The 72,089-nt window shown below is 41.9% G+C and overlaps 1 protein-coding gene across 1 annotated transcript; it reads left to right on the forward strand.

The window, feature by feature from the left end:
- Positions 1 to 32,706: 32,706 nt before the first annotated feature.
- Positions 32,707 to 57,690, forward strand: BTC (betacellulin). Its single transcript, XM_040625327.1, has 7 exons — positions 32,707 to 32,740; positions 36,146 to 36,352; positions 39,534 to 39,632; positions 48,073 to 48,190; positions 51,315 to 51,461; positions 54,340 to 54,450; positions 55,857 to 57,690. The coding sequence occupies exons 1-6, from the start codon at positions 32,707 to 32,709 to the stop codon at positions 54,446 to 54,448; spliced, it is 714 nt and encodes a 237-aa protein (XP_040481261.1). The 3' UTR covers positions 54,449 to 54,450; positions 55,857 to 57,690.
- Positions 57,691 to 72,089: the final 14,399 nt, after the last annotated feature.

Consider the following 72,089-nt stretch of genomic DNA (forward strand, 5'->3'; position numbering starts at 1 on the left):
TATATTCAGATTTTTATTGTAGAATTATCCATTTTAGTGTAGAGGATAAAATGTTACATGGGGTTAACATTTACTGAGTGCTTATTATGTGCCAGATGCCGGTCTAAACACTTCCCATGTGTTCACTCCTTTATTTTCCACATCCACCCAATGGAAGAGGAATCATTATTATTCTCCACTTTCCATGTGAGGGGACTGAATCAGAGAAATAATAGGGGGGTTGGGAAAATCAGAAGATTATTCCAGGCACGAGATGATAAGGGTCTGGAGTTAATGCTATAGCTTTGGAAATGAAGCAGGAAATCAGGCTATGAAGTGGGGGAGGGGAGAGAAGATCATATTTTCCATCTTCAGTTATTTTATTTCTTTCTTCCTGAGCAGGGCATTGCGCAAGTGACCATTAAGATGGTGCAGACAGCTTGAATCTCTTCTCTGGACAAAAGACTTTGGGAAACATTTTTTTCTGTAAAGCCATGAGAGACGTTTATTATTTGCAGAGCGATCATGTTGATTCCTGGGGGAAAAGTATTTTCGATGATAATAAAGCAGATAGTTGAAAATAACTGCAGTGTAAATATATCTCTACACCGAGAGAGATGATGGAAATGTAAAAATTGAGAGGGTTGAGGGAAGTTTTTTATAGTAAGTGTTTTAATTTCTTTCCCATACCATTTTCTGCTAAGTGAATTTCTAAAGGAGGGGTCTAATTTCTTTCTTGTGCCTGGAATGACAGGCAATGACAGTTTGCAAGTCTGGATTGCCTTGAAATGGGTCTTATTAATGAAGCTGTCAGCACGGAGGTGGCAGAAGGAGAAAGTGCTAGATCATGTTTTGGATTCAGTAGAAAAAGACCTTGATTCTAGCTCGAATGCCGAGGCTTGCCTTCAAAAACTTCCTTCTGCCTTATTTATAAAACAAAACCCACAAGGGACAGCAGTAGGAATGGATGCTTCCAGGGCTTTTTGAGGATGAAAAAGACGTGAAATAAATGAAAGGTACATAATGAAAAACGAAAATCTCCTATTAGGAACCTTTGAAGGGAGAGAGTTAAAGTTATTTACTCACTCGAGGGGATTTTTCTGCTGCATTTACCATCTTGACAGTTTGCCCAAAGAAAGGGATACGGCAGTTAGAAGTTATTAAGGTTTACAAACGTCATTTGTCATCACAGCTGGAGACTCAGTAACAGCATCTCAGTCTACACTGCACTTCAAGTCTTGCCCTTCGTCTTCTCTGGGCATCGGCTGTAGTTACAAAGACTCCTTCCTTTAGATTTCTTTGTTCGTGGGAATGTGGACTGTGTTTGAGTGCAATCCATGTTCCTACAGCTGCGTGAAATCTCCATTTTGTGTCCTCAGATATTCTTAAGAATATATTCCAGATAGCTTAAAGATGGTGATTTGGGCTGTGTCGAAATGTAGCCTATGTAACTCACATTGAAATGACTGGATAATCGACCTTACCTTGGACTTGTTGATAGGCTATGAATGCAGAAATTGTTCAGTTGTGTCACTGCTGAGACCGAATAAACCATGATTTGTAATAAATACAGTTCAGTATTTATTTTTCTATTTCTATGGGAGCAGGTGAGCATATAAATATTACGGGTCATAAACCAAAAGACGAGTAGTCTTAAATTAAATCGCAATTTGAAGATAGTCTAGAAGATGGGGAATTCTTAGCCATTTACATGCTAATTCACTTTTTAAATTATTTTTTTAAATGTCTAGTTTCATGGCATATTTAAGCAGAAATGGTTTCTTAGTGACCATCTGGTCATTTTAAACCACGTTGAAAGAAGAAATCTTGACACGTTGTATTCACGTTTTATGGCCAAAAAAGGCTGTTTAAGGTCATCTCGTCTTGGAATCTCAGCACCTCCAGGTTAGGAGTGAGATGAAATTATTTGAATTTCCTTTTCAATACACAGCATGAGCATTTCCAGTGCCAGGGAGCTCATTATTTCCCAGAGGAATCTATTCTCTCATTAGAATTTTAGACAGATCTTCTTTCTATTGAATCCAAATTCAACTGCCTCTAACCCTTGGGTCCTTGTTGCCACCACCGGGACTGAGCAGTACGAATATAATTTATTTTCTATGTGACAACTCTTCAAATGTTTGAGGAAATCTATCGTGCAAGCTCCCTTCCCCACCCCCCTCCTTGCCTCTGTCCTCTTTGCTTAAGGCTAAACAACCTGGAAAGAACTGTTATTTATGAAACAGAGGCAAGAACTCTCACCAGATGATAGCAACCTATCATCTAGGCGATGTACGTTCTTCCCTTTTGGGATCATTATAAATATATTGCCTTATCTCAGTCTTTTGGAACTGATTTCACGTAGATTGCTAATAGCTCATGCTCTCCTGTCCCCGAGCCCTGTGTCTTGGAATATAATTCATACAAATCAAAATACTTGAATTCATCAAAGGATTGGGGAACTCTTTTAAAATCTCTATATTGGCTTTGGTGTTTTTTCCTTTTTACATTTTATTTTATTGTGGTGAGAACACAACAGGAGATTTACCCTCTTAACAAAATGTCAAGCATACAGTGTATTATCGTCGGCTGTAGGTACAATGTTGTACAACCGATCTCTAGCGTGTATTTATCACGATTAACTGAAGCTTTATGCCGGTTGATTAGTAACTCCTCATTTCTCCCTCAGTCCGGCCCCTGGCAATCACCACTCCGTTCCTCGATTCTATGAACTTGACTATTTTAGATGCCTCCTATGAATGGAATCATGCGGTATTTGTCTTTCTGTGACTGGCTTAGTTCTTTTAGCATTATGTCCTCAAGGTGTATCCATGTTGTTGCATAGTACAGAAACTCACACCTGTCAGGGTGGCGATTATCTGAAAAACAAAAGACGATTATCATTAATGAGGACGTGGAAACACTGAAACCCTTGCATGCTGTTGGTGGAATGTACAATAGTGCAGCCAGTACGGAAAATGATACGGGAGGTCCTCAAAAAACTAAAAATAGAACTACTGTACGATCCTGCAATCTCACTTCTGAGTATTAATCCAAAAAAATGGAAATCAGGACCTCAAAGAGATAGTAGCACTCGTATCTATATTCACTGCGTCTCTGTTCACAACAGCCAGGATGTGGAAAGAACCTAAATGTCCATCCACGGACAAATGGGCAAAGAAAACGTGGTACGTACATCTCAATGGGATACCATTCGACCTTTAAAAAGAAGGCAATGCTGCATTCATCTCGGATTTTGATACCTCTTCAAATACCCTCTCTGCCTCTTTTGTTCTCCTTGGCAGAAAAACTAAATCACAACGAAAGTACAAACTTTTAAAAATGTGTGTTTGTGGTGAGCATAGCATAAGGTATAGACATGCCAAATCACTACATGGTCCACCTGAACTAAGGCAGCATCGAGACTCAATTTTTTAAGAAGCTTAAAAAAATGTGCACGCATGTGTGCTTGCGTGTGCGTGCGTGCGTGTGCGTGTGCGTGCGTGTGTGCGTGTGCGTGTGTGATATGTCGCGTCACTGGTACAGAGCAACCAGTCATGCTCCTGTTTGCTGTTTTCATTATGAACATAATTAGGGCAAAATTTTCATGGTTCTAAGTCATTTTCTTTCTTTCTTTCTTTCTTTCTTTCTTTCTTTCTTTCTTTCTTTCTTTCTTTCTTTCTTTCTTTCTTTCTTTCTTTTTAAAGATTTTATTTATTTATTAGACAGAGAGCGAGAGAGCACAAGCCCTGGGAGCAGCAGGCAGAGACAGAGGGAGAAGCAGACTCTGCTGAGCAGGGAGCCCAACGTGGGACTCGATCCCAGGACCCTGGGATCATGACGTGAACCGAAGGCAGACGCTTCACTGACTGAGCCACCCAGACGCCCCCCAAATCATTTTCATATGTCTCAGCCTCTTCTGAAGCTGTTGTCACAGGTCTGTGTCAGTCGTTCTTATCTGCACTTGACTAGGTGGCTTTTCCCTCCAGCTTTTACAGACTTCTTAACTGAAATTGTTAGTAACTATATAATCGGAGTCACCTTTTTTGAGAGTTTTTAACTCCTTTAAAGCATTCGCTCTTTTTAGCTTCTCAAGCCCTATAAATATGCCTGTTTGTCTCCGACATGCCTTTGAAAGCCTGTCTTCTTTCAACTGGGGCCACGTAGCTGACGCTAGTCTTCCTCCGTGTGGCCGTAACTAGTGCCAGGGTTGCTTCGTCCTTTTTCTCCTATGTTTTATTTTGTTTTGACTTTACAACCAATTTCACCTTGTGAGTTAGAATTACAGACCAAGCAGCAATCCCTGTCGTCTCTTCCTCTATATTTTGAAGAGATACAATTTTTTCGGGAAGTCAAGTGAACAACTCATTAGATACGCTGTTGTTCCCAAATGAGACTTCCAGCAGCGGCTAGAGGCCCGACTTCCCGCCACTACTATTTGAGCTGCTTCAGGTCCCCGTCAGTGGTTCACTGTTCTGGGTCAGGGGCGCTGAGGAATGTGCTCAGGACTCAGAATTGATCGTGTCATGGCGTCGTTCTGCCGCAAATCGGCTATGTGACTTGGGGCAACTTATTTAACTTCTGTGCTCTCATTTCCTTATCAGAAATGAGGATGACAGTAATACAGAACTCACAATACACTTGGTGAACATTTAAAAAGTTGGTGTACCCAAAACGCTTAGAACCGTGCCTGGTGCACGGTAAGCATGACTAAGTGTTCACTGCGGCTATTACTCTAGCAGAGGGATGAGGCACTTATGGGAAGGGGGCCTATGGAATAACTAGGGCGCACAGGAACATTCGTCTTGTCCAGAATGAGTGTACCCACAGGGGGGTAAAAAAATGCTACAGGCAGGATGCCCTCATCTCAGATGTGTTTATTTGGGTAATCCCAGCACTTCCTCACATCATGCCTCGTACAAGGTAGGCATTCAATACCTATTTGATGATCTGGAATATAGGGATGAGAGCAGAAAAAGTTTTTTCGGACAATTTTGCCATTACATGGATTAGGAACATTTTCTCTATCTGGCCAATTGTTTGCAAGATATTCCCACATTAATGTTAACTTCTATTCCTCTCTCTCCCCTTGGCTTACCATTAATGCTTTCCACCAGGCTTCAGCAGCTCCACTTTGAGGACCTGAGATTCCCACAGAGGTATAAACCTCTACCTCCTCTTCTAACAAATCTGCTTCTTTTTGCTATCCCAAACCGTGACTGCTATAATTGCGCCAAATCTTGGGAGAGCGTGGAAGCCATCTTGAGCGGCACCATCATGGTTAATATTAAGTACGTACTATGTGCCGGGCACCATGCGCATGCCTTGTATGAAATCTCCCAGCGAAGCCTCATGAGAACCCTGTGAGTAAGTTCTACTGTAATTTTCAGCTTATTATTATTTTCCAAACTTTGGGTTTGGAAAAGTTAAGTTACTAGCCCGAAGTTACATAGCTGATAAGGGACAACGCTAAGATTTGAACTAAGGTTGTATCCTTTCTTAAGATTTAAATTTCAAGACTGCAGTATTCCCCACTTTAACTTTTAAACTTTTTTTTTTTTTGCTTATAACATTAGCACATATAAGGCAATGTGGTCTAAAAACTCTTCCAAATTATTTTTCTCACGGAATTTCTTGTCACTCTGATGGATTAAGTGTTGGTCACTCGCATTCATCTCCAGCGGATGCTCTGTACATCCCTCTGTCCTGCATTCCAAAGGAGGAATGTTAAGGTGAGTCGAAGATACAATGGAATCCCCCAACATTCACAAGTGAGCCACCATGCTATGAGGTGAAGATTTGAGTTGGAGGAGCAATGGATCATTGGTGTTGTTTCCTTCTTGGTACTCTGTATTAGTTTGGAGAAGACTTGGAGGTATTGCAAGACCAAGATAGGGTACAGAGGAAAGGAGGTAGCCAGGCTAGGCCAGCTTTGCCCTACATCTGGGGGAAATGGCTTTCTTGACCCTGAGTTTGTTCTCCTTCCTTCTTCTTGAAAACTATCTGATAAAATTCAAAGGGCAGGATCAGGATGTGACCTAGAGAACAGGTACGAAAAAGACAGTTCTATCTATCATCTTTAAGATTCACTATGCCTGGTTCATAGTAAGCTCCCCAGGAAAATGTACTAACAGAGTAATCAAATAATGAATTAATTATTGTAACAACTCAGTTGACCAGGAGTTTGTTGACACTTAATAAACTTTCCTTTGTTTCCACACTTAAATTTTTATAGTACGTTTCTTTTTCTTGAGAATGAATCTAGAAGCTGGAAGGCATAATAAACTTTCTGGATTTTTCTTACAGGTTTTTCAGAACCTTTGCATCCTAATGGAAGAAGAATTAGTCATTGAGATTATTGAGATTATTCCTGGAAGCTCCTCTGAATTTTAGTTATCTGTATTTAGAATATCTCAAACCCAGATTTACCCAGCTTTACAGAGTCCTACCTTTTTGCTGTAGTCTCTGAAGTTGGTCCAAGATTTCGAAGAAGGTTAAATACTTTTCTGCTGTGGTTGCAGTGGTAGGCTATCATACCACCAGTACACACCTCCTGCGTCCAGGCTCAGGTGAAGAAGGAGAGTTTCCGCAAGATTCCATCGTCCGTCAGGATATGTGTCACCACCCCCAGAACGCAAGATGGAATTACCTATATCATGTCCCCTCTGATTTTATTGTGCCTGCACAGCTTGCAAATGAAGAGAGAGGCTTGGTCTTATGTTAGAAAAGTCTGGAATTCTAAACCACAGGCTCTGAGAGGCCTATTTATGTCCCATCCCATCTCTGTGCCCATGAGCAAGTCACTTAACTCACTTTAGCCTTAGATTTTTATCTTTCAGATGAGAGAAGTAACACCTCACCGGGTTATGATGGAAATTAAATGAGAAAATATAACAATAGATTCTTTGTGTATTATCTACACAGAGGAGGTTTTATGAAATTAGTAGCAGATATTCGTACCGTTACAATGCTCGTCTTAACCAGGTTTTACCTGAGTGAGTAGAGGGCAGAGGAGAAAGGCCTGTTCTCCCCAGGTTCAGCTGTACCCCAGGTAGAGTGTGGAGTTACCTGCGTTTGCATTTCCAGTGAAATTCTGTAGCTCTTTCTGCTGGTGGGGGACTGGAAGACAGGTCACCCTCCAGGCCAAAGTGGACCACAAACAAAACGGAGGAGGGTAAGCGAAGATTGTCTTGGCTCTCCCTCGCCTGAGCTTTTACTGGGATCTCTCTCTCTTCTCTTATTCCTTTGCCATGGCAGGCTGACCTAATTTTGAGACTAACATCCCAACCAGTAGTCTTCAATGATGCTTTATGTAGCAATCAGAAATTACTTGTCACATCTCACCTTTTATACGAAATTAGTTCGTTGAAACTAAGATGATGGTGAATGGTGTTAATGCCTCAATGCGTTAGCTTTCTCAGACAACCACCTTGAACTTTTTATAAGCCTCTCCGGCAATTTTATTCACTGGAGAAAATAATTTTGATGAAGGAGAATTTTAGCAAACCATTTGAGCGTTCAGCTGGGGAGCCCTGAAGTCACACAGCTGAGTCACCAGCATATTTGCTCAAGCAGAGCTGTTCCAGACTAGAGGGTACGGAGAAGGTGACGAGTGTGAGTCCAGGACTGTCTGAGTGGCGCAGTCGGTCTGACTCTTGGTTTCGGCTCAGGTCCTGATCTCAGGGTCCTGAAATGGAGCCCCGTGTTGGGGCTCCGTGCTCACTGGCGGCGTCTGCTTGACATCCTCTCTCCCCCTCTCCCTCCGCCCCGCCCTCTGCTTGCTTTCTCTCAAATAAATAAATCTTTAAATAAAGTAAAATAAAAAAAAATGTCCTTAAAAATAATTTTGAGTCCAAAATGCAGTCTTTTATTTAATATAAAATGCCATTGATAAGATGCACCATTATTTTATAATTAAGAATTCTTTTAATTAAAAAATTTAAACCATGACCAATGTTTTCTTATTACTTAGACTTTTAATTTTACCCTAGTTGAAAGAGATATATTAGACTTATTTAGACATCGATTCTTGGTTTATATGTTATATATATACAAGTATCACTATTTATATATTAGTATTATGTATGCATAAAAAGGAACAAATGATAAGTGAAATAAATTCATTACTATCTTTCTAAGACTTTTTCAATTCCAAGCCCTACTTTTCTTAGCCACTTTCAACTTTGAAATCATTGGTATTTTTGTCTTTCCACACATTATTTTCCTTTCTGCATTTGAAAGTGTTGGTGATGTCGCATTACTTAAAAGGGTGTTCCCCTTTGCTCCGCAGGACTTTCTTCTGAGGCTTTGCAACTATGCACAAGCCAGGGCAACTTCACTGTGACCTCCGCCCGGCAGCAGCAAAGGACCAGCCCGATGGCAAAGATGGGAAAGCATCAAAACACTATGCAGCTTCGGACTGATAAATTCTAAATTCGTTATGATTGTTAGGGGTAAAGGTTTACATTTTCAATATGAATTTTTTCAGTGCATGAAGCTAAAACAAGAAATAATCATAGTACTTCACGCTTGTGTTTAACTTCATAGTTGTCAAAGCATTTTCACACTCATTATCTGATTAAAATTTCAGCCTAGAACCAAGGTTAGCAAGAGCACCATTTTCTCTGGTGGTGGATAATGTCTCACAAAACAATAAATCAATGTGATTATCCTGCATGTATGTATTCACACATGTATTCTTTCTCATTTCATTTGCCGGCTGTGGCAGAGACTGTCTGCCAAATTCCAGTCTTCTCTTTCCCCAGAGCACAAAATCTCAAAGCAACAAATTTATTTATTTTTTTTTAAGATTTTTTATTTTTATTTATTCGACAGAGATAGAGACAGCCAGCGAGGGAACACAAGCAGGGGGAGTGGGAGAGGAAGAAGCAGGCTCCCCACTGAGCACAGAGCCAGACTTGGGGCTCCATCCCAGGGCCTTGAGATCATGACCTGAGCAGAAGTCAGACGCATAACTGACTGAGCCACCCAGGCGCCCCCTGTTTTAACATTTTTAAATGCTGTATTTACAAAAAAATGGTAGGTATATATTACAGGGTTAAAGAAACATTTCAGAAAAAAATTATACTATGAGTAATATAAAAGCAATTTAAAGCTTTCATTAAAAGAACACACATGGTTATCTCTGAGAAAAACTTAAACACCAAGGATTATGAGGTTAGGACGTAACTGAATTGTTTGTGGGAATCATAAAAGCCACTAAATTATATGGAGATTAATAACAAATATACTGATGTTTCTACCTTAAAACACAGGAAAGGTGAAAAATGTTCATGGTACAAGGATAGATGTCACCTTCCGTACTAATCCACCCCTTGAAAATACCATTCTGCTTCCATGAAAGATCTTTTTAAATAATTATTTGAAACTTAAGTTTCCTCTCCTTCCCAGTTTTGCTGCTTCTGACTTCTTACTCTCTCCTTTTTCTTTCCTAAGGACGTTGAATGAGGATCTAAAGCTTGGAGGATTTATATTCTACTTACTTTGTTATAAGCTCATTGAACATTAATTTCTTTGACTTAAAAGATTAATTTATTTCTTTGGACTCTGGAAAACTAGATAGCTCATTTATTTAGACCTTCAAAACAGAGTACGTCTGTTTCTTGTTTAATAAATTACCACACTCTGGGTTATATGTCATCTTGGTCTCTAAAGAGACTTGAAGGAGAGACGAGGGATGAAAAGGAGGGAGAAGAAGGTCCGAAGAGTGTAAGGGAGTACGAAGAGGCAGACAGTGCCCAAATCCATGGAATTTTAGGCTCAGTGTTTCTTTCCCATCAGGGCTTTGCGGGGTGCTGTCTCCTTCCCTCCACCACAACTCTTAGTAAGAGAGGGCTAGTGAAGGAAGCCAGTTCCTACTTTCTGTGAACCTATAAATAGGTTTTAATAGTAATAGGACAGCTGTAATGCACTGAATAATCTCTAATATGCAAGACCCTTGCCTTAGAGACGTGTATCATTGGGAATCATAAAAATGGCAAATCAATACCATCACATTTCATTGATGAGGACACTGGGCTCAGAAAGGTGAGTCATTTGTGACCCAGGCATTTGGTGACACAGCTCCAATTTGAACACAACGAACAGACTCCAAAACCAGTTGTACTTAATATTCCGCCTCTGTCGTCCTGCCCAGAGGAGTGTCTGGGACCACGTAGGAGGGGATGAAGCCACGATCGTGGATGTATTGGGTTGGGATATCTAGGGCCTTGCCATATTACAGCATTAAAAATATGCCACTGAAGTGTGTACTTACTTAGTCTATACTAGGGCCAGCACGGAAGCCCAGATTTTTTAAAAAAAGAGCAGAAGTTATCTTTTTGGTGTATATATGAATATGGGTAAAGAAAAAGATCACAACGATGAGGTAAAACTAGTAGATAAAATATTAGAGAGAAGGTTGTATCTTAGCTTTATTGGATTTGTATTAAGCTGCCATTTAAAAAATATGGCAGCTCAAACAGATCAAAGAAAAAAGGATCCTTCGGAAAGGTGGGTGGGGGATGGGTGAAATAGGTGATAGGGTTTAAAGAGTGCACTTACCACAATGAGCACCCGCTGATGTCTGGAAGTGTTGAATCACTGTGCTGTACACCAGAAGCTAATAGAACACTGTATGTTATCTATCCCGGGATTAAAATAATGAACTTAATTTTAAAAAGGCTACTGAAAGACTGAAGCAGAAGGTATAATAAAACAGATTAGGAAAAAAAAAAAAACAATAATCTCCTCCCAGAAAAACTAGATTGTAAAACGAAATCACCTGAATACGGCTTTCGGGTGGTGATTATCTCTGGTTTTCCTTAGAGACTAGTTCAGTGATGTCCAGTGGAATATTTGAAAGCTCTCCACATATATCATCCTACCAATTTTTAATAATCTGCAGTGCAAAATGTTTATCATTATTCCAAGGTATTATGTTTTAAAGAGTTTTTCGCCATTCATAGTTCTTTTCATTCACTCACTCTTCCGGAATTAAATAATATTCATGACCACTAGGAAGTCTTCAATGGCAGTTTGGAGAATACAGGCTGACCTAGAGTGAACACATTCCGAAGTTTTCCTTTCTGCCACCACACGTGTGTCTGCTTCTGTGTTGCGTCCCACAAATAACCACAAGCCTTTATTGTCCCGTCCAGAGGCCGGGAGGAGTTCTCCAGCCGGAGGCTGCTCTGTGTGGGAGAAAACGCATGTTGTAAAGGCCTCCAAAGGAATCCACTCAAGCTTCATACCGCATTTGGGAGGGCTGGTTTTACCTGCCTAAAGCTGCCACAGGCAAGACGTCATCAAGCAATCCCTTGGCTGGGGAGAGTGGGGATACCGGTCCTACCTTGTGAGTTTGGTGCAGTTTTGACCCACTCTTTTCTTAGTAACAGCTCAGCTTAAAATCTAAAGCATTGAGACACACCCCAGTTCCCCGAATGAGGCCACGGAAAGGTCAAACTCTTGCCAAGCTTGTAGCTGGATCACAGATTTACCTTCCTCCATGAGTGAATGCATTGAGAGAGAGAGAGAGAGAGATGGTGAAGAGGAGGAGGAAGAAGAAAGGAAAAAAGGAAGGGGGGGAAGGAAGGAAGGAAGGAAGGAAGGAAGGAAGGAAGGAAGGAAGGAAGGAAGGAAGGAAGGAAGGAAAAAGAAAGTGGCTTGACCTTGAAGAGATTGGACCTCCAGTGCCAGGAAATTTGGAAGTCATATTCTCCAGAGTACTTATTTTATTTCTGGCATTAAATAAAGCCCTTAGGGAAGGCTATTAATTTATCTCTATATTAAATTACACTCGTTCATACTCTAGTGGCCTGAAAAAGTTAATTTACCATTTGAATGGCATGAATGATGAATACTTACATCAAGTCCCAGCACTTTAGGATACTCAACAAACATTTAGCCTTTTTTTTTGCTTAGGTGTGTTTTATTTTTTTATTAATATCAATGGAAAAGGAAAATAAAATAGTGATGTTCTGCTGTGGATAGCAGGACAGCTCCTTGATAGGGTACCATCTCAGAGCCGAAAGATGCTTTAACATAGGGCCCTGGAGGGAGGAGAGAATATCAGAAAAGAAAAGAAAAGAAAAGAAAAGAAAAGAAAAGAAAAGAAAAGAAAAGAAAAGAAAAGGGGGGTGTGGGGGGAGTGTGTGGGGGGAGATGATGCCAAATCCCTTGCCTTCTCTGCACCTTAAAAAAAAAAAAAAAAAAGAAAAGGGGGGTGTGGGGGGAGTGTGTGGGGGGAGATGATGCCAAATCCCTTGCCTTCTCTGCACCTTCCCTTTTTATTTGGGATGCAGTAACTTTCTATCCCACAACCTTAGATCTCTCTAAACCCCATGCCTGCTGTAGGGAAGCTTTATGAGCTTTATGAGTGGGCGCTAGAATGGGATTCTGAAATTTAACTGCTGATTTTTATTCCCCTGGATATATCAGTTGCCTGGGACACTAAAATAATATGAATTGGTTTTGAAATGAAATGTCACTCGTGGAAGAAAAGTGCAGAACAATTTGGTTAATTTAAACAATGGGGAGGAAGAGACAGACATCTGAACTACATTTCATAGGCTAAGGAATGTTTATTGGACTTTTGGACACTACAGAAATACAACTCTGCACTGAGGGGACCCTGTGGTTACACAGTGATCTCGCAAGAGGAATAGAGACCAGCATGAAGACCGCTGTACCCTTTAGTTATTTTGGAGGCAAATATATTAATCACATAAGGTAACATTGGATGTTGCTTCTCGTCTTTGGAAGCTGTGAGGGTGCCTTTGTTTTCCAGAAAATGCTTGGTACAGAACCATCGGATCCCACCTCTCCATAAAGAGGAAGGCTGATGAAGTAGAGACAGTGCTTGGCAAGCCACAGGCAAAAAGCATTCTTCTTATTTTTATAGATCCAACGCAGTACGTGAATTTTTGAAATGAAGGAGAATGCAATGAATCAAGGAGTAAATGGATACATAAGAAAACAAATGAAATTTCCAACTGTAGCTCTTGGCAAGGGAAACTCCCAGATATTCAACAAATTATAAATGCAAAAGAAAGGCTTGAAAATTGTCAAATGCCTAAGGTTAACCACACTGAATGTTGGCTCTAGTCCCTCGGAGACACCAACAGTTGGGTTGGAATGAGGGAAGCTAGATTTTAGGGCACGCGTGGGGCTCTGGTGCTCCCTCCCTGCGTTGCAGGAGCTCAGAGGAGCTTAGAGCCCGCTTCTCGAAGTACTGCCCGCAGGCCCAGCCCCCGAACCACCCCTCCGCGGGCATCCGCGGGCATCCGCGGGCATTCCCTCTGCTCCCCACCTACCTGGCTTACTCCCCACAGGGGAGGGAAGCGGAGTCAGGTGCGACCCAGCAGGGGGAGTGGGTGAGCTGGCCCGAGGGCAGCCCGAATATGTCCTTGAGTGTGGGTGTGGGTGTGGGGCGATTTGGGTGGAACAGTGTGGAGGCCACCACGCCGGAGTCCCGCGCCTCGCCGGTGGGGTGTGTGCAGAAAGAGCGAGGATAAATAGGAGGCTCCCTCCTCCCGGCCACACTCCCGGAGCCGGCCGCCCGCCCGCCCCGGGTGTTTGCCTGCCCAGAGGCCTGGGTGCCAGCCTGAGAAGTACTTTCGTTTCCGGCTGGCCCGGGAGAGTAGTTTCCAGGCCCGCCCTCGGGCGCCCGTGGCCCGGGAAGGGGCACAGGAGGAGGCGGGAGACTCGTCCAGGGGCTGCCCGGCCCCGCAGCGTGGGGTTGATGGACCGGGCCGCCCCGGGCAGCGGCGTCAGCTCCCTGCCACTGCTCCTGGCCCTCGCCCTGGGTAAGTGGCGCGCCGGGCACTGGAGCCCCAGGAGGAAAGTCTGCGCTGGAGTGGCAGGGAGGGCGAACCCCGATCCGCGCGGGCATCCGGACCCCAGGGCGCGCTGGGGCTGGCAGGGCCCGGGCGGAGCTCTCTGATCCTTGGGCGAGCGCGAGGTTAAGGTTTCGGCACTTGGCGCCTAGGGCTGCACCTGTTGGGGCTGCCTGAGGGCGGAAGGGATCCCGCGGCCCGACTGCTGGCGCAGGTGTCCGCGAGTGAGGGGCGTGGGAGGGGATCCCACCCAAGACGGAGCCGGGTAGTCTGGACGGGGCAGGACAGCTCGGGGCAGGCAGAAGAGAGGGAACTCCCTGGCTTAGGATGAGGCCCGGGAGTGCCGAGTATGGTGGAGAGCAATTTGCGGGGTGTGTGTGCACCCTGGGTATGTGTGCGAGATAGGAGGGTGATTCCTGGAGGCTGGGAATGGATTAAGATTCCCGGCCCTGACCAGGGCCGTGGGGAGGGGCTGGAGAAGAATAGAAGACAACTTTTGAGACCTTAGTCCCGGCTGCTGATAGGGACAGGGAAATAACATATTTTACTGAGGGCACTAACTAAGCAATGCAGAGATGTTTTACTTGGAACCTATTATTTCCTATTTTAAGATGAAATGGGAGAGGGAAAACTTTTCTTCATTGAGAAAAAGTAAACTTGGACTGTTCAGTTCAGGAGCACTGGGTGAGGTCCCGGCCTGAGGGAGGAGTGGTGGGACTGGAGGAGCAGGATGCCTGGGTCCCCTAGAGGCTCTCCTCACTTCCTCACTTCCTTGGGAGGCAGTGTTGGCAGAGAGCGCTGGAACGCAGGTGCTGGGGAAAGTTCTTGCAGCTGGATGTGGGAAGGGACCAAGGCATGTAGGTGGGAAAATCCTACTACATCAAGACATCCCCTCTGCATCATGGTCATTTTGAGGGAGGGAGAAGGAGGGGGCAGCAATATTTTGTAGTCTTAGCTCGGCTGAGGGTAGGGACACCTGGGCTTGAGGGGTTAAAGTGGGAGGAGGGGAGTCTCCACAGCTTAAATGTCTCCTTGATATCACCTCTACCTTCAAGCCTGGGGAAGACTGGACTTCTCACCTGGTGGGGAAAGAGGTGGAATCTACACAGGCATTTTCATTTGGCTATGGTCCCTGGAGTAGGAGAGGTGGCTGAAAATGTGTCATGACCTTGTCGAAAGTGGATCTGACTGAGGGCCGTGACTAGAGAGAAGGGACTGATTTAAGAAACCCAGCAGAGGAAGAAGTGAGTGACAATGTGGTAGTGGCATCGCACGGCGTCTGAAGATGATCAGTGGGCAGAGAGAGTTAGGTCTGGAAACAGGGCTGCTGCTTTGGGTAGCATTCCTTGGATGAAGCAGGCGTTTCCTTCCTCCACCTTGTCTGGACGGTCCAACAAAGCATTGTCTGAAAATCTGCTAGAGTCAGCAAGATGTTAGATTATATGGGGATGCCAGTGGGAAGAGGGCTCAAGAGATTCCTAGACTTGAGTCCTGCCTTAAAGATGTTATGTTGAGGGACGCCTGGGTGGCTCAGTTGGTTAAGCGTCTGCTTTCGGCTCAGGTCATGATCTCGGGGGGGGGGGGGGGTGTCCTGGGAAGAAGCCCTGTATTGGGCTCCCTGCTCAGTGAAGAGTCTGCTTCTGCCTCTCCCCTCCGCTTGCGTGCTCTCTCTCTCTGTCTCTCTCAAATAAATAAATAAATAAAATCTTTAAAAAAGAAGGGTGTTATTCTGAATTTGGGAATGTAAGACTAACCAATAAGAAACAATAAGAGAAACATCCCTAAAACCAAAGAAGGGCTGGCTCGCCAGGGAGGAACGAAGCAGCGGGGAAAGCTGCATGAGGGACCTGCGTGGGGGCCTTGATGCTTGGGTAGCATGTGAAATAGGCAGGGGAGGCCAATGATAGAGCCACTGTGGGCCAAGGGGACGGAGCTGGGGGCCAGAGGACCTGATTGTCTCAGGTGTAATCCAGGTCCTAAGAACTCGGTAAGGCCTAGATTAGGGCACTGTGCTGGCAGATGTCTCATGGTAGAGGTGACTATTCCAGGTTGATAGACATTCTTCCCCTTTTACCATCATGTAGTGCTTTATTTTTTCCTCAAAACTTGTCACAAGGCAGAAATGAAAAGACAAAACAAAACTCTAATCCAGTGCTGTCACACACTCGAGGTAACCTGATCGCGCAACTGTCCTGTTGAATGTTCGGCTTAGGGAACCGAATTGGGTCTCCAGATCTCCTCAAAGCACCACTGCAGGCAAAATTCCAGAGGATGTGAATAGTTGGCATCAGTGTTCCCATAAAGTGGGTCTATTCTCTCACACATGCTTGACTTTTCAGTCCATTCCTAATTTAAATCTCATACTCAATGTTATTTACTTTTTGAAGAAAATGTGAGCAATGCACTGTGTGATGCACTGATGTGTGTGTGTGTGTGTGTGTGACAGGGGGAGGGGTGCAGGGGTGGGGAGGTGCCTTGAGAACAGGCATGGAGCACACATGAGGCCTGCTTCCAGCCCTGCCATTCTGTGACTCTAAGATGTCTATAAGTGACAACTTTCTGGACATTGTTTTTCTCATTTGTAAAACGAAGGAGCTGCTTTCGAGGAGCCTAAGGTCGTTAGCGACTTGACGTTGTACTCGTCTATAACTAACGTTGCCACTGGGAAGTGTCACAGAGATTTTTGTACAACACTATGTAACTCTCATTTACTTTGTAATGAGATCTTTGTTTCATGCAAACTTTGTCATTACAGAGAGAACCATAGATGCTTATTTCTTTGAGAAATATGGTAAAGAGGCCATAACTTTGGGGCCCTGGGTGGCTCGGCTGGATAGGCATCCAACTCTTGACTTCAGCTCAGGTCATGAGCTCATGGTTGTGGGATCAAGGCCCCACTTCCGGTTCCAGGCTCAGCATGGAGTCTGCTTGAGATTCTCTCTCCCACTCCCTCTGCCCCTACCCCAGTTCCTGTGCACTTGCCTGCACTCTCTCTCTCTTTAGGGGCGCCTGGGTGGCTCAGTCGGCTAAGTGGCTGCCTTCAGCTCAGGTCATGGTCCCAGGGTCCTGGGATTGAGCCCCGCATCGGGCTCCCTGCTCAGGGGGGAGTCTGCTTCTCCTTCTCCCTCTGCCTCTCCCCTCTGCTGGTGCTCTCTCTCTCTCTCAAATGAATAAAGAAAATCTATAAAATAAAGTAAAATAAAATAAGTAAATATTTTTTAAAAAGAGGCAACAACTTGGCTTAACGTAGTTTTTTATCTCAAAGAAATCAGATTATCTTTTTTTGATTCTGTTTTTTGATTTTTCCCTCTCATCCAATTGCTGTATAAAACTAAAACGGAAGTCAAAACCCGTGGAAAAGGTAAAAACAGTGCTACCTCTTAAAAAATGAGTGAGTTTTAAGATTAAAAATATGTTCCCCTCCTCATTAAAATTAAAAACATGAGTATTTGTGAGTTGGTCTTTGGGAGGTGTTTAAATTCTGCCTGAGACTACGAGTGCACTCACGTGGACATCCAGCTTCCAAGTCACCAAGCGGGTAGGCGGCAGCATGACAGTCCCATTGTACACATGGAGTAACCGAAGCCCCAGATGCTGAGAGATTTTAAGCTTTGCCTCTGCAGTTATACTTCTGGCTTAGAAGAGCATGAGGAGTGTTTTTTTCCTCTTCAAAATCCCAGGTTTTGCATGTAAACAGCTGTTACAAATTGATTTTTGCTATTGCTCCATTCTCGGTTGCTGTGTGGAAATTCCCAAATAATTCTGGAAGATCCCACCACTTGCAAGCATGCTTTGTTATGTCCAACTGGAGGTGTCCTGCTGATGCTCTGGTCTGCTCATGTCTGTGCTGAAGTCAAAGGTCCTGAGGACAGAGAGTCCCTATGTCTGTCCCAGGGTCTCTGCAGACACTGCTCACCCCAGGATCCCCGAACTCCTCAAGTCCTCAGAGAGCCCAGTGCAAGAACCTCATCTTGTTTTTTCTCACCCTTTTATTGTAGTCAGCTCATGTCAGGACATAGACACTAGTGTCACGAGGAGATCAGTCGGGGGAACAGTCAGAGGGACAGGCACCACGCTGTACCTCGAACCAGCTCTCTGAACCATGGACCTTGCTTGTGAACTCTCCACTAAGATTAGCGTCTCCCCAGGAGGGGCCAGACAAGCCAGAATCCAGCCTGCGTGCCCTGACCCTGATCCTGATACACTTCCCAAGTTGCCATGACAGAACCCTGGGTCCACAAACAGTCTGTAGACCAGGGGGTCGGGGTCAGGAGGGCACCGCGGTTAAAGGGAAGAGGAGAGCCATCTGATTAAAATGGGCATGCTTTGTAATGCTAATAACAGCTAGCTTTCCCAGGCGTATTTGTGTCTTAAAGAAGGAATCTTGGTTGCTTAAATGAATCTCTAATTGTTAAAATTTAAAGAAATGAGATTTTTTTTTAGATGGTTGGAGAGAGAGGGGGTATTTAATCTTAATTCAGATCACTTAGGCAATAACCTACCTTAATTATCAGCAAGGTCAATTCCAATAGCCACAAAGTACTTTTATATATTCTTTACATTTTTTTGAGGATATGTAGTATGTTATTTACCTGACCTGTAGAGTAGAGGCACTGATTCCAAAATGGTGATGAAAAGTATAACCGAAGTATAACAATGTTTGTGTTCAGACTTTTTTGTTTAAAAGTGCCTGAGTTGGGGCGCCTGGGTGGCTCAGTCATTAAGCATCTGCCTTCGGCTCAGGTCACAATCCCAGGGTCCTGGAATCGAGCTCCTTGTTGAGCCCCATTTTGAGCCCCGTGTTGAGCCCCACATCGGGCTCCCAGCTCAGCAGAGAGCCTGCTTCTCTCTCCCTCTCCCACTCCCCCTGCTCATGTTCCCTCTGTCTCTCTCTCTCTCAGTCAAATAAATAAACAAAAATCTTTAATAAAAAAAAGTGCCTGCATTGATAGTATAATACGATGTTATTAATATAACATTTCCCTCATTGCAAAGTCTTGGGTTTTTTCATTCATTTAGCTTTATTTACTTTATTTGGACGGGGGATGCATAAAGAGTGCCTGGCACGTAATAGGAGCTTAAAACATTAGTTAATTGGCTGAATGAATGCAAGTTCGTGACAATGTCCAGTCATTAAAAAAACAGCAGATTTGGTAAAGAAAACAGCTCTAGTTCTTGTTGGCAAAACATGCACACGATTGGAGATGTGGAGAGACCTGCTGCTTCATAGTTTTTTACTTGGGACTTGCTTGCAGCAATGCTAGAGGCCCTTTCACCAAAGGCTTTTGTTTCGCAAGTAGTAAGCGTCCTTCTGTTTCTTCTGTTCTGTACGGGGATTCAGACTGCTCCGTGTCTCTCAGTGTTTGCTTCAAGGGCGGATCTCATCAGTCACAATAGGGGCTTTTAAAATAAGTGTTTCAAGGGCGGCATACTGTATGGTGACTACCATAACCTAATAAAAAATTATTGAAAAAAATAATAAATGAGTCTCTTGCACAGCAAAAAACATAAATAAAAAATAAAGGGTGGCAGGAAGGGCCCCGGATTCAGGGCATTCTCCAAGGGGTCATTAAAAACCCTTTGAATTCTATGAGGTGGGAGGTAATTTGCTGTCTTGTTTGATTATAACTTTCCTTTTTTTTTTTCAGCTATTCTTTTTTCGATTTTGATTTTTTAATTTAAATGCAATTAATTAACATATAGTGAATTACTAGTTTCAGAGGTAGAGGTCAGTGATTCATCAGTCATATAACACCCAGTGCTCATTATACCATGTGCCCCCTTAATGATGATTATAACTTTTTCTAATATACGCATGTTTCATTAGCTGGGAGTAACCGAGTTGCTATGTTTGTGGTTTCTATTTAGTATTAAATGGAATAAAACCCTGTGTTGGATCCTGTAGAAGTTGAGACAGTTTGGCTGTGGAGGCTGACTGCAGTCCGACTTGTTAGCGTTGAAGAATCCCTATTAATCTAACATTATGTGCAAATATTTCATGGCCATCAGTGGTCTGGATTTCTTGATGGTTAGACTGAAGCACGTGCACAGACCCATGTCCCCCTGCCTCGGGGTGAGTCACATGGTCCAGGCCTTTCTGGAGCAGGAGAGGACAGCTTGCCTGCACCTCTTACTCCTGGAAGCCCAGTCCGAAGGTCAGGAAATTGTCATCAGGGCTGAATGAGGCACCGTTAGGAGATGCAGACTTGACTTTTTCATGACCACCTTCCCACTGAGATGTCATTCTGAGTTTCTGACACTTGGCTGGTCCCATCTCCTAGGTGACTGACTCAAGATGTTGCTGATGACACAAGAAGATCCTTGCTTGACCTTTGCTATGGGATCTCAACATAACCCTTTACATTTGGGGGACCTTTACGATTGAGAAAGCACTTTCATATCATTATCTCATTTGATCTTCACACCCAAAATAGTAAGAGAGCAGTTATGTCGTATGCATGCCAGGCACTGTTCTAAGAACCTAATAACTCATTGTATCCATATGACACTATCCATCTAACACACACGCTAGACATCATTATCATTCCCGGTTATGTAGGGGGGTGTGGACTCAAAGGCATTGAGTAACTTGTCTAAGGTTCTGGCTTTATGAGCATGAACTGTGAAGATGAGGTAATGGGGCCTGGATCATAGTAGATAACTTCTTGTTGCTGAACCAGGTAGACAAGGGAAGATGGGTCACTGAAGTGCGGTGCAATGGCATACACCATTGCCTTGAAGAGGGACCCACTTCTTCTGACTTATTGAAAAAGCACTGAAGTTCATCCTAGTTGTTTCCACCCAGCTTTGCTTTCCCTGATGCCTACCCGTATATTTGTGGCATCCCCAGCTCTGGATATGCCTCAGGTTCTTGGATTCCTGGCTCTTTGTCCCAGCCAGGAAACCTGCCTACTTATATCCCAGGTGCAGGCCATCCCAGCCAATAGTGAACCGTTGGTGGGGTGCTAGTCCTGAGAGGACCCACAGGCCTATGAATGAGAATGGCTAAAACCAGCATATCCTGAGGCAAGATGATGTTGTGGTCAAGAGCATGGGCTCTGAGCTAGGCTATGTCTAGGCATGACTGCCCTCGTGCTATGACTTACTAACTCCTCGATCTTGGGCAAATCTTTTCAACCCCTTTGGCCTCAATTTCTTCAGCCTTAAAAGCCAGTAGTAATAGAACGAAAGCTATCGTATGGGTTAGATTAGTTACAGCACAAAGCACTTCAAATGTGCCTGGAACATAGTAAGTTCTGGATAAACATGAGCTATTATAATAGATAGGATATAATAGAAGGAATCATTAATTATGATCAGTGTATTTTTAAAATTATGGATATTTTGATTCTGAGTTCTTCCTTAATATAACCAGGGTCTATCAATTGATAGAAAAACGTTCTCTTGCCTTTATTTCTCGAATTCCTGCTCCCACTAGCTATGAAAGAGGAAATAGATAAAAATTCTCAAAAGAGTTCTATTTGACTGGTTTCGTTAGAAAGGAACAAATGTAAAAAATAATCCTGCAAAAGCAAAATGCATATCTGCTTTCTAAAAACGTCTCTATAGATTCTTCTTCATCTGCCAATTTCGATCCTAGTTTTAGGCAGTGAAGAGCTCTACAGCCCTTGCCTGGCAGTGCCTGCAAAACCCAACATCTTAAGGTTGGACCAGACACAAAAGTCAGCCTGCACTAGCAGAGAAAAATAAAATACTTAGGAGATAATTTTAATATTTTAGGCAATCTCATCAACTTATTTGAATTAAACAAATAATTATCTTAATTAAATAGAAATAAAACTATCATTATGGAAAAATGAATAATGACACACTGTCAAAATTTGTTTCTAAAAACCAGAAAAATGGAAAAATAAACAGAAATTGTTTTGGAGAGATTTCTTATGACAAAATAGCATTTTTTTCAGATTATAAGGAGTAGACAGCCATGCATAAATGTTGTTGTTCCATAGTACTGTCTTGTAACATCAAGAAAGTTATTTAATCTCCTCGTGCTGCATTGTCTCATCTAAACAATGGTATCAGTGATAATAATGCCTATCATCTGGGGACATAGGATTGTTTTGAGGATAAAATGAGATAATTCAGGAAAAGATTTTAGCAGAATAATTGGCTACTAAGTGTTTAATATATTATTAATATTCCCACCTTTGTGAATATGTAGATAATTTAAAATTATTTCATAGGTATTGACTGAAAAGGAGAAAGAGAATGATTGCGTTCCTTACTCCACTTGGAGTGTTGGTGCTTGTGCTTTGATCAAAGGAAATGGCTGTAAGATTCACCACTGGAAGCAAAGGGAAAAAAGCAGGAATCTGCTCCATCGTAACCATGCTTTCAATAATGCCTTCAACTGTTCCATTAGAATGTAAGTTCCATGATGGCAGAGATTTTTGTCTGATTTATTTACAGCTATATTCCCAGGGCCTAGAACAGTGCTCGTACGTAGTAAGTGCTCAATAAACATTTGTTCAATAAACGAATCTGAGTGCACATAGCACAGGAGTCCTCCTAGACCAGTAGCTTCTCATAGTCAGTCACAAAGATCACAACGTTACTTTGCATACACCAAACACGCACAAACACACACACAGCCTACTTTCCATTATCAAAAACAAAGAACCCTCAAGTTTCCCAATAACTCTTTATACTCCATCTTTAATGCCTCTGAATTTGCAAAAAAATGACTTATTTTAGGTAGTTCTTCACTTAGTAAAAGCTGTGCCGGCTTTTACTGAGGAGGCCGACGTGATAGAACGAGATTTGCTCATGAAATTTAGGTATTGACTGTTACCACCAGCAGCAAAACACGAATGCATCCAAACACAAGAAGCGCTTGCCCATGGCATAGTGTCAGGGCTGGGCTGCTGGAAAGTTGTCTTTATTTCTAAAACACGTAATAATAAGGAAGACATATCTAAAATTGTTTGCTATTTTAAAGTGTGTCTAATACTATTATAAAGTGTGGGTAATACTGTGCTTAACATTAAGGAGAATTGTCTAAGTATGTCATCATCTTTTCAAAAAGAGTTTGCCTTATATTGAGCAAAAGTGTTTATCAGAAATGAAACATTGTATAGTAGTTGAATACCTCCCAGTTCAAGTTACATAGTAAAAACTAAATATGACCTCAGAAGGAGAATTTGTTATGGGCTGGAGTGATTGGGAAAAAACAAACAAACAAACAAACACATCAAGGAAATAGGGAGTTGAGTTAGTTTTTCCATGAGGGCGGTGGAGGAAACAATAGGAGAAAAATTAGAAGGCAGACGAATCAGTAACGACCTTCCCTTTGCATGTGCAGCAGAGAGTGAGCAGACCCACGTGTCTAGAACAAGGAGGTAATTTTGTGTGGTATCGAGGGAAGTATTAACTGGCTAAGGACCTGGTTTCCAGAATGAGAACATTAGTCAGGATCCTGATTTCTTGACGCATTGCCACCTTCACAGGGTTTCGTCGGAATTAGAGCCAGGACATTTTGTAATTTAGACAAATGCATGCATTTAGTTATAGGTTAAGACTTGACTTTGAAAAATGTTATATGGTCTCCTACCTGTGGAGCTCGTTTGAATACTGGGGAAATATCCAGATTCCATTTTACTGCGTGCCCCGTGGCTTGGTGAAGAGCCGGCCTCACCCTTGCTTAAGTCCAGATTACAGGCTAACCCGAGTACTTTGCTTCATGGCTCTAACCGTGTCCTGCTAGGCTTTCCGAGGCTGGGGGGGCTCCTAATCACGAGGTGGCTCCAGGCCTATCTTCGAGTAGCAATTGCATTTGGAGAAAGAGACTAATCCAAGAGGACCAATTCAAGAGAATTAACTCCTGACCACAGAGAAAAACAGAAGGGAATGCATTTAATGAACTTTATTCTTCTCAGTGACTCTCGCCCCACCCCCTTTCTATGACAGCGCCATTCTCTAACCTTAAAGATGTCATTTTGTCCCTAACTCAGGTCAGAGGGCCTCCTTCTTGGGAGTGTAATATTAATGGATAATGGGTAGCTATTGTAGCATTTTCAATAGGGGGTTTATACAGGGAACGAAGTGGCTTGTTTTGTTTGTTTTTTTAGAGAGAGCAGGGGGTGGGAGGGTGGAGGGGCAGAGGGAGAAGGAGAGAGAATCTTAAGGAGTCTCCACACCCAGCACAGAACCTGACAGGGGGCTCGATCTCACAAGTCTGAGATCATGACCTGAGCCAAAATCAAGCTTAATCCACTGAGCCACCCAGGCGCCCCAGGGAATGCCGTGGTTTTAAGATTGGTTTTTATGTACAGAATGGATCAGATGAGGAGGGGTGAATGAGAGCAAATAAAGAGAAAGCTGAAGTTCTAGGCTAAAAAGTAGCCTAGAAAGTCTGGACCAGGCAATGGAGAGGAAGGAATAAATCCAATAAATACTTCTAATTAAGATTTTATGGGATGTAAAGACAAGTCATGTGTAGGTAAGAAAGGGGAAAGAGGAATTAAAGCTGTCTCCAAGACGGCTAACCCGAGAGAAAAAAAGAATTTACGGTGCGTATGTGAAAGAAAGCTGCTTTTTTCTTTTGGTGGGGATATGAAATGCTCTTGAGACATTCAAATGTCTTATGAGCACTTGGAAATATGGAAGTTGACTTCAAAGTAGAGCAGTGGACTCCAAATCTGATTGATCTCCCAAGAAATGTAAAAAGTACAAATTATCAGGCCTCTCCCCAGACCTGCTAAAGTCTGGTTGAGGTGTCCCCATGAATAGAAATTTTTAAAGATCTTTCAGGAGAAAAAACAAATTTTCCTTACAGAGTAATTGCAAATAATATATGTAGCTACTCCCCCATGCAAGAGGTCCTTTTAAGCGTAGGCCAGCTTCCAAAGAATAGAGTATGAACAGGAAAAAGAAAATGGTAACTTTACAGTGCAAAAACCTGGCACACACTACCTTAACTAAGTGGCCGAGGTCAACATTCCCGATGATGTCATGTAGATATCATGCTCCCCTCATGTAATGTGATGAGGGGAATACTTCTTTTCTGTAGAGTTTGCTCCTAAAACTCGTAACCCCAGTCCAATCATTATAAAAGTGTCACACAAACCCAAAACTGAAAGACATTCTACAAAATACCTGACCAGTACACATCAAATTTGTCAATGAAATCATAAAAGAAAACAACAACAACAAAAAAAAAACCCCAACACGGAAAGACTGAGAACCCATCACAGACCAGAGGAGACTAGAAATCCTGACTCAGAGAAAGAAAGCACACTGATGGAAAATTGATGGAATTAAAATGAAGTCTTGAGTTTAGTCAACAGTAATGTACCAATGTTGTCTTCATTTTGGTAACTGTGCCACGGTAATGTAAGATGGCAACATCAGAGGAAAGAAAAGTGGGTGAGGAGGGTGCAGGAATGCTCTGTATTTTGCAACTGTTCTATAAATCTAAAATTATTAAAAAAATAAAAAGTTTAGGGCGCCTGGGTGGCTCAGTCGTTAAGTGTCTGCCTTCAGCTCAGGGCATGATCCCGGAGTCCTGGGATCGAGCCCCACATCAGGCCCCACCACTGGGAGCCTGCTTCTTCCTCTCCCACTCGCCCTGCCCATGTTCCCTCTCTCACTGGCTGTCTCTCTCTGTGTCAAATAAATAAATAAAATCTTTAAAAAAAAAACAAGAGACACACACACAAAAAACCACAATAAAAAGTTTAGTACAAAAAGGCCCGATGGGAGGTCCTAATGGCTAGCCAGTTTGGACAAACACCTGGTTAGAAAATAGGGCTGAAAATAGAAAGTAATCATTTAGCAGATTGTAATTTCAGAACCTACCACAGAGCCTAGTGATAAATTCTAAGTAAATATTTATTTAAATGCTGAGACCATGGGTGTTTTGTGACATGGAATGGCATTATGAAAAAAAATACCAAGGCAAAACCATGGGGATAGAAAGCAGAACGGTGGTTGGCAGGGGCTGGGAGAGGAGGGAATGGAGAGTTACTGCTTTGTGTGTATAGCGTTTCAGTTTTACGAGACGAAGCGTTCCAGAGATGGATGATGGTGATGGTTGTATAACAGTATGAATGTGCTTAATACTGCTGAACTGTGCATTTCAAGAGGGTTAAGATAAGAAATTTTGTGTCATGTGTGTTTTACCACAATAAAAGCATTTGAAAAAAAAAAGAAGGCTGAGAGTAGAGTGTTGGTGGCACCCATATATGTGGTGTGGGAGTCAGAAAAAGAGCTGGCAGAGTTGAGTGAAGAGGGAAGGACAAGTGGGGAAACTGAGAATGGGGGTGGAGTTTAGACGGAAGATTGGGGAAAGGGCAACCATATCAAATACTTCGGAGGGAGGAGGCTGAAGCCCAAGAAGAGACCACTGGTGGGTGAGCTGTGAGGAGATCACTGGGGTTCTGGTAACTGAAGAAGACACACACACACACACACACACACACACACACACGACTGAGAGCATAGAAGTTGGAGTGGCGGGTAGAGAAGAGAAAATTTTGGTTTATGAGAGCCAACTCCCAAGCATTGAAAATTTGTCTCAACAAGGGTTTCCTCTGTGTAGTTCAGAGGGCGCAACGTGCATTAATGAACTCAAATTCCAAGAAGGCAGCTCTCACCTTAATTTTCTCCCAACTAGAGCTTTGGAAAAAATGGAATCAGCAGCTTGGGATGTGGTGAGCTTCCCATGCCTGGACATGTTTATGGTCTGGTGGCACTTCCGGAAGTTGTGTAAAGTGGTTCCTGAGTTGGATAGAAGGTGTGCCGAATGACCAGCAAGAGCTCTTGTGTCTCTACAAACACAGCATGGTATTACTGCAGTCTGGGAATGCTTTGGAGTTTGGAAGACACTGTCAGCTGACCTCTGTGGGAAGAAAAGATGAGGCAGGGAACTTGAGATCTTGTGAACCAATGGTGAAGAATTTTGAAAAGTAATTTGAGTTTTTCCTTCCTAAACTGTACGCAGTGACCTTGTCTTCTCATGAATGAGATATCGAAGTTAGCATCACCAATGATGTCATGTGGATATCCCGTATTCCTCACATGATGTGATAAGACGGTATCTTGGGATTTGGTATCAATCCCATGCCCCGGGCTCGGGTTTGACCTTCTATTTTACCGTGTATTAGGATAATAACTTAGCAGTGGGGATTCAATTATAAATTGAAAAAAACCCTGGTGTAACTATAATTGATAAATGATATTGACAAAAGTTTCAAATGTGATTATTGATTATTTCAGGAGATACATTTCCAACATTACCATACTTTGATAGAAAACTTCTATGAGAAAATTCTCTAATCACTTTTAGATACATGACAATTGTCCTGAAATGGAGGGTAAGATGAGTGATTGAATGTGTGATTTAGATGCAAGACGAAACTACACCCAAGAATAATATCTATGGAACATAAGAACTAGGAAGATCGGTAGGGGAAGAAAGGGATAAAGAAGGGGGCAGTAATCAGAAGGGGGAATGAACCATGAGAGACTATGGACTCTGAGAAACAAACTGAGGGCTTCAGAGGGGAGGGGGTGGGGGAATGGGATAGGCTGGTGATGGGTAGTAAGGAGGGCACGTATTGCATGGTGCACTGGGTGTTATACGCAACTAATGAATCATCGAACTTTACATCAGAAACCAGGGATGTACTGTATGGTGACTAACATAATATAATAAAAAAACATTAAAATAAAAAAAAAGCTACAATTCCCATTTGTCTTTGCAGAAGTATGACAAAGGAAACACATCCTTTTCGCTCTTAGTGATTTCTACCCAACAGTATTCACCACTGTTAAATACTTCTTAAGTGGTTTTCTAGACTAGTCAGATTCTTTATTGGGAATCTGTCTTTGGGATGTGGCAAACAGACATTGCAGAGTTTCAACTGGAAATATGTGGTGTGACCATGTCTCAGTGTGTCTTATTTTCGTAGGTCACACAGGAAAATCAACTGAATGATTTCACAGTCACACCACACACATCAAGAAGGCCCTTGTCCTTAATACTCTGCATAATTCCTCACTCGGCGGGACGGCTTTACTCAGTATCTTCCAAACACACTAGGCTCATTTCTATGTCATTGCTTTTGATCCAGTCTCATTTCCCACCTCTGTGAAACTTTTCCCTATGGTTTCTCCAGCTCAACATATTGCTGCTTTTTGGGATTCCAACAGAATCTATTTTCTATATACCCGACACTTAAAATATACTGCCACATATTTCTTTCTTTCTACTTCAGGTCTCTGCAAATAGTTTTGTTGATAAAGATAATAATGGATTAATGTTAAGTTGGATTGGCTTTCCCTAGCTCATTTTAAAAGCCTAAATTCTGGGGCTTTTTCAGGTTGGGTAAGCATCTACTCTTAAATTCTGTGTTCTTTCCCTTACCATTATTAAAGTTTGATGACTGTTTCCTCATGGGTCAGAGACTGTGTTATCACTAAATCCAGAGGCCAACTTCACATTTTCTCCTCATTTTGCAATCGGATAATCCTCCCTGATAGCAAATTGTTCTTTTGCTTGGCTCCTTTCGCCTCCTCTCTATGAACTATTATGGAAATTCAGTGAGCGCAGAGCTTTTCATTTAAAGTATTATACTGTCTGACTGTCTGGAATGGTCTTATCATAAAGGAATGGGAATCAAAGAGTCACGTTTTGACAACTGATGATTTCTAGGAAACTGGCTCTAGGTTATTATGGGGTTCCCATTCAATTTGGTCATTGTTGTCACAGATTTAATAACGGTCATGGTGAGAAAAAAGAGGTTGATTTACTGGCAAAGGCATTATTGTAGCGTTGACAGTTTTCAGATATATGAGTTAGTTTATGTAGGACAGGTGGTTCAATTACTTCCCTCTCTGGGCTTTAAGAATATAAGATTGTGGAGTACTTTTATAAGTTAAAAAAGTGTTACCATCATTCTTAGCCTTTCTTAAACACCAAGATACTGTTTCTACCTTTTGGGATAAAATTTTACATGGGAAGAGGAAAGAGGTCCTATGTTACTTTCCTGATTTTGAAAGAACATAAACTATGAAGACCCCCTTATTTTTTTCTATCCTGTCTCTACTTCCCTTCCAAGCCTTGGAAATCCAGAAACCTGTCTTTGAGTTTGATAGTGTAGGCAGTTTTCCAGGTGATATGATTTGAGAGACCTTGGAAAAGTGCCTCCTTGTCTTAGAACTTGGCTGTCCATGAGATGTCCTGATGCCTCAAATGCTCATTGGACCAGGGCACAAACAATATGCCCCCCTGAAGAGCCCTTTGACTGCTTCCTTTGTCTCTGCTCAGCTCCCTACCCATACTGGGTTGCCCCTTGTTTTGGACTTGGCTAACACCATGTCCAGGGCATGAGTTCTGGCCTCTCATTCAGCAAAGGGCCAGAGATTGAGGCCATTAGCACCCATTACTGGAATTTTGTCCAGGAAATGGGTGATGAAAGTGATTGGGGTAGACATATTTCTCCTTCATTCTTTCTTCCATGAACTACTTAAAGATGGAGGGGTTTTGGGGGGGTTCTAAATGCTTTATATAGCTTACGTATGAGCAAATGTGTTGTCTGAGCAAAGTTTGGTGTCTCTTTGTGGTGCACTTTGGAGCTGCATCTGCGTGATGGGTACACACATTGCATTGCTTTGCCTTTTCCTTTGCTCCATTTCTCTTTTTTCCCCTCATTCTTGTGACCCCAGAGCTTGGACCTTCCAAATAAAGTGATAATCCCTTCATATATATCTCAGGTTCTGCTTTCTAGAAGACCCAGGTTGAAACACTTGAGTTTAGAGTATTTGAGTTAAGTAATTTCTCTCCTTGAACATCTGCTTTGAAAGCAAACACATTTGGAAAGGAAATTATATGTAAAAGTTATCTTCTATTTGGGGGAATGTCAAGGCAGTACAAAGATACTGGTTTATAGGAGGGCAAAACAATAATGAAAAAAGATGGGAAAGGAGTTAACCAAAATAGATGGAAGAGAATGCTAATGTCAAACTTCCCCTATTTTAGTTTTTGTCTCCATCAACCACAAGCCCACAATGATAAACATCATTCCATTCCCTAATATTTTTTTCAACTGTATACTATTTTTTCTTTTTCTTTTTCTTTCTTTCTTTCTTTCTTTCTTTCTTTCTTTCTTTTTTTTTTAGAGAGAGAGAGAATGAGAGCGGGAGAGAGTGAACACAAACAGTGAGGGAGGGGCAGAGGGAGACAGAGAGAATCTTTTTTTTTTTTTTTAAGGTTTTATTTATTTATTTGACAGAGACAGCCAGCGAGAGAGGGAACACAAGCAGGGGGAGTGGGAGAGGAAGAAGCAGGCTCCCAGCGGAAGAGCCTTATGTGGGGCTCAATCCCAGAACGCCGGGATCACGCCCTGAGTCGAAGGCAGACACTTAATGACTGAGCTGCCCAGGCACCCCGAGACAGAGAGAATCTTAGGCAAACTACTGTGTGCAGAGCTGAATGGGGCCTCGATCTTATGACCCTGAGATCATGACCTGAGCTGAAATCAAGAGCCAGAGGCTTAACTGAATAAGCCACCCAGGCACCCCTTCAACTGCATGTTAGCTATCATCTCTTTTCGGACTTAGAAAATGCTCTTGTATAGTACGTATACTCAGGATTCTGTTTTTCTTTTAGACAATGAAGATACAATGAAAAAATCCCCCAGATCCTTACAGTTTTTACTCTGTATGTTGATTCAAACTTTAAAAACTTTATTAACTTTATTTTTCTAAAATTAGAGATATGATTTATAATCCTTCTTGGTTGTTAGACAGCATCATCCAAGATCTGACTTAATGTACTGTGTTTATATCATTGAATCACTTAACCAACCCACTGAATCAGTAACCCTGTCAGACATACACAGTACGCTGAGTCACTGGCAGAACTGTCCTGAGAATACAAAGAACCATACAAGAACCATATTTCTCTTCATCAACGGAGGCGCGTTAGTTTCAAATGTCTTTTAAAAGTGCTGGAGAGAAACAGCACGTGGGAAGCCAACAAACCATTTTGCTTCACTAAAGTGCACGCACATAGGCACACTGTAGGAATGTGGTATGTGTATGCGTATGTATTTATCTTTCGTACTTTATTTCATAGCCATATTTTACACATGGATCAAATCACAGCACAAATGTAGAAATTTGTCAATATCCACTTAGGAAAATGATAATCTACTGTTTTGCCAGAGGAACTAGCATCCTTTTTTTTTTTTTTTTAAGATTTTTTTAATTTATTTATTTGACAGAGATAGAGACAGCCAACTAGAGAGGGAACACAGGCAGGGGGAGTGGGAGAGGAAGAAGCAGGCTCATAGCGGAGGAGCCTGATGTGGGGCTCGATCCCATAACACCGGGATCATGCCCTGAGCCGAAGGCAGACGCTTAACCGCTGTGCCACCCAGGCGCCCCACTAGCATCCTTTTTTTTATTTCAGGTCTTTTATAGCTGCGAAGGTGTCGAGTACCTACCCTGTGCCAGGCATCACCGAGGTCAATAATTCATCATTTATTTTTTCTCTTTTTTAAAGCACATAGCTTGATCTCTACCATGTAACTGACTTATGTTGGGCCTCAGTTTACAGATGGGGACCCTGAATTTCAATGTTGAGTGACTTAATCATCATCACAAAGCTCGTGAGTAGAAGGTACAAGCAGGATACAAATCTGGTGCCCTCTGACTCCCAGTGTATCCTTTTCCGGCTAACCTATACTGCTTTCTTCTAATACAAATAGAATTGTAGGGACTCGACTATGAGATATTCTTCCAATTTCTGCTTATATTCGTAGATTAATAAATTCTCCTTTGATTTATAGCTGGATTTTCTAGTGGGACATGGAGTGTGGTTCAAATCCTAAAATGAGATTGATACAATATCATAAGAAATCATTGGATTTGGTAGATACAAGTAGAAGTTAAGATATCGAAGAAGATGTCCTAAGTCATCAGAATACAAACAAATGGCTATTTTTGGATAACGTTACATTTATTTTTAAAATATAAAATGCGCTTGGCTGTAAAAATGGAAAATTCAGCTCAGAGATGAGGCAAATACAGCATACATAAGTGTTTAAGTTGGTCATATTTGATCTTTTTAAATAGTTGACCCAGCTGGTGTAGAACTTACCTCAGCATTTAGCAGCTCACTGTGAGACAGCAGGTCATGCTCCTTGTCAGGCTGGGTCTCTTTCAATGCTTCTGTTGTTCCCAATGACCTCATTCTCCATGCTGGCTGACAGGGATAATACTTTTAATAAATCCTGTAATTTTTAATTTGAGCATCTCATAAATGAAGCTTTGACTCAGGAAAGGAGAATTGGGTTTCTTTCCTTTTTTGTCTCTAGTTTTATGAGTACAGTTGATATTTAAAAACTGGCACCAGAAATAGAGACTCCATTTCCCATCACTTAGCAAACACAACTAATCTAACGTTATCTTGTTTTATTTTGTTTTTATTGCTTTAATGCATCTTTCAGAAATTCTGCAGGTCGCGTGAAGTAGGTTGAATGAAAGAATAAGAAAACAAAAAGATTGTGAAATAGTTGACAGATAGGTGAAATCTAATACCATTTTTAAAGGGACATTTAAAGTGTCTAAAATCATTTTTTTTAGGTGAAAAACAAATGTGAAACAACGCACAGCAACAACAAAAAAGAACAAATAAACTCATCAATACACTGCTTCTTAGGAGTACAAGAGATACAGGAGTTTCCTTTTAGGGTAAACTGACTAAAACCCCAGTGTTTAATCAGACAGCCCAAACAGCTGGTGTGCTATGGAGCTGTGTTACCAGAACTATGGCGCCCACAAGGTGGGGGACGAGAGCCCCATTTTATTCTGTCTTTGCCAGAGCATGTGAAATGGCACCTTGTTTTGACCTTACCTTTAGGGGACCATGGCAAGGATTATGAGGGTCTTGATGATGGCAGGTAAAAGGTGGTTTGAAGGAACTAGGGTGTTCAGCCTAAAGAAGAGGAATCCTTTCAGGAAAACTTGATGCTGGCTTCAAATAAATGAGAATCTGTCATGGGAAAGAGAGATTAGACTTCTTCCAGGTGATTCCAATGAACAGAGTAAAATTATGGGAAGGCAAAAACCAGCTTAATGTAAAGAAGTATTTATAGAGCTTTAGAAATAAATGCTTAATAATCCTTTTGAATGAATGAATGGCCGCAATTGAAAGAATGGGTAGAAGGTCTCACTGAAATGGAACACCTTAGAAGAGAGTGATGACTCCATACTGAAATTTTAAAGCAAGGTTTGATGAACTCTCACAGAGGATGATTTCAGGGGAGTTGAGAGTTGGTTGGTAGGATATTTTAATGCCTCTAAGGTTCTTACTAATTCTGAAATTTAATAAAATTTGTGACTCTTGTGAATGAAAATCTTATTATGGTTTCCACATCTCAGTACCATATTTTCTTTCATTTTCTCTAAAGTGTCATCCATACTTTCTCTGATAAAGATAATGATTATTTTAATAACATTTTTTAAATAAATTCTTTTACTGTAGTATTTCATTTGATTTTCACGAACCAGATTATGGGATGGGCAGGGAACCTATGATTCTAATTTTTCATGAGGAAAAAGGTCAGGATGGATTGTTAATTAGCTCGAGGTCTTACAGTGAATTAATGACTGAGTTCGATGATCCTTCCACAAGACAATGAAACTTTCCCGAAGAAATTTTTTAAGAAATTTGAGACTTTGAGGCTGTGTGACTGATTTATATTAAAATGAAACACATTTTCAAAATGAAAGCTATGTTTTGGACAAAAAATATTAAAACAGGTTGGAAAGAATTGCATTCAATTCAAAATTGAAATGAAAGCCATGTTTTGAACAAAACATATTAAAACAGGTTGGAGAGAATTGCAATCGTTCTCAACCAGGTCAATTTTCCTCTCAGGGATATTTAGCAATGGTGGGAGATATTTTCGATTGTGACAATTCAGAAGTAGGGGGAGTGGTGGGGTAGGATGCTACCAGCATTTGGAGGGTAAAAGCCAGGGCTAATCATTATCCTACAATACATAGCCTCCCGTAACACAGAATTATCCAGCCCCAATGTCAATAGTGTGAAAGTTGAGAAACCTTTGGATGTTTTGCATTCATTTTAAGCCAGAACTTGGATTCCTTTGAACAATGAGGTGAGATGTATAGAATGTAAAATACCTTTAAGCTCTTATTTTCTAAAAACCTTTCATTCACTGAAAACAAAGTTGCATTTGCCACATTGCTAGCTTTGACTGCAAAGTATGGTACATTGCCAAAGGGGCCCTGCCTTTCAGGCGACACTTTGTAACTTTTTCGGCGTCTACTGGTAGCCCATCCTTTGCCTCTTTCCTATACCTTTGGCTTCTTTGTCAATTTTCTCTCACATGAAAACAAAAACAAAAACAGCTCCCCTTTTTTCTTTATCTATTCACTAATCTTTCCCCTCCCTTTGGTAGTTGGACATCTTTGAAGAGTAATTTGCAATCATTTGCATACTTCTCATGCCACTGATGTTTCTCCCTAACGTTTGTCTTCTGGTGTCCCATATATCTGGTTGGTACCTCAATCCAGCCAGTCACGCAAGCCACAAACTCTGGAGTCATTCTAGACTTCTTTTTTCTCACTTCCCACTCTACCCCAGCAGCCACCAAGTCTTATATTTTACTTTGTGAATATCTCTCATATTCATTTCTTCTTCTTCATACCCAGTGCCACCATCTTAGTTTAGGTGTGTCTGAATCACCTATGCAGGTGTTCAAGTAACCTTTTCAAACAAACACACAACAAATAAAAAGATTATGTTGTTTCTCACTTAAAGCTTTTCAGTGACCCCAAATTAGGTGCCTAACAGAATCCAAAGTAATTAACATGGTCATATGTTACATCCTTGCCCCCCAGCCTCCTCTCCATCACGATCCCCACCCACCCTCTGGACAAACTAGACAAGTTGTATTACTTATACTGTGTCCTTTTACAAACTGTCCCTTTTGTTTAGAATGCCTTGGTTAATTACAACTTTATCCTTTTCTTAAAAAATAATTTTATTTTTTTTAAGTTTTATTTGTTTTTTTGAGAGAGAGAGAGAGAGAGACCACAAAAAGGGATAGGTTCAGAGGGAGAAGTAGACTCCCCACCCAGCGGGGAGCCGGAAGTGGGACTTGATCCCAGGACTCAAGGATCATGACCTGAGCCGAAGGCAGTCACTTAACCAGCTGAGCCGCCCAGGTGCCCTAATTTTATTTTTAATAAAGTAGAAAATATACATAGGTTTTTAAAAATCCAATAGTACTAAAAGGTTTATAACAACAAATAGCAGATCTTGGTACCATGGCTTGCTTTCTCTACACCTTCTGGAAGCAACCACTTCTGACTATTTTAAGTGTTTCTTCTGTATTTACCTCCATCTTGCTAAATAACTTGCTTGTAATGCTATTTGTTGACTTGTCAAGTTTAGATTTTACCTATTGAGTTTCTCTTCCCTCATAATTTCAGTATATTACTATAGGGGTGATACTCAAAATATTTAAGAACCGGCACAGCAAAGATACTGATTAATCACCCCAGCTTCCCCCAAATGGTGTTCGTGGGCTAATTCCTGGCCCTGATTTTATGACAATTTTTAATATAATAATTTAAATTATCAGTATTTACATGATTACTATCATATAAATGTTGTCTACTGCTGAAACAAATAACATCAATGATTATGTTATCTTGTTTACACAATTTTTATTTTCTAGGAGCTATTAATTGATGTTTTAAAAGTCATTTCTTCCTGATTAAAAACTCCCACAGTCCTCCCCTTCCCTATCAAGTCTCTGCGCTACGTAGAGTTCATTCTCCATCCTGTGTCACCTCTGCTGTTGTCCTTACTAACTACACTACACCTTAAAGATTTGTGTGTCTACCTTCCTTACCAGAATGCAAGCTCCTTAAGGTCAGTGATGATATCTGTTATCTCCGATCCTTCAGTGCCTTGAGTCATGGTATTCAATAAATATTTATTGAATTATGGGTGCAACGAGAATGTCTTTCCTCTTTGAAGCAGCCTTCAGTATTGCGTAAATGGTTTTGTGAGCATTTCTGTGATTTCTGAGTCGCTTCGTACAGATCACAAACTGAAGTGCCTGTCAGGGTCTAGGCAGTTTAAGCAGATGAGCACTGCAAGTCTGTCGGGGTCTGTGGCATTAAGGGGTCACCTGCTGCTTAGCTGTGCCCAGGTGTTGCCAGAAAGGTGCGTCAGACCTGTGTTGCCAGACCTTCTGCTTTTACAGTGGAAGCAGAAAAACCCCGGTGTAATATGAGCTGTCATGATTCAATTTTTTAAAACCGTGCAGATCAAGAAAATGGTTCTTCAGGCTGGATTTGGTTCACGGCGCCAGCTTGTGACTATAACCTGAAGTTTGTGGGTGGGCAGAATAACGCATGCTACCCCAGTGCCTTGAGCTTGGTGCTTGGTTTGCCTGATCGTGCCTCCTCCCTAGGGGTCCTGTCCAGGGCTCTCCCCAGTGGCATCCTTTCACCAGCAGATGCCAGCACGTGGAGTGAGTCTTAGAGGAAGAGGGTCTGGGCACAGGCCCCAGCCTGCCAGAATGCTTGAAGGCCCCGGGCAGGGTTTCAGTGGAACCAGGGCTCCCTCTGTTAGGTAGAAGTCTAGAATGATGGGTTAAATTATAAGTGATCATAGAAAGGAGTCTGAGTAGGCTAAAAATTATATACTAGGTGCCAAGCCATGTGCCTTTTCTTATGTTACTTAATTTTATTCTTAAAATAACCTCCAGAAGGAGATATTGTCATCCCCAGTTTGCAGATCTTGAATCTCTATAAGATTTAGAGTTGTTTGTAAAATTCCCACCATTAGAACAGATTAACTCCAGAATTAAGTCCTCCCGATTCTGCTCAGGGAGAAAGCTCACCTAAGGGAATTTAAAAATGAATTAAACCGGGGCGCCTGGGTAGCACAGTCATTAAGCGTCTGCCTTAGGCTCAGGGTGTGATCCTGGCGTTCTGGGATCGAGCCCCACATCAGGCTCTTCTGCTGGGAGCCTGCTTCTTCCTCTCCCAATCCCCCTGCTTGTGTTCCCTCTCTCACTGGCTGTCTCTATGTCAAATAAATAAATAAAAAATCTTTAAAAAATAAAAAATAAATAAAAATGAATTAAACCTATTTTATAATAATAAATTGATTGACATTTTCCATTAGAAACGGATACTGGGATTTTTTTAATCTGAGAGTTGTTTTGTTCTTTCATAGATTGGTTTGTTCATTCTTTTGACATTTGTTGAATATCTATTGTGTTTTGTGTTAGTTACCAGGATTACAAAGATGAATAAATATACAAACAACGTGCTTGGAAAGTCCTAAATGATTATATGTTTCTCGTTTGTTGTAAGTGTCAAAGGAGGGTGACAGGTGTTGGATAAAAGATATGAAAAATCTAGAAATTGGGTGGCCAAATTGTGTGTGTGTGTGTGTGTGTGTGTGTGTGTGTATGTTTTAGTTGGGGAGACACTCCTTTTTTTTTTATTGTTGCAACAAATAAAATAAGCTACTAGAAAATTAGAAAGTGCAAATAAGGAAAATTAAGAGAGAAGTCTCCTAACCAATGTGAGCAACTCTCTGTCTACTTACCTACCTGCCTTTTTGATTATTTATCTGTACGGACATTTTTTACACTTAACCCACACAGATGCAGACACACAGATCACACTACACTATTATTCTGTGGCCTATCTCTCTTACTTAGGAATATATCAAAATGTTCTACTACTATTTGAATTCTGCCTGAATAGTATTTTATTGCGCGAAAATAGTTCCATGTATTTAATCAACTCTAACTTGTTAGGTATTTAGGGAATTTCCAATTTTTTATAACCCATGTCATGTAGAGAATTTTTGCAGCTAAATCTTTTTATGCATCTTGGATTATTTCCTTCAGAATAATTACTAGAAATGAAATGACTGCATTTAAGCATTTGTCTATATTTTTTAGTTTTTTTGCTTTTAGCACATACAGTACTAAATTGTCCTCCAGTAAAGTAGTGCTAATTTACCCATCACCAGTGGATTTGAGTTTCTATTTCTATTCACTGTTTTCAATGCAAGTTACCGCCTTTTTTTTTTTTGAACCCTTTCTAATTAGATAGCTAGAAAAGAGTCTTTATATTGAAAGATTCTTTTTGAAAATTCTTTTGGCCTTTGAACTTGCCAGATACTATTGTCTTCTGGCACAGCAGTCTTACTTCGTGTTATGGTTAATTGGTTAGCTGATGGCCTGTCTTACTAGCTTTGGAGCACTTTGGGGGTAGAGTCTGTCCTATCCATCTGTGTGTTTCTGGATGCTCATGGATGTTTGTTGAACTGACTTGAATTAGAGAACACGCATAGTTTAGACACCATTGGCTAGATGGATAAATGTCAATATACCCAGTGGGCAAGTTACACGATTCCTGCCGGTTACATAATAATGAGTAATTTAAGCGAGCATTGATCACATGCCAGCACTGTGTTGTTTTGTATACTTGCGTGATTGAATCCTCACAGCAATGCTCTGAAGAAGAGATAATAATAATCTCCATTTTGCCAATGAGGAAATTAAGAGGTTATGAAATTTGCCCAAGGGGCATGACTGTAAAGTGGCAAAAACAGGTCATGAACTCAGGTCTAGCTAACTCCCAAGCCACATCGTCTCTCTCCATCTGCCCTCCCTTACCTTCTCCTGCCCTCTCCAACTTCTTATTATAGACATTTAAATATATATATGAAAGTGGAGAGAAGAGCATAATAAACCTCAGTAGAGCCACTGCCCATCTTCAACAGTTATCGATATGTGGCCAATCTCGTTGCATCTGTAAGTTTCTCTCAGCACCTTGCCCCCATCTTCCCTTGTGGGATTATTTTAAATTAAATCTCTGATACATTAATTTCATCGATAAGTATTTACATTTATATCTTTAAGATATATGGACTCTGTTTTTTAACCTGAACCACAATATGATTATCACACTTTAAATTACCTGTAACAATTCCTTAACTTTATCTCATGTCTAGTCAGGGTATTTCTCAGATTAGCTCATTAGTGACTTTTTACAGCTGATTTGTTTGAATCAGGTCCACACAAGGACGACCCACTGTGTTCTAAGCTGTTCTAACCACAGCACAGTATTGCCCTCACCCCCATACCTTTCCATGAGGTCTGTCCTCAGCAACAGGGATACTTAGCTGAGGGAAGCTACAATTTTCAAATAATTCCCACAAATTGAATATCTAGTTCACATATCCCCAGAAGGAAGTACCAACAATAGTTAATACCCGAGAAACATCAAGTCTGTACGCAAAGGAGGGGGTATGTCGCCACGTGGGTTTGTCATCCATTCTCTCTGGAAATTCATCAGTGTATTTGTGTAGCGGCTGAGAACTCTATTTCTCTGCTTCTGGGATGTCTCCATCACAAGCTATGGCCAAGTCTCTTCACTCAAGATGCATAGTTACATGTAAGTGATGCTGGCTTGAAAATTCTGCCTTTGGCATTGAGCTTCAGAAATTAGACTTGCTGGCCTGGGTACCCACCCCGTCCCCACCCCCCTTGCTGTGGGAGGATGCCTTGGAAATGCAAGTCACAGGCTTGTTATTTTCGTAAATGGGTCATGACTTCGGTAGAGTACTTTGCACTGAGGAAATTTTCAAGTGTTCATGCTTGTTTTGGTTCTGTTTTGAACTCGAAGGTCTAGCGATCCTCCACGGTGTCGTGGCAGATGGGAATTCAACCAGAAGTCCCGGAAAGGATGGCCTTCTCTGTGGAGATCCTGGGGAAAACTGCGCAGGTAATGCGTTTGTGATGCGTTTGCATTTTATCAGCCTCGTGTTCAATTTTGGAAAGTTGATTTCCTCAATTTTAATTTGTAAGACTAGAGTAACATAAAACTAGGTGGTTTTCTTGAGCACATACTAATGTCCCAGGCCCTCTGCCAAGTGCTGTGCGTATAGTAATGCCTTCCCTCCTCAGAAGGGCCCTCTGAGCTGGATGGTATTTTTGACTTTATTTCAAGATGAAGCCCAGAAAGATTGAGTCACTTGCCGAAGGTAACAGAGCAGGTAAATTACAAATCTGGGATTCACATTCAGGTCTTTCTGATTCCAGTGCTTCCATTTTTAATAATTACACTATTTTGGGTGTCACAGGTGTGTGCTCCAGACTGTAGCATGGAATATCTTGGACTAGATTCATAAAAAAATTGGCATATTCTATTCAAATTATATTTTTTTCTATTCCACAACTTCAAAGAAGGGAAGAAGGCAATGACTTTTACATATTTTTACCTTAGAGATGCTTGATTCAGTATTCTCAAAGCTATTAGTCCAAAGCAGGGATGAGCCTCGGTAAAAGGTCAGATAATAAGTATTTTAGGTCTTGTGGGCCATGCAGGCTTTTTATAGCCAATCAACTTGGCTATGGTACGGTGAAAGCAGCCATGGACACTTTGCAAACGAGTGGCATTAGATGCATTTCAATACGACTTTATTTAGAGAAACAGGCTGTGGGCCACATTTAGCCCTGGGCCATAGTTTGCTGACCCCTAGTCTGTCCTCTACAGATTGAATAGTCTGGTCTTCTGCAGGGGTTGTTCATGATTTAAAACAAAACAAAGGCCAATTCTAAAAGTAGGTTGGAGAGAGCTTCCCATATTCCCTGGAAACTTTTTGGAGCTGGGAGGGTAGTGACTTGCTATTAAGTACTCCTTTCCTAGCACCCTGGAGAAGTCATAATTGAGCCAGGAACATGCTGAGCAAGTTGTCCTAATATGAGTCATCAGTTCCAGCCCAGTCTTCCTCTTTCTTCCCTCATACTAGTAGGTGGCCTGGAAAGTGCCCACGGGCTGTGGAATCCATTGGTGTCTTAGGTCATGCTTGTGTGAACCTTGTCACTCATGTAGAGAGAAGAATAAGGCCAATTTTGTGTGTTTGTGTGCTTTTCTTCAGTTGAGTTTTAAATATCTTCAGTGATAGCATTTTCTCCTTTCCTTTGGGGGATTATTCTATCATCCAGTGATCAATAATGTTAAAAAACCTGCCTCATCATTATCCTAAACATGTTGCCCGTTTTTTTATTTTAATAAGAATGTTTTACGTGAGATTTACCCTTTTAGCGAAATTTTAAGTATATACTATAAGATTGTTAATCATAGACAGGATGTTGTATGGTACATCTCCAGAAATTATTTGTCTTGCATAACCCAAACTGCATACCCATTAAACAACAACTCCTCATTCCCACCCACACTCCCACCCCCTAGCCCATGGCAGCCACCATTCTACTCTCAGCTTCCATGTATTTGGCTATTTAGATACCTTTTATAAGTAGAATCCTGGGGACTTGTGCTTCTATGACTGGCTTACTTCACTTAGCATAATGCTCTCAAGGTCCATCTGTGTTGCTGCAGATGGCAAAAGTTCCTGCTTTTTTGAGGCTGAATAATATTCCATTGTTTGTATAAACCACATTGTCTTCATCCACTCATGTGTTGATCGATATTTAGGTTGTTTCTACATCTTGGCTATTGTGAATAGTGCTGCAATAAACATGGGAGTGTGTGTGATGTTCTGATTTCAATTCTTTTGGATAAATACCCAGAGGTTGGATTGTTGGGTCATATGGTAGTTCTGTTTTTGAGGGTTTTTTTGTTTTTTTAAAGAAAACTCCATACTATTTCCCATAGCAGGTATAAGTTGTCTTTTCAGTCTATTGATTTTTTTCTTTCCCGTGCAGAAGATTGTTAACGTGTTTAAGGTCACACAGTAAGCGGAATAGCCTGACACGAGTTTGGAGAGACTGGCTCCAGAATGTGTATTGTTAATCACCGTGCTAAACTGCAAGAATCACGTGGAAAGATCACAAACCTGACTATGCGAAGAAAATTCTGAAAAATAATCCTTGAAAGTAAAGCCCAAAAGGGACAAAATATTCTTGAAAAGGAATTAATGTGGAGCGGGAGTATTTTGTTTTTATTGACTGCGTGACCTTGGGCAAGTCACTTAAGCTTTTAGACATCAGTTTGCAACCTGCAAAATGGAGAAATGAATCAGTTGATCTTTAGGAGTTGTTCTTGTTTCTAAATGATTTTATAATTTTATTTTCAAATAGCCCTAACCTCTAAGTATTTCATTTTTAGTTTGTCCTTTTCTGTCTTGAGTAAGGACTGTATTCATTCCTACCAATACTTCCGTGTACCTGCGATGCAGCAGGCCCTGTTCTAGGTACCCCAGATGCAACAATGAACAACATAGTCAAAGATGAGGTCGGGGAGGTAACGGGAAAGAGAGGTAATGGGTAAGTCATGTAGACCCTTGCTGGAGACCATAAAACCTTCAGCTTTGAGTTTTAATAGCATCACTCTGGTGTCTGTGTGCAGACGAGACAGTTAAGAGGGGACAGACAGAAGCAGGGAGACTAGTTAGAAGTTGTTGCCATGGAGACTACTTCTGGTCTAGAGATAAATGCCAGGCTTAGACCAAAGGAGTAGAGATGGAGGGATGATTCTGCGTATAGTTTGACTACAACCAATAGAATTTGCTGACGAATTGGATGTAGCATAAAAGAGAAAGAAGTCAAAGTGACTCTAAGATATTTGGTCTGAATCATAGAAAGAATGTAGGTATCATTTACTGAGATGAGGAAAGACCAGATTTGAGGGGGGAAATCAGGTGTTCCATTTGGGTAGTGTTAATTTCAAATGCCAGTTAGACAACCGAGTGGAGATGTTCACTGAACTGTTGGACATTGAAGGAAGAGCTCTGGGATGGAAACATAAAGTTGGGATTGTGACCATAAAGGCATTCAAAGCCAGGACATGCCCAGAAAGGGAGTGTAGAGAGAAGAGATGAGAAAGCACTGAGTCCCGATGCATTACAAAATTTGGAGGCTGGGGGACATGGGAAAAGAACCAGTAAAGGAGACCGAGTAAAGGAGGCATTATATACACCAGAATCCCATAGCATGCACTCTCGAAAGCAAAAGAAATACAAGTTTTCTTCCTGTTCATTTTTCTTTGTCTGACCCCCCCCCCGCTGTGAATAATTTTAAGCATGCAAATACACTCACACATCAACACTACATTCTTTTTTCTTCTTTTAAAGGGATAGAATGAAAAAGGACAGCTCTAAGCGAAGGCCCACTCCTGTAAGCTGAGAAATCATTGGCCTAGCCCTCCTGGTTAAAAAACATGCCGACCTGTTCTGATTAGCTTCCTGCACAAGCATATTCTAGTAACACTGGAGGGTTAACAAGTACATCTGTGAGACTTATTTTTCTTTTCCTGGAGTCACCAACTCTTTTACATTTCTGTAGGAAATGGCGTTGGATGTAACACAAATGGGAATCCTCAGATAAGAGAGATTTTCAAATTTCGCACTTCTTCAAGGACAGTGTGAATTTATATTCCCCGGTCTCCTGGAGATAGTTGGCAAGATAAGAAGGAAAATTACCTTAGAAAATGTAAAACTTTCTTCCTCACCTCCTGTCTTAAGAAGGTTGTAAAAGGAGGAAACCCTTATTGGGAAGTTGCCAGAAAGCCAAGGACTAGAAGTTTAAAGGCTTGGACTTGACTTCATAGACTAAGAAGAAACTTCTCTGCAAACTTCAACTGTGACCACTTAAACTTTTCTGGGCTCTAGCCGCTCCCTTTTTAAGGTCAGGTATCTACGTGAGAAGATAAATGTATAGGTATTTTTTTACTCCCTCTCTCTCGTTAACAGTGATGGGATTTTATCTCAAAATTTAGGCCCTCCTTTTAAGTCTCTTGCACAGAGATTTAACTATGTATTTAACTAGGGGGTTAGAGGTACTATGAGGTTATCACAGTGTAATGAGAATTACATCAAATATATTACCCTTCGAGTTGATTTTATAAAAGCTGCTGATATTAATATCATTTATAAAATCATTAAATAGATTTGTAATGAGCACGACTGGAAGAACTAAGTGAATGTTTTAGGAAAAATAAAGCTAATGTATCAATTCTGAGGAGTTTTAAACACAAAAGCATCACGAGACCTGTTTGGGTTTGAGAATAAGAATCATTTACAAGAAAGACCAGGGAACTGTGCTATTTAACCAAAGCAGCCATCAAACGGAGAGAGATTCCATATTGAAACTAAGTCATTCGAGGGTGCGCTACATTCCTTTACTTTCGTTGGACCCAAGAGAATCTATCACATCTCATCTAACCATTCATATGATCCAAGGAAGGTGACCACTTCTTGTCTATCTGCCCATATGATGGAAAAAAGATGTTCTTACTTAGAATTAGATATTGTCATATACCTCCCTGCAGTAACCCTCGTATTTTCTTATTTAATTGGCTTTAGAATCTTTGGAAAACGGCCTCTCAAGAAGAGATTGAGAGATGTTACTTGGGGAGCTCATCGGCTTGGGAGCTCGTGTTGTACTTTTTCAGTGCAATTTTGTGGGACATACTCATTCCCAGAGAATGTTTTGGTTTTGGGAATGCGGGCTGGAAAACAGTAAAGGTGGGAGGGAAAAAAGATCAATTAAGTTCCACCACCCCCGGTATCAGGGAAATTTTCATGTTAGGTTTTCAAGACCAGGTCATTCACTTCTCAACAAAGAAACACAATACGTGGGACGAATCATTCTTTTGTCCTAGGATTAACTTTTCCTTCTTGATAAACATCTCCGGAACGGAAAGGCAGGCCTTGCCATCCCCTGCTCTGTGTCATCAGGTCTCAAGATAGGCAGAAAATGTTAGATTTCACAGTTGTTCAATTTTCAGATAATGTGACCTTGATGAGTAATAGATGAAGGCAACTGGGATTGAAGGTGCGTTTTCGAGGGGTTTTTTTATAATAATTTTAAAATTATGCTACGTTAGTCACCATACTGAAGGTGCATTTTGAAAGGGGGTATGTTGATAAGCCTTCTCATTTCCATCAGAGAGAAGAGATGATCCCATCTGCTTGGGGAGCTTGGGGGAGGGTGTGTAATGTATTTTTCTCCGGTTTTTAAAGTTCCATAGAGAAATCACTGGACATTTTCTGCTGGGTGGCATGGAAGGGTTTTTAAATCCAAATAATGCTGGGAATATTGAAGATCCTGTTTATTTGGCAAAGGAGAGAGCTCTGTGAATGATCCAGACAGCGCCTGGCAACCATTTTCCTGGCACAGATGGGGGTGTGCTGCTTGGATGGGTCGAGGCTGGTCAAGTCACTGCACCCAGCAGCTGCTGGTCAAGGTGCTTTTTGGTATCTTGCTCTGTATGGTGTTTATTGAAAGGCTGGCTACATTAAAGGGGGCGTAACAACGGAGGAAGCAGACAAGCTCAGGATATGAGCCATATATGCCTTACGCTTAAAGTCAGGTATGCATTGCAAAGAAGGAAGGACCTTTCTGGAGCCCAGCAGACCTGTCACTAAGTCTCATTGCTTCTTAAATTCACCTCTTAGACCTCTGTGCCCCTGCTGCAGGCCCAGTCCCACATTTGCATGGTTCAGGCAATCGTCTTCTCCTTGCTCCCAGCCTCTTCCTACTCTAATCCAATTTGCAGCTTTCTACCTAATACACTGATTTCAATGCTAAACTCAATGGTTCTCAATGTAGTTCTTACATATACCATTTAATCCATAAGAACCTTCTTCAGCTCTCCCCTGCCTTGTATTTCAAGTGTAAAACCCCTCAGCCTACTGACATTTGAGGTCTCTAACTTCCATTCACAGCCGTCCTCCCTACCATGTCCCCTACATCTCCGTTAAATCTGCCTCCTCCGCCTGCGTGATCAGGCTTGCGTATTCCTGACCCTGAGCTTTCGCTTCTAACATTCTCCACAACGGAATAGCTTGCTTACTTCCTCCTAAAAAACAATCCATATTTTCCAGAACTTTTCCTTCATTAGATAAACACTCTTTGTAATGATACCAGATTTCTCTTAGAATTGCCACGATTTTCAAGATTCTAGTATCCACTCAGTTACTGAGGACTTGATTGTCCAGGGTCCTCTGCTGGCAACTTGCATGTGAGTTCTTATTTGAGCTCCACAAAGGCCCTCTAAGGTAGATGCTCTTCTCTTCAGTGTACAGGTGGGGAAACTGAGGCTCAGGCAGCTTCGTAAGCTTGCCCAGACTCGTGCAGCTAAGGAAAGGCAGAGCTGAAAATGAAACACTGATTTTCTTCCTCCTAATCTGGTCTTCTTTCTTTCCACTGTTTCCAGCGTGCCACAACTGTTTATATGTGGTTACTAGGGCTGTTCTTACTGATGCGTTCTTATTATCATCTTTAATGTGTTCTATTATACCAATTTAGAAGACAAGATATGCTTTACTCTTTTGATGTTTTCCAGGGCTTACTACAGGGCTCTGGAAATAGAAAGTACTCATGAAAGTTGACCAATAAGTGTATTTGCCAAAGCATACAGACCTTTGTTTTTGAGACACTTTGTAGTTATTTCTGGAAGAAATTTCAGTACGAGTCCCATTGACTGGCATGCGTGGGAGCAAATGTCTGGCATGTACAAGCTGTCAGCATAGCTGGTAATCAAGTCACCAACCAGAACCAGGTCAGCCCGTTCCTCAGCAACGTTCTGCCACCCCCTGAAACTTTGTGACCTGGCATCACAGGAATTTGCTGTGTATAGAGCATCCAAAGTTCTTGGCAAGTCCTCTCCCTGGTGGCCCTGGGCAATTATATGTACTCATTTTTTAATATTAATTAAGAAGTTTTAGGAGTCATTACTATTAATGTCACTGGGATGCCAGGTGCCACCCTAGACCTGGTGTGAAATGCCCTACTGAAGTGAACATCGCCATCTTTCTGGCTCCACTGGTGTCTGAGTCCTGTAAACTGGTGGTCACACCACGAATGTGGAAAAGTCCAACCCTGGGCCGGAGCTGGCTAGTTAGCTGTAGTCTCTGGGTGTGGGCACATGTCTGGTGTGACTCAGCACATGGAACAGCAAGTCAGTTTCTCTGTACTCTTTCTCTTGTCAATCCTTATTTATTAAAACCTTCTACATGCGAGCGAGGGAGAGATTGTTACACGTTCCTGTTGCCAGGTAAAAAATGAGGCAATGAAAACCCTAAAAGGTAAGATAAGGAAGTTAGAGCAGGATCGAAATCCGGGATATGAAGTTTCCAGTATTTTCTTTCTTCAGGGCAAGAGAAACCATTCAGGGGTTAAAGGAGAGAGAGAATCTCTCATTCAGGCAGGCATGACTTCTGGGTGCGGCAGGCCGAGAGCCGACGACAGCTACCTGCCGAACATCTGGCTTGGCCGAGCGCCAGGGTGGAGTGGTCATGGACTCTGGGGCAAGACCTACTGGGTCTGAGTCTCGCTTCTGCCACTTACCGCTGTGTCATCTTGGAAGGTGACTTAGCCTCTGTGTGTTGTTCTTTGTTCATCCATAAATGGGAGATTAGAGTGATGCTGTCCTCACAACGCTGTTATAAGCATTAAGTTAATGTATGTTACCATATATATGTATAGTATATGACCAGAATCCAACACTCTGTAAGTGCTATGCGCATGTGAAAGGAAGGAAAGGAAGGGAAAGGATAGAGGAAAGGAAAGGACAGGACAGGACAGGACAGGACAGGAAAGGAAAGGAAAGGACAGGAAAGGAAAGGAAAAGAAAGGAAAAGAAAGGAAAAGAAAGGAAAAGAAAGGAAAAGAAAGGGGAAAAAATAGTCCTTTCTTTAATGGAAAGAAAAATGGCTCTGATAAGCTTCTCAGAAAGAGCAACCTTCTCTCATCACAGCTATGCTTCACCGTTTGAGCAACATCAAGGCTTCTGAGAGGTGGGCTGGACACAAATCTTTTTTTTTTTTTTTTTTAAGATTTTATTTATTTATTTGACAGTGAGAGAGATAGCCAGCGAGAGAGGGAACACAAGCAGGGGGAGTGGGAGAGGAAGAAGCAGGCTCATAGCGGAGGAGCCTGATGTGGGGCTCGATCCCACAACGCTGGGATCACGCCCTGAGCCGAAGGCAGACCCTTAAGGACTGCGCCACCCAGGCGCCCCTGGACACAAATCTTAATTAAAATATGCAACATTCCCACCAAGATCCCCAAGTCCCTATCTCTAGAGCTATTTGGGGACCCCAAACGTCTGGCTTTTTTCCCCAGTGTGGAGACAATCAGAGAAACGAGAAATTGGAGTATACTCTATAGAAAAACCGCCGCGAAGAGAGGAATAGGATTCTAGGCGCGAACGTGTATGTGAAGTGAGTGGACTGACGGCGCTTTTTCTCGTTTGGCAGCTACCACCACGCCGTCGAAGCGGAGAGGCCACTTCTCGCGCTGCCCCAAGCAGTACAAGCACTACTGCATCAAAGGGCGATGTCGCTTCGTGGTGGCCGAGCAGACGCCGTCCTGCGTGTAAGTGGAGCCCCGGGCAGCGGGCAGAGGGTGCCCAAGGGGGCCGGCCTGGGACGTGAGGGCGCTGGAAAGTCTGAGCTGGCCAAGCCCTCTGTCGGGACACCGGTCCCCGGGTCCTGTCCCCGGCCACTTTGGGCAGCTTCTTACGGAGAAACTGATGCCCACTGTCCTCCTGAAGTAGGAGCCTGCGAGAGCCCAGAGCCGCTCCCAGGCTGTGTCCTCTGCTGCCTTCCGCAAGCAGAACTTTCCGTCCAGTGTAAGCGTGCTTTCCGGCTCCATGAACCTCCCAGGTGGTTCCAATGGAAGCGAATTCTTCTGGCACGTGTGAGGTGGTTTGTAGTTAATGGAAATATGAAGGATTTCCTGCCAAATTAAAAGCTACTTTTGCAGGTGTCAGTTAAGTGCTAGGAAATGAGTCCTGTCCACAAGCAGAGATTTGCGAAGCCTGTTTGTTAGGAGAGAATGGGAAAAAAACGCTGAGGTGAGTGGGACATATTTGACCTGCGCCTGACCTGTTCGGTGACTTGGCAGAGCATAGATTCAGGCGAAATTGTCTTGCTATGGGTGACTCTGCTACCCTGAAAAACCAGATGTACCCCCTTTTGCTTGGAATTACTGGAGTTGTGAACTCCTGTTTTTACATTTAAAAAAAAAAGTTGTGTTTCCAATAACTCAAATCCCCTTGGTCTTCTTAGTATTTTCTCAGAATGGGGATGATTTGTTTCCAGACACATCCTTTTTATTTATTTATGCAGCACAGTTCATGTAAGCAGTGCTGTGTGGGCTTGGGCCATAAACTTGAGAGTCAAGCTTCCCAAGTTTGAATCCCAGCCCCACTCACTTAATTTCTCTGTACCTCCGTTTCTCCATCAGTAGAATGGGTTAATAATGGCACCTATCTCAGAAGATGTTATAAGGATCAATTGAGTTAATAGCTACAAATCTCTTATAACAGCGTCTGCTAATTATTTCAGAACAGTGATCCCAAATCTGATTTGTCAGAGTCCTGAAGGGTCACGGGCATCTTTAAAAATTATTTCACATTTTGTAAGATGCTTATTAAATAAAAACTAATTTTTTCAGTTATTCAGCATTTGATAAATATCTACTAGGACCTGGCCCTCTTGACCCCTTCCTCTCCCATTGAAATGGCCATCAGTTGAGATGTTATTGGTGTACTGAGAAGGGAACTAGCATGAGAGCCACTGTAACTGGCTACGGCAAGGTCTGACCTTCTAGCATGGCTTCATTAAGTGATAACTTGCGGGAAGTACTGCTTACGGAGAAATTCAATTATAGCATGGTTAGGCCACCGAACCCAGGACTTACCGTTCTAAAAGGGCAGCAAGTAATTGCTGTGTATTTTAAGGGCAAAGTTATTGTTTAAAAATGCCATATTCAGTAAATTTGTTAGAGAAATAAGCTAATTGGAAAAGACTATTCATTATGACCTTAAAAAACTCTTTAAAAAATCTCCCTCCCACACATGCAATTAAAAGTGATTTTCCCGTCCAGTTCCTGTCCTATGTGCAAGAGACCTTTGATATTTCAAGATATTTCTAAGGTCTCTTCCTGTGATTTTGACCTTGTGATGAAGATGACTGGCTATCTTGCAGGAAGCAATTCTCCCTCACACACCCTTGGGGTCCTTTCGCAGTAGATGCCATTAGATATCTCTTCGCTTTTGCTTGCATCGAGCATTGCCTTTCAACTGATGGTCGTGACCGAGCTGGGTTTTTTTTTGTTGTTGTTTCAAGCATTCTATCGGTTACAATGTTGGCATTCAGGAATCTCCTTACTCGTGCAAGATGTGGGAATTAACTGCCTCGCTCCTGTCAAACGTAACCTATAGAATGGCCTGGCAAATAGATCCTTTCTTGAAAAAAGAAGAACAGAACAAAACAAAACAATCGCGTTTACAGAGAAATCTTTTCAAGAAGCAGAATTCCATCTTTTTGAGATTTATGTGAGTTATGTAATCGTATGTATTTTGAGATTTATGTAAAAAGAGACCAGTATCTCTTTTGTAGTGAATGAGTCCGAGGGGTCGAAAGGGCAAGTACTTGCTGATGCCGAGGTACTGATGTCACGACATATGTTTTCAGGTTTGAAGTGTCCTCAGACAAACTTCTCGGGTACATTTGGGGCATCTAACGTGATTCAGAGAATACTATGGCTCGTCCCCAAATCCCTGAGCCTTTAGCTTGCTGTTGCTCAGACGGGCCCTTGGCTTGGTCAAAGGGAACCTGCTGTGTTGGGGTAAATCCTGAGGCTGCGATGATAAACAGTTGAGAGACTGAGGAAAGTGAATGTCCCCCTTGGAGACTGGGTGCTGTCTGGTCACTGCACTTTATGAGGGCCACGGAGAAAGGGGCCATTTACAGGACAGTGGAGGGCATGGTGTACGCTTCTGAAAATGGACCCCTGAGCATCAGATAAAGGAGCTGGAGAGGACAAGACTGCCTGTGTTTTGGGGGGATGTGGTTGGAGAGGTGGTGAAGAGAAGAGCATCCCCTCGTCTGAGGCCACTTTGAGTGGCAGAGTCAGAACCAGTGGGTGGAAGTTAAGAGAGAGAGAGGGGAATCCTGTTGGATCACATTTATGGAGCTTTCTATGTGTTCGGCATTGGTCTATGAACTTTCACGCACATCACCACGTTAGAGCATATAACACAGTGAAATTCTTAGATAATTTGTAGCAAGAGAACTCGGGCGTGTTGAGTGCCCTACAATGAAATGGGAAGTCCTGGGGATTTTGAATTCCTTGTCATGGTCCTATCTAAGTGCTTGGGAAGGCTGCAGAGGGAATTTTACCATCCCCTCTCTTTCAAGCTTGGAATCTAAAATTTTAAACTAAGTTTTAGTAAATTGCCATCATCTCTGTTTATTTTTATTGGCCATATTGTTAATGTTCAAGTGATGACAGGTTTTCAGCAAAGCAAAGAAAGTGAAATTACTTGTGAATACAGTGGCGTTCAGCTTAATCTGAAAAAAAAAAATATTTTAAAGGAAATGCGCCCTTTACTAATTCCCGTTAATGACAACAGTGTTGGTTTCTTCAAACAAGAAATGGTAGAGATTCTTCAAAGTCTTGCACCGTTTACCCTGTTGTTTTATTTTTCCAGCTGTGATGAAGGCTACACTGGGGCGAGATGTGAGAGAGTTGACTTGTTTTACCTCAGAGGCGATAGAGGGCAGATTTTGGTGATTTGTTTGATAGCAGTTATGGTCATTTTTATCATTTTGGTGGTCGGTGTCTGCACATGCTGTCAGTAAGTATTTTTTAAATTTAATTTTAAGTAAATCTGAGAAATTGTATTTTGCTGTTTCTTTTCTTCTTTCCTTCCTTCCTTCCTTCCTCTTTCTTCTTTCCTTTTTGCCATGATTTAAATAAATCACTTTGTGAGGTTTGCCATCACTTTTATTGAAGTATCCACTTACAATAAAACACACCATGCATAGTTTTTGTCATTTTGCTGAGTGTAATTATTATAATTAAAAATCAAATGTGTATAAACTTGATTAAAACAAGAAGGTAGACAAAAAGCGTGAAGGTGATCAAAGTGTCAAGGTGATAAACTGGGGTGCCTGGGTGGCGCAGTCGTTAAGCGTCTGCCTTTGGCTCAGGGCGTGATCCTGGCGTTCCGGGATCAAGCCCCACATCAGGCTCTTCTGTGGGGAGCCTGCTTCTTCCTCTCCCACTCCCCCGGCTTGTGTTCCCTCTCTCTCTGGCTGTCTCTCTCTGTCAAATAAATAAATTTAAAAAAATAATAATAAATAAATAAATAAATAAAGTGTCAAGGTGATAAACTTTCCGTTGTAAGATAAATAAGTCCCTGGGATGTCACGTACATCATGGCAACTGTAGTTAACAATACTCTGTGGTATATTTGCAAGTTGCTAAGGGAGAAGATCTTAAAAGTTCTCATCACAAGAAAAAAAATTTTGTGACTACGTATGCTGGCCGATGTTAACTAACCTTCCTTTGGCGATCATTTTGCAGTATATACATATATCGAACCATTATGCTGTATATGGAAACTAATACAGTGTCCTGTGTCCATTATATCTTAATAAAAGAGCCAATTATGGAGTCTTAAAGTCAGTCATATTTTATGTGGGTTTTTTAGTAGGCTCACTAAGACTTTTTTTTTTTTTTATCTTAAATTGTACCATGATGCAGTAACTTAGGAAGGTAGGAACAAACACACGGAAATATTTTTTTTCCCTAGGCCACAATAAAATAATGGATTTTATTTACAAAAGAGGATTACACTGTTTTTCCTGTTTTAAGGATTTTTAATTTTTTTGATGGAGAGAGAGAGAGAGAGCACAAGCAGGGGAAGCAGCAGGCAGAGGGAGAGGGAGAAGCAGGCTCCCCGCTGAGCAGGGAGCCCGATGTGGGGCTCGATCCCAGGACCCTGAGATCATGACCTGAGCTGAAGGCAGATGCTTAACTGACTGAGCCGTCCAGGGGCTTCTTTTCCTGTTTTTACTTTTCATTATGCATCACAACTTTGAGAATCAAGAAACACCTTGATTTTTCTTTTTTTCTCTGACACAGAGTGTTTTGGTATAATTCTTAAGTTCGTTTCTTTTGTAAAGTTATCAAAATTTGTGTCAGATGAGGACTCCAACAGAATACAGTAAAAAGACATTTTTTAAAGTGCTATATTTTGGGGGTGCCTGGGTGGCTCAGTTGGTTAAGCGTCTGCCTTCTGCTCAGGTCATGATCTTGGGGTCCTGGGATCAAGCCCCTTGGTGGGTAGCCTGCTTCTCCCTCTCCCTCTGCCTGCCGCTCCCCTTGCTTGTGCTCTCTCTTTCTCTGTCAAATGAAAAAATAAAATCTTAAAAAAAAAGAAAAAGTGGTGTATTGTCTTGAGAAGCTAGTCTAGCCTCCTAAACTGCTACATTTACTTTTGGGCTATGGTACACACCCAAACAGGATGTCTCATGTCTCCTTTCTTCACAAAAAAACTTTAGAGTAGCTACCAGAAGTCTAGAATCTTTTATTTTTATCCCAGTTCTGTCATTAAATATCTTTGAGACCTTGGACAAACTTCTTAACATCTATTTTTTTTTTAAGATTTATTTATTTATTGGGGAGGAGAGAGAACACAAGAGTAGGGGGAGGGGCTGAAGGAGAAGCAGGCTCCCCACTGAGCAGGGAGCCCACCTCAGGGCTCATCCCTGGACTCCAGGATCATGACCTGAGCTGAAGGCAGACGTTCAGCCGACTGAGACTGAGCCACCTAGGCGCCCCTTCTTAACATCTTTAAACTGGCATTTTATTTTCTGTAAAACAGGATTCTTTTTTTCTTTTTTCTTTTTTTTAAAGATTGTATTTATTTGACTGAGAGAGAGACAGCAAGAGAGGGAACACAAGCAGGGGGGAGTGGGAGAGGGAGAAGCAGGCCTCCCGCTGAGCAGGGAGCCCCATGCGGGGCTTGATCATAGAACGCTGGGATCATGACCTGAGCCGAAGGAAGGCAGATGCTTAACGACTGAGCCACCCAGGTGCCCCTGAAACAAGACGATTAAACCAGATAATCTGGAAGATTCCTTGTAGCTATAAAATGGAAAGATATTTAAATTTTTTTTACCTGCCTCATGGCAAAAAGGAGTTTTTATAATACCAGTTTTGGGGCAGAGCTGAGAAATGGCCTATTTGATCACATCAATTTTGAATTATACTTTTAAGAAACTGGACTGCAGTCCAGAGTCTCTGACACTTTTTTTAATGTATCTGTAAGCGTAATTAACATATCCACGGGCTACTCTCACTCTCTTGGTTTTCTTATGTCTGTTTCCAATTTGTACTATTTCTTATTCACACACTAAACAATGCTTATTAGTAAAATAACTTGTCCTGCAAACGTTTCTTGTGCTAACCAAGCTTCATCAACAACCAGGTGCCATAGTCTTTCTATTTAGGTAACTCTCCTCTAAGTCACATGTTTGGCCTATTGTGGCTATCATTTGAGCCTGGAGAAAGAGATAGGTTAAGAGAGAACCTAAAATATTTAAGAAAAAAAGGAACCTACACACTTTGAACCATCTAGAAATAAGACCACAGGCCCTTTTGATGATTGATTTTGTGTTCACATGAACTAACGGACCATACTAATGTCTGACACTTTGTTTTCCAAGTCCTCTTCGGAAGCGTCGTAAAAGAAGGAAGAAGGAAGAAGAAATGGAAACTCTGGGTAAAGATATAAGTCCAATAAATGAAGATATTCAAGAGACTAGTATTGCTTAATAGTAAGTGTGATGAATTTGGTAGATGCGGTACTCTTCAGGTGACAGTTACCTGGTGAAATGGGGCTTAACTTTGTCTAGTAAATCAATGACTGGAATTTGATTATGCTTAGAAACATCTGAAAGTAAATTAATTTTTTTCATAGACTCCAAAGCTATTAAATAAAAGACTTTCTCATATCTTTCTTTTGCTTGTTACCACATTGAGAGGCACGTGAAGAGAGGACTTTTATATCCTTTTTCTGGTGTGCTGAGATCACCCTGCTTTCTAATTCTACATGGTTGTGGTGGTTATATATACCTTTTCTTCCTCGTTTTTGGGCACAAGGAAGAGTTATTTTAGTTTATACATCTCACATTGAAGAAAAATAACAATAGCATGTTTTAATAATAACCACATTTACTGAGCATTTATGCTATGCCAAACACTGTTCTAAGCTCTTTAAATGTTTTTTTCAATTAGGATCCCAGCAGGACCCAACAAGGAGATTTTGACAAGGGACTGGGAGGGCGGGGTTGGGGAATCCACCCGAACCTTGAGGCTCCTGCAGTCTAACCCTGGCAGGAGGCTGCTCCCCTCCCATGCCTGGAAGGGCTGGGGAAGGTTACTTCGGCACTGAGAGGCTGGCCGCCAGAGGGCCTATAGGCTGTGGGAGCCCTGTCTGTGGATGGAAGTAGCCACTGCTGGAACCAAAACAAGGAAGAGGAGGAAAGGCAGAAAAAACGCCCCAAACTTCCTCACCTCCTGCCTTCAGATCTTCAACAGGCGTCTCCCATTAGCCAAATCCAACCAGCAACCGGGAGGCAGGAGAGCCCTTGTGATGTCTCAGCCTCCTCCCCCTGGAGTGCGGGGGTGGGGAGGGCAGGGAGCAGAGAAAGGCTCCAAGGGGGCAAGCTGAGGAGGAGGGCTAGTACCATCAGCTAGCTGGCGTAGTTTGGCTGTGAGAGCGGCAAACCCAATCAGACTGATTTAAAACATTGGCTCACGTGAGCTGGCAGTCTAGAGGGAAGGTAGTCTACACACCTGGGTGAACCAGAGGCTCCCACACCGGGAAACATTATTTCTCTTTTTCTGCTCACGTATCAAAGAGTTGGCTTCATCCTTGGCTAGTTCCTCTAAGTCACAGCAGCAGCAGTGAGCCACATGCTTCCTAGTTCACCTCCAGCAAGAGAGAGCAGTGACCCTCCTAGCTCGGCCAGCAGTAGAAAGAATCTCGTTTCCCAGAAACACCCAACAGACGCATGGGGTATGGTACCTGCTTATCGAGAAATTAAAACTAATCATTAATGAACTGAAGACAAAAATGCTGGCTCTAGATTTTGTTTTTTTTGTTTTTTGTTTTTTGTTTTTTAGTTTGCATAGTATATTTCTTTTAACCAGGTTGCTGTCTTTTTCCTTATTCCTACAGGCTACGAAGTTACCTCCAGGCTCGTGGCAAGCTGCAAAATGCCTTGCTCATTTGAAAATGGACAGAATGTGTCTCAGGAAGATAGCCAGGAGAAATGAATTTTAAATGATGTATTTACTTTTTGTTTGTAACGTTAGTCTGTGTTTTCTACTATTTTTATAATAATAAGTAATTTTATTATTGTTCAGTAATTGGGAAAAGGCACTCAAGAAATTGTAACAATTTCCACTTAAAGTTTTGTTACCTGGATTACTAGTCAAACAAAAAAGGAAAGTGAAAAGGAGTTTAGATTTTAGGAGCTGAATTAATAATGAAGTTACCATTTATCCAGCACTTACCATGGACCAAGAGTTTAAAGTTTAACTCTACAGAGTTACCCCTTGGTAGAGCTGGAGTTGGAACCTAGGTTTCCCCAATTGCAGTTTGTGTTCTTAACTATCATTTTTGTTGATCAGAGTGGGTGCAACCCAACTCACTAATATAACCCAAGACTTTATACTGAACTGTGTTTTGCCATGACTCTGAGATGCTGGGGCTATTTTCCTGCAGAAACTCAGATTGGCGAGTCCTGGATATATATGTTACTGTTACCATCATGCTTTCTGCAGCATTGACTTCCGTTATGTTTCCTTACTCCTTTATAAATTCTCCATGGCACGAATAAATTCTTACATTAGTGAAGCAAACAGATTTGCCCCATAGCTAGGGTAATGAATAAAGACGGAAAGTAAATGCCCGAGAGTCTTTACGGCGCCCTGAGTGTTCACGCTCATTAAGGGGTAAATGACAGCGCTGGAAGAAGAGGCTGTTTATTCCAGGGCAAAGGTCAGTGAGACGACAGCAGAGCCCAGGGGCACACTGTTTGTGGCCATATCCTCATTTTTGTTCTTCCGAAAAACATCACCTGTGATTGCTCTCCAGTGGACGTTGATGCAATGAAATCATGACCATAAGCCTCGATTACTTGGGACCATCTTGCCAAGTGTTCCTTTGACTCCATCACATATTCCATAAAGACTCTGAAAACTGAAAAAGCTAAACCTACATTTAGCCAATATTCCACAGAATATGACACTTTCTACATTGACGCGGTGGGTAATTTACGAAAACGAATGGAAGATGTCCCCAGATTGCTGCACTTTGACTGTTGCGATGTTAGCCAAGTGGCTTTTATTCCAGAATCCTAGCAGATTTTACTTTGCAGTGTAGACTTCACACACAAAGTGAAGTGGAGAATTCAGACCAAAGAGGAAGCTGGATGTCCCCTTCTATCACACATGGTGTTTTGAGGGAGAATGAAGCTGTCTTCACAGAAAGAGCTCATTAAATATATTAAGAGCTGCGCCAAACAGCTAATCATCTTCTAAATCTATTTTTCCTTCTGACTTAATAGAGTCAGATTATATCCAACGGATTCCTGCTGCATATGCTTTATTTTCAAATGTCTTCTTCTGGGCTCATTTATGCCCTTGCTTTTTCTTTAATACCAAAGTGCTTGAAACAAACACTTGTTACAGCATTTAAAAACAAAACAAAATGCTGTGTTTCTTCTTCCCTGAGCTGATGTTGGTTGACCAATGGAATCTCTCAAGCCAAGTCAGGCTTGGGAATTTTGTTTTGATCCAAAAATGTAAATGGTGTCTCTTAAAACTTGGGAGGTCTGATATCAAGGAAGAACTTTATCTTTTAAAAATGTATTTTATAATTGTTTTGCATGTTCTAAATGACGTTGTTTATGTAAACTGTCAACATTATCATATAATAAAGTAAATTTATTTTTAAAACAAAGCAAGCATCTTTATTTGGAAATTTTTTCGGTACTATGAATTATTAAGAGAAAGAAATTTGCGGATTATTGCTTTAAAATTTTTATATTTTATAGAGACTACCATTCATATATTTGAAATAGTCCAGTTTGATCATGGGTTTTTCTTAGAAACTAATGAATTTGAAAGTGTGGTGGACACCTATGAGATTGCGCAATAGCCTGGCCATATTTTTGAACCCCACCAATAGCTGCATTTGTTTGGTCTAAGGTGAGCACTTCATGAAGTTGAGTTAAGTAGTGTTATTTCTAGGGGGACTGTGAACCTGAACAGAAGTTAGTCTTCCTGGGTTCTTGGGACATAAAAATGTGTGTTTTGAAGTTACTGCGGCCATGTTTTGCTCCACGAGGCCCAGGAAAGCAAAAGAAGCTGGTAGAGGAGAACAGAGATGAGGCTCAAGTTTTCTGAAAATCTGAGTGCTCATTATGTGTAGTTCTCAAAGTTTAGCCTCATTCTGTTCCTGTCTGTGGGCTCTACAAGACATAGAACCAGTATAATAAATACTTCATCGGGCTTAAGCTAGTTCTATTTGGATTTCTGGAACCTGGAGTCAAGGTCCTGACCAAGTCTGGTGCATCATGAGATTTTGGACAAGTTTCGTTTTTTTCTTTTCTTTTCTTTTCTTTTCTTTTCTTTTCTTTTCTTTTCTTTTTCTTTTTCTTTCTTTCTTTCTTTCTTTTAGATTTTATTTATTTATTTGAAAGAGAGAGCATGAGCAGGGAGAGGGGGAGTGGGAGAGGGAGAGGGAGAAGCAGGCTCCCCGCTGAGCAGGGAGCCCGGTGCTGGGTTTGATCCCAGGACCCTGGAATCACGACCTGAGCCGAAGGCAGATGCTGAACCGACTGAGCCACCCAGGCACCCCTGGAGAAGTTTCTTAAAACAGAAATGGCATCCTCTATGACACAGAATATCAGGTTGTGTTCTTCAAATAGGGGCTTCCACGTAGGAGAGGAACATTTCTAGCAACAATATTCTGTCTTCACCATAGAGCCATTCTACACGATGGTTGCAGGGGGCATGGAATTCAGCAAGCACTGGCCATATACGTACTGTTCTAGACACGGTGCCACCCACTACAACAAATGTTAGGCAGGAATAAGACCTGGCTCCTTAGGAAACTTACAGTTTAGTGGGAGAAGCAGCTACTCACCGATCATTTCAATACAATTTGGTGCTCCGGGAGAGGTTCACGGTATGTGAGATCCCAGAAGAGATGACTAAACCAGCTTAGAAGGCACTGTGGAAGGCTCCTGAAGGACGTTACATCTGAACTGATGACTGGCCCTGAGAAATAAAGGTCAGGTATTTCTTGGATCCGAGTCAAATTCTACAGAATTTCTTGGGAAGCTCTAGCAGTAAGGAACAGGGACTAAGAGAAAAGAACAAATCAAGGCTCTCTTCTTTCTTCCAGAATGCCCTGGGCATGATATGATAGAGTCACGGACATGTGAGCTGGCAGGTGAGCTCACCTGGTCCCAATGATGTTCTATTAAGTGATGGGCTGAAACGGGGAGGAACTTTTGATTTCCTTCCTGACATGGATTTCACGGGCCTTTCACATTTCCACTTCATATCATTGCCCGTGGAGTAGGCAAGTTATGCAGAGAATGGGGTAAAATGCCCTGGGTCACGTATAACTTGTTATTTGGACAAGGCTCTGGTCAGTGCAAAATTTTGTGAAGGAAGCCCGGGACGTATTTCAGCGCCATGGCTTTAAGACCAAGCTGCTGCCTCAACGAGAGGCATTTCAGTATGTTCATCTTAGCATGTTCTGCATATATTGTGTTATGAGAGCCTAAACATGTTGGGGCATTGCTATCGTTCATTTATTCAAACATACTTAGTAAGTACCTACTAAGTGCCAAGTATCTTAGGTGCTTAGGTTACATGAGTGAAGAAAATGGTTAAAAAAAAATCTGTGACCTCATGGAGCTTATATTCCTGGGTATAATTTTTCACAGCATGGAATTTAAAACACGGCTTACCCAAGAAGTTCTGTTATCCAAAGGACACTATCGTTAGACTTTCAATCTAGGCCGCTGACTTGAAGCATGGAACTCAAGGTGAGCGCTCACAGAAGAACTCATTCCATGGAAGGATTAGCAGATTTCCCTTGGTCTCCAGATAATTTACCTATTTTAATAGTGACTACGAAGAGCAAAAAAAAAAGTATAACCAGGTTTCTTTGGTGTAAAAATCTTGGTTTATGCTTTTTTTTTTTTGTCGTGGTTAATGAATAGGGCGCTACATCTGGGCATCTGTTCTTCTTCAAAGAATCGTCTGTGCTTCAGAGAATTCTTCTGAAAAGGAACCTGTTCCCATGTGATCATCTTTGGCGGCTGAGCGTTAATGCCAGAACATAACGTGCAAATACTTTATTCTTGCCTGTTTGCTAATGTTACCGAGTCCTGGGAATGTGTATCTTATAATAACATCTAGTTGGCGCTTCTGTAAACTAATTCTTCCCCAGGACCTTTCAGCTATTGGTGTTTGAAGTCATCTGAAATTCTGTATTAGGAAACTAAATAAACTGTATAACCTCAAAAACTGTATCGGCGATTATTTTGGGGAGCTAATTTAGGAGGAATGTTTCTGCTTTTGAAAATTTCAACATGTGGATCTCCAGGTATGTTTAGCCAACAATTTCAGTCAGTACTTGTATTATAAAAACAATGGTAACCGAACACGTTTTTAAGACTTTCCTCCGTGTTTTACTTTGCTTACTCAAGTTTAAGTTACACAAAAGTAAATGTGCACCAGAGGCACCTCGAGAGCAGTTTTCTTTTTTCTTCTCCTTTGGTCTATTTAAAAGAAGTCAAACAAACAAAATTCTTCACAAGCACAGAGCTCCTTAATATTGCTTGCTGCTGCAAGTGTAATCATTTTTGTAAGATGTGTGTAGAATAATAAAATATTCTGAAACTCTATGATCCAAGCTGGCTAAAGATTTTTCATATGCTCGGTTTTAGTGATAAGTGAGAAGACCTGTATCTGACTTACCCTGTAAAATGATTTTTGAAATACTGCAATGTGTAAACTAATTTTGATAAACTTGTTTCTAACATATTCTTTTTTATTTTTTTTATTATTTTTATTATTTTTTAAAGATTTTATTTATTTATTTGACAGAGACAGACAGCCAGTGAGAGAGGGAACACAAGCAGGGGGAGTGGGAGAGGAAGAAGCAGGCTTCCAGCGGAGGAGCCTGATGCGGGGCTCGATCCCAGAACGCTGGGATCACGCCCTGAGTCAAAGGCAGATGCTTAATGACTGCGCCACCCAGGTGCCCCTAGCATATTCTTTTTTAACACCTAAAAACATTTGTTTACTCAATGAACCAGAACTAGCAATTCTTTAAAAAAACATCATGTACACAGTGTTGGTTGGTTGGTTGGTTGGTTTTTGTTTGTTTCACCCTTAAAGATAATCTAGTCTCGGGTACTGGACCTCCACCCCTCTGCTTCCTAACTCCGAGCTTCGAAATATCTGGACTCTTAACCAACCAGTGCTCCTGATCATTCTCTCAATGGCATAGGGATGGGGAAACTGTTCAAATGCAAAGGTTACGAGCAAGGGATCTTCGTTCAGACAGCCCTGGGCTTCACTCCTAGCTATCTCACTTACGGTGAGGCCCTGGGCAGTTTGCTTCACCGTCCTAATGTTCTCATCAACATGGTGAAAATAAACAATAAATAGGGTGCGCGGAGAGGACTCGATGAGATAATGCAAACAAAATGCTTAGCTCCGCACCTGGAATATTTTAAACACCCTCCAGGTCAGGGCTCACTTAATGTTAGTCGTTATTAGTATGATCAATAATAATAGTGACAATGCGATGATGTTCTCAAAATACTGTTATGGCAAACAAGGAAGTTTTTGCTGAAGTTAAGTCACTGCCCTGATGCAGTGAAGGCTTCTCTATTTTTCAGGATTCATGATCCCTCTGGAAAGGCATGTCTTTTTGCTCTTGTCTGAAGGAGCCATGAGCCATGGTGAGGTGAAGAATTCCAACTCAGGGACTGGCCCTATGAAACTGCCTCATTTCTCTCCCTAGATTTTTTCCTTTCTCCCTCCTTGAAAGTACCCAATGAGAAAAACTAAAGAAGAATTATTACAATGCTGGCGAAAATACTTCAAGGCCTAAAAATTTTTAAGTGGTGCTGAGATAAGTTCGTTATTTTTGGAGTTGGAGTTGGACTTCACTGCTTGCACACTGGCCATCACTGGAAGTGTTAAAAATAGCTTGGGTCGGGGACTGGGAATAACCTGTCAGGACTGCTGTTCACCATGTGCTTGCACAGGAAAATTTATTATACCCATTTCCTTGACGACAACCCTGAAGCTCGGGAAGTTGAAGTACCCTGACAGATCATACTACTGGTAAATCCTTGTCATCTGTTTCTTAACTTCAGTATCTCAGATCTTGAAAGAAAAGTACGCTGCAATTATCTACCTTTCAAATGGAAAGAGACAGAAATGTATTGTTCTGGACTCTGCCAATGGCTAACTAAGTGATTACTAAGACTGTGGTTGACAAATCTTTGAAACATTTTAAAAAGTAAGCAACTGAACAGGAAGACAAATGAGAAGACTCTGTAGCAACCAGATGATTCAGGTTTTTTTTGTTTGTCTTTAAAATTCAACCTTTCAGCCAACTTTACCAGGCTTAGTTATTCTTTCTTAAGTTAAAATATCTGAAAATAGGAGAAAAGGACTTTGAGTAAAACATATATTGATTAAGCAATATGGCGCACACATTAACTTAACATAGGCATACCGTGCTCTTAGTGGGGCCGTTTAATTTCGTGGGGCCAAAATAATTTTTCCAACCACAAAAGATATGAAGAGGTAAACAGCCTGGGAAGTATTTGGCTATTCCTAAAGCTTTTATAATTAGTAAAATTTGTACAAACAGATGTAATTTTAAGATTTTTTTTGATAACTAAAATTAATTCCACATTGCCTAAGTCTCTTGAATTCAATGGAACTTCATTAATTTAAACCCCACCAATCCAAAATTTGGGACCATTCAGTCATGGACTAGGCAGATGTCTACCTTCATGAGAACGAAGAAATAGCATTTTGTAGAAACCACAGAGGAGATATCAGATATCAGTGTTTTAAGTTTTTCCAATACATGGAACATTACACCTGCACAGCAGCATCTTGTATTTTTTTCATGGTAAGATTATCACCTCCTGTAACATCAGTTATATGTTTAAAATCAAACCCATCATTTTTGTAAACTACCTTCAGATCCTAATTCAATTGTTTAAATACTACCAAAAGCTGACAATGGCTCCACACACGAAAGTGTCCTAAGTGCAGGGAGAGTGGAGAGAAGAACAGGAGACAGCGTATTTTTCAAGGAGGAGAAAAAACATACACACAAATAACTATAAGAAAAATCAGAATAAATTCATTCATTCATCCAATGAATAGTCAACATACACTATATGCATAGCATAGTGCCAAGTGCGCAGGATAAAAGGATGAATGGACTAGACTTAGTCCATGTTCTCATGAATTTTGTTCTCTAGTAGAGAGGATGAGTTTTACATGTACAAAGAATGCCTTGCTAGTTTGTACTAGGGATTGTAGTGGTTAGGGAAGACTCAGAAAAGGTGGCCTTTATCTCGGCCTGGAAAAATGAGTGGGATGTGGTAGGCAAGTGTAGGTGAGAAGACATGCCTATAGGGAGGTTCAAGCTGAGACCAAACTAACCCTTTTCTGGCTGGGTCACTGTCTGTGTGGGAATGCTCCAAGTAAGCTCAGCAGCCCACCTGGAAGAGGTGGCTGGCCAGCCCATGACCAGGAGATGGGGGACACTCGCCTACTTTTCCTGAAAGCGAATGTGTACTATATTGTGGACCCATTCTGTCGCTGAAGAGACTTTGGCAATTGTCCCCAGACTGTTCAAGCTAAGAACAGGTAGGGAGGAAGTTGGCCTCATATAAGGGCCATGCCAGGACTTCAGAGGGTCTTCCAGTCCCTAAGATCTTCCTCTCTACTTCCCCTCACAGCATTCTCCTTCAGGTCTGCTCTCCCCTCCCAGTCCCTGGATCCCGCTCCTCCTTGATCAGATTTCAGTCTCCTCAGGTCCTTCTGGGATCTCACAAGTTCAGCAGCCTTAGCCATAGAATGCCTGTGTCTTTTCACAAGAAAGGATGGGTTTTGTCTCAGGGTCTCCTGGCTTCTTTCCTACCCTCTCCTCAGGCAAGGTGGAGAAAAAGAGAGGATTTCTGCTATTTCCCTATTAAGTATCTAAATAAGCAAACCTCGTCAAGAGAAGAATTTATTCTCTACCATCCCCCTCCCAAAGAAATGAATCCCTTTTATTATGAAATTTTTATGTTATTTTTGAAAATGAACAACTTGTCATTATTATGCTAGACAAGCATTTCTGCCTACCACCTGTTGCCCTTGAGTTACGTCACAAGCTTTCTCTCTTAATAAAGAGCACCTTATGGTGATCTCAGGGTGGTGATATCGAGCCCCAAGTCAGGCTCTGTGCTCAGCAAGGAGTCTGCTTAAGATTCTCTCTCCTTCTCCCTCTGCCCTTCCCCCTCTCCCCTGTGTGCACGTGCGCACACACACCCTCTTTGTCTCAAATAACTAAATACATACATACATAAATCTTTAAAAAAAATAAATAGAGAGCACCTTAGGAAAGGGGAGAGGGAGGTCTTGAGCTTACCTCACTGCAGGTGAGGTCTATGCCCCAAGATGGAGAGGAGTTGGATGTTTCTATGGGTAAGAGATCAATGGGATGGACGGGAGATCAATACGTGAGAGAACAGAACAAAGAGTTCCACTTGAAGAGAGCAACCATATGGACAAGATCACACAGGTTTGTGAATGGGGGCACATATGGAGAAAGCTGTATGGGACAATGTTGTGAGATAAGTGAAAGACACCCAGTCAAATTTGAATTTCAGATAAGCAAAAAATAACATTTTCACATAAATATTTCCAAACATGCTCTCTAGGTGGGCATTCTGTATTTATTTGCTAAGTCTGACAACCCTAGTGTGGAAGAACGGAGCATGGGGCATTGAGGGGAATACACTTGAAGAGGAGGTTGTTGGGTAGGGGCAGGACAAGATAATACTGCACCTGCCGTGTCGTGCTAAGAATTCTTGGGCTTCACTGGATGGGAAGGACAAAATGTTTTGGGCAAGTGACACGGTAAGATATATCATTTAGGGAGATGATTCTGCAGGCATTGTGAATAGTATATTGGAAAGTTGAGAGCTGAAGGACAAGAGAAATGACAGGAGCTGGAATGGAGAGGTATAAATATTAAGGCTGTGATACACTCAGGGCATTTGGTAAGAGAATCAACATGATCTCGTGGTCTGTTGAATTTGGGGATGCGAGAGAAGGAAGAGGCAGAGAGGACTGAGAGCTCCACACAGACAGTCAGGCAGCTCTTGGTGTGATTAGTTGAAATCTGGATTGAGGAGGGGAGCAGGCAGGGGTGGAGGCTTGGGCGGAAGCAGTTAAGACGGCAACTTCAGTTTAAAAAAAATAGATTGAAGACTCAGGGAACATCTTCGTAGAAGAGCCAGCAAACAGCGGGGAATGTAGACCTGAAGTTCAAGGCAAGTCTAGGTCAAGAAAAAGATGAGCCTCAAGCAGGAGAGAGACATCATGAAATAACAGCTCCAGGAAGCATCGTCCAAGAGCGCTGGAGACGGACCGAGGAGCACAGATGCTGGGGTCCTGAGGAGAAGCTCACATGCTGATTTACAGTAGCTCGAGCTGCAGTAATAATGTAAACAAGGAAATGGAGAGATAAGGGGTGAAACCTAGATCCACCTGGCGTTAGATTTGGCCTTAGAAGCAGCTGGGGACAGATGAGAGAGGGAGGAGACAGAGGTGCCATTGATTCTGTGAGCAAGGGAGACTGGGATGTAGAAATGCCTCGTTCATGACAGCAAGGGCAAACGGAGACTGGCGCTGAAGTTAGGGAGAGAAGACAGCGTCCACCGTGTGTTCACTGAGTTTCAGATTGCTTATGGGACATCTCAGCTAAGGTGTCTTGCTAGTGGGGGCAATATATAAATTATACACAAGGGTTGAGCTTAGAGATTTTGCCAAGATGTAAAATCACAAGTGATTGGTATTTCTGAAGCCATGAATATGGAGTGGCAGTCTTAGCTCTCAGAGGTGCTGTGAAATCCTTGAAAAGAAATGCAAATTTGAGTGTTTTAGTAGAAAAATGCCACTCACGCTCCAAATTGGTTGTGCAGGGAAAAAAATCCAATAAATTAATTTGGTTCATTACTAATTAGTTTTTCTCTCCTGAATGCTTATATGCTAGTAAGTGAGAAAACAAACTAATTAAATGTCCAATCTGGTTTAAATTTAGCCCAGCTGAGTAATGTAAAGAACTCCATCCAGAAATTTCCTGGACCCCTTGGAATACAAAGCTCAGGCTCTCAGAGGCCCTCCATCTCCTCCTGTTTCTCCCACTAAGGTGGTGTGCAGGGGATGAGGAAGGGGACTTTGGCCTCATGTAGGTCCTTGGATTGTTCCAGCAGGTGGCCCGTGTTGTCTTGGGGGCACCCTCCTGCCCCCTTGCTGTGTGTTCTGCTAGCCTCGGAGGCTGAGTTCTGAGGCAGGTGACTGGAGATGGGGGGAGAACAAAGAAAGTGCATTGTAAAGAAATCCAAGGGGAAAGAGGAAGGGAATAAGCAGGAGGGGCTGACCCGTGGTAGCATCGGCACAGGGATGAAGCCGAGAAAACGTCAGGTTTCAAACAGTCATAGCAAGGATTGCGTCTTTCCATAATATAGGAAGTTGCCTTTTCAACCCACGTGCAGGGGGCCCATTCAGAGTAACGTTTGTAAGAGTCAGCTCTTAGTAGATGACTGAAAGTCTACGCACAACTGTGTACCCAGCCCGGTTGTTGAACTCAAATAAAGCACCTGGGAAGAAGAGCGGGACTCAGGCATCAGTGGTCATGGAGGCCGTCGTGGGGTAAGGTGGTGAATATAATTGTGAATCAGAAGAGGTTTTTGTAAAGGCTAAGATGTTTTATACATACTTGGCTGAAAGCCTAGTTTGGGGCATCTGACAAGTCAAGGCGACTGGGTCTGTAAGTTTAGTACAGGCTTATTGTTACGAAGTCTCTGATTTAACTGGTTGACCTTGAACCTCTCTGCATGATTCTATTATATCAAACGATAGGACACGTGGTGGTCCTCATGGAGTCTGAGAAAGAAGACAATGAGTAGCAAGAATTGGTCAATGTTTACCCAGCACTGCCCGAGGTCAGGCTTCCAGGGCATTCTACCTCTGTGTGCTGGGTTATCTGCTGTAATCTCAGCATTCTCACCTCCTTTTCTACACTCCTCTCCCCATTGCAGGGCAGAGACCTGGGATCCTGTTTTCCGGAATCCCTTTCCTCTTACAGTTCTAGGTGACACTCTTCCAACCCCCACAAAATTTGCAAGGTGAAAGAAAAGAGAATCTGTCTTTCTCTGGTGGTTATAAGCCAATGTCTGGTCAGATGACAGACGTAAGGTTTGCAGAGTACTTCAGGTGCCTTCCGGGAACTGCTAGCCATAGCTTTCCTGACCTTTGATCCCCCAGAAATTCTTCTGTGTGGAAACCCGGGGAGATTCTATTTCTCTGATGGAACCAGACAGAGGCATTGGGGCTGCGGCAACCCTCAGAAATACCTATTTCCTTTTGCTTTAATTATGAATACTACTAATAATTTAATTATTAATATTACTTCCCAGATACATTGATGCCAAGAAGGGGCTACCCGAGTACCTTAGGTCCAGCTCACCTAAAAGCAGGCCTTGACATGAGTGCTTGGGAGCACCTGTGTATTTGGGAACTAGCTTCAGGATATGCAAGTGAAGAAATGGGGCAAATGAGGCAGGAAGCGAGAGAAGCTCCAGGAGGGGCATGTCAGGGAGGGAATTACTGCTGTGGACAGCTGAGCTTCATCCTACTTGGGTCCATCTGAGGAACGACACAGAATGCCCCTCAGGAGTGTTCCACCAGGGTTTGGGTCAAGATGGAGTTTCCATCCACAGCCGGCGGCCTTTCACTGACGGAGGGTTACCTCTGGAAATGGCATTGCATCCCCTGTACTTCAGGGCTGTCCTGCTCAAGGGTAGGGAAATCCTCCCTCAGGATGGAGAAAGCCCTCAGGCCGAGAAGCAGAGATTTGGAAGCACCGGAAGTGGGAGGGCTGCCTTTCTAAATCCGTGGCACTGACTTCCGGCCGCAGCTGTGGTGGTGGTGGTGGTGGTGGTGGTGGTGGTGGTGGTGGTGGTGGTGGTATGTGGCTTCCCTGTGCAGTCATCCAGCCTCTCTCTTCTGCCTCTGCCTTCAGTTCAGTCCTGATCCCAGGACTCTGGAGTCCAGTCTCGCATGGGGCTTTCTGCTCAGCAGGAGCTTGCCTCTCCCCCTGCCTCTCCCCCTGCTCCTGCTTTCTCTCTCTCTTTCTCTCAAATAAATAAATAAAATCTTAAAAAAAAAAAAAAGAATCGAGCTGGTGTTATTAGAGGAAATCCACACACTACACTAGTGTTTATTCCCTTCCTCCTTCCCTTCCCCCACCCCTCTCAGCTCTCTGTCCTCCTCTTCCTCCTCCTCTTCTTCTTAAAACAGATATGATTTTGGTTTAATTCATCTTTCAGATGATGCCTACCACAAAGTTTTAAGATATTAATTTGGTCATTTTCAAAGAATTTAGCCTGAGAGTGCCCGCAAAATAAAACAAGATACCTTCCTCTAAATGACCTCTCTCCAGATTGCTTTTCCCCCGCCCCTGGGCTGAGCAAAAGCAATCACCTGCCTTCAGCGAATACACACAGAATTGCCCAATAAATATGAGTTGCCATGGAAACTGAGCCAAAAGAGAATAGAAAGATGAGGCTGAATATTAAGGATTTGTTTGGCCTTAGTGACTTTTCCCCTCCAGATCTGAAATTGTTCGGTCTATGAAAACGTAAACCACACAGCTCCCTGTTAGAGACGGACTACCTCCAAGTTTCTGAGCATTTTTAGTGCCTTTCACCAGCTTCTCCTATACCTCTTTGCCCCTTTTCCAGGCCTCCCAAAACAGCAATTGCAAATGACCCCTGGTGGCAGCACGTGCCCGTGGGAGTGGCGTGGTGGCCAGGCCCGGGGATTTGGAATCCGACAGACCTGGAGAGTGTGCTTCCCAGCTGTGCAGTGGTATCTCCCAGCCGCATTTGACCCTGGAGACTCTTATTCCACAAGGCTCTCTTGACAACGAATTTTGTAAGTAGAACAGCTCGCGTTTGTCTTTAAGAGCTGAAGAGTGAGTCAAAGCGTTTTCCCTCCGCACGTCTAACTGCTTGGATTCAAATGGGAGACGTAGTTCCTTGTTAATAAGCATAATTTCCTCAGTGCGATAGTTAAAATATTCTGACCCAAGTCGCTCAGAGGGACAAGAATCCCCACCAATTTCTTCACAGCTCAGACATTCATCAGGAAATGCGTCTTTACGGATTTGGGAAGAACCAAGGGACATTATTACCAGTGGCCAGATTATTATGTCAAGGGTTCTTCCTTGAGATGCCACGAAGGCAATTCTCACTCGGGCTTGGGGAGGCCTCATGAAGTGAGGTTAGAACCGGAAGTTGTGTGCTTGAGTTTCCGTTTGTGGAAGTGGGTAACTGAGTACACCTGGACGGGTACGTACCTTTCTTGAGTCTCAATTTCCCTAAAAGCCGTAGAATAATTCTGAATGCCTCATTGGACTGTTGCAAGGTTTCTTTATTCCTAATAGAAGCTAACATTCATGTAACACGTATTATGTACCAAGAATTGTGTTATGCTTCACATAAGAACTCAAGGGATCCTCCAACAACCCTACGGGCAGGGACTTACTATTATACTGCTAGGGGAACTGAAGGACAGGAGGCGAACGTCTTGTCCAAGGTCTGGAAGCTAGTTGAGTGGCCAAGCCAGGATTCAAACTCAGAAAGTGTGGCTCCAGGCTGTTACGGCCACCAGAAAATACTTAGTAAGTACTAGCTAATGTCCTAGATACTGTGTTAAGCACTTGACAGATAAAGTCTAACTTGTTGCTCACTAGAAGTCTATGACACAGGCCCTATTACTGTCCCCGCCGTGCAGAGACAGAAATAGATACAGAGCCTAAGTTCAAGGGTCTTGCCCAAAGCCCCACCATTCATGGCCAGAAACATTCCTTTTTCTCATAATATTCTCCTTCCACCACCTACCTTCTCCTTTCTCTAATCTTTATATACATGTTGCTTCTTCTGGTAGTCTTCCCTGAGCCCCCACGTAGGCTAAGCTTTCTTTTATACGCACTTGTAGTAAGCTATGTATTTACCTTTGTAGTAGCGACCAGAATCTTGTTCAGTTGTCTTTATGTCTCTATTCAGTTGTAACTGTCTCTCCTACCGGCAGGGACAGGGACTGCGTCTACGTCGGCTAGCATGGTATCCCCAGCACCTTGCACACGGTAGGTACGCACCAAATATTGAATAAATTAATGCATCCCTAAACTTGTTGGGTCGATGTTAATAAACATCGGTGCATGAAATGGACAAAGAGAAGAATGAAATTGCCGAATGAAATGATGAAAAGCAGTTTCATGCATTCATTCAGTCTTTCACCAGGCGCCTACTGGTGCACCATACCTGAGCGAAGGAAAATGACATGTGATTCCATTAGGGGGATTGTCATCACAACTTAAAAATTGGCTTTCTAAGGCATTCGCTATACTTGAGAGCTCTAACTAAAAGGCTCAGTGATTAGGAAGGAACTCAATAAAATCGAAATAAAGTATTATCTGGGCAGTAATTTCACAGTAAATCTGGTTTAATAAAAATTTCACATGAATCATTTTTTAATTGACACTCAAACACTGTGAACTCTTTGGAAGACAAATGTCAAGGAAATAAACGTTATGCATTGCTAATTTTAAATGCACTTGCAATACGGTGTCTAATCTAAAGGAAGTACTTTTATCTGATTTTTGCAATTTATTATCCTTTCCTGCTTTTCAGGTTGAGGACACATTATAGCTGTTCATAAGCTTTTTTCTTGCCTTCTGATATAAAATTCTTCCTTTGTTCCTACTGAAGGAGCTCTTTAAGAATAAGGCAAAATTAATTAATTAAACTAGTCTCAAAATGTCTTCACACTTAGAGTCTGATTCATTTAAATCACCTTTTTAAATAAACTATTTCTTAGAACAAAATAGAGATTTACAGGGAAATTGTGAAGATAGTACAGAGAATTCTCCTGTATTCACACTCAGTTTCTCCTATTATTAACGTCTTATATTAGCATGGTACAATTGTTATAATTAATGAACCAATATTAAAATGTTCTTATTAACCAAAGACCATACTTTATTCAGATTTCCTTAGTTTTTGCTAAGTTCCCATCCAGGATGCCACACTGTATTTTGTTTTCATGTTTTCTTAGGCTCCTCTTGGTCGGGACAGTTTTTCAGCCTTTCCTTGTTGTTGATGACCTGGAATACTTTGAGGAGTAAAGGTGTTTTGTAAAATCCCTTTTGATATGTCTGTTGTTCTTTATCATGATTAGACTACTGTGGGTTATTAGGAGGAAAACCACAGAGGCATACTGCCATTTTTATTATATCATGTCGAGGATACATACTATCAACATGATTTATCAGTCTTGATGTTGACCTTGAGCATCTGGCCCAGGCAGTGTTTGTTACCTTTCTCCATGGTAAAGCGACTCTTTTTTTTCACCTTTTTCATAATGTATTTTGTAGAAGGAAGTTACTATATACATTCCACACATAAAGAGTGGGAAGTTACGCTCCATCACCTTGAGGGTGGAATGTCTGCACAAATTGTTTGACATTCTTCTGCATGGGACACTTGTCCTTTCTTCCTTCCTCCCTTTCTTTCCCTTTCTTTCTTTCTTTCTTTCTTTCTTTCTTTCTTTCTTTCTTTCTTTCTTTCTTTCTCTCTTTCTCTCACTATTTATTTATATTAGTATGGATTCATGGATGTTTATTTTATGCTTTGGGTTATAATCCAGCACTAATTATTTTATTGCTTATGTTGTCTCCACTCTGGCCATGGGAGCTCTTTCAGTTGACACCTGTGTCCCTTTAACATACTTCCATCATTGCGGGGTCTTTTGTCTGTTCATAAGTTTTTGAAAGACAAGCTCTATGTAAATCTCATTTTTAATTCAGCACATTGTGTTTCTGCCCCCATCCCTATCTTTGTCTCGCGCCCTCTCTTTTCCTCTCTCTTCTCTTTCTTCTTTCTTTCTTTCTTTCTTTCTTTCTTTTTCTTTCTTTCTTTCTTTCTTTCTGATTTTATTTATTTGACAGAGAGAGAGATAGGAAGAGAGGGAACACAAGCAGAGGGAGTGGGAGAGGGAGAACCAGGCT

Source organism: Ursus maritimus, unplaced genomic scaffold (genome assembly GCF_017311325.1).
Source record: "Ursus maritimus isolate PB19 unplaced genomic scaffold, ASM1731132v1 scaffold_8, whole genome shotgun sequence".
Classification (NCBI taxonomy): domain Eukaryota; kingdom Metazoa; phylum Chordata; class Mammalia; order Carnivora; family Ursidae; genus Ursus; species Ursus maritimus.

Bases quoted from the DNA above. Each gene is read 5' to 3' on its own strand.
- BTC (XM_040625327.1), top strand. From the start codon at position 32,707: ATGGCAAGGATTATGAGGGTCTTGATGATGGCAG. The intron at 32,741-36,145 runs GTAAAAGGTGGT...AAAACCGTGCAG, and splicing joins GAGGGTCTTGATGATGGCAG to ATCAAGAAAATGGTTCTTCA. The intron at 51,462-54,339 runs GTAAGTATTTTT...TTGTTTTCCAAG, and splicing joins GGTGTCTGCACATGCTGTCA to TCCTCTTCGGAAGCGTCGTA.